This window comes from Perognathus longimembris, chromosome 2, assembly GCF_023159225.1.
Source record: "Perognathus longimembris pacificus isolate PPM17 chromosome 2, ASM2315922v1, whole genome shotgun sequence".
Classification (NCBI taxonomy): Eukaryota; Metazoa; Chordata; class Mammalia; order Rodentia; family Heteromyidae; genus Perognathus; species Perognathus longimembris.
Genome location: NC_063162.1, coordinates 16,310,272 through 16,382,360, shown reverse-complemented (window position 1 = coordinate 16,382,360; position 72,089 = coordinate 16,310,272).

Genomic DNA, 72,089 nt, shown 5'->3' with positions numbered 1-72,089 from the left:
GTTTGGTGTAAGTGAACTGAACACCTCAAGGGGGGAAAGGGAAAGGGGGAGGCGGGAGGGGGGGTATGAGGGACAAGGTAACAAACAGTACAAGAAATGTATCCAATGCCTAACGTATGAAACTGTAACCTCTCTGTACATCAGTTTGATAATAAAAATTTGAAAAAAAATGTCCTCTTTGTAGCTACCAAATAAGAAAGACTTCTCATCTTCCCTGATTACATATTCCCAAACACCAGACTTTCAACATTTACCTAAAGTATCTTAGTCCCCTATTATGGTTTTGTGAAACCTTCCACATAAAATTGCATTTGTCCCTAAAATTTCCTGGAGAACTTTAATGATCTGATCATTCTAATCCTATTGGATTTTAATATCTGATAAAGAGCCCCACCGAACCTCTCTGTTTTCCCACAGCATATGGGGACTACAACCACTGCTATCGAGATTTAGGAAGGGTTATTTCATGAGTTGGAGTGGGATGTCACTTAGGAATAGACAAATTCTTATTTCCAGCTTCTCACCGTCTAGACTCAAAATGATGCCACTTAATAATAAAGACATTTCTCTTCCCGCATTAAGCAAGCACACACTTATGAATGTGTACAGACCTGAAATGTACACACACAAACTTGCACATACAACACAGCCCAGCAGGCAGAACCCAGACAGAGACATTCAATCCTGCTTCATTTCATAATGTCTGATCAATTCTGCCTGATTTCTATCAAGAATATCAGTTCTAAAATTATGCACTGGAGCTTTTCAGCCAAACTCACTTTCTCCTCTAGCCCTTAAATAATTATTTGAGAGGAAATTACTTTATACATTAAATAAAATAATTTCTTTCCCAGAAGATCTCAGTCTTCAGGCATTTTTAAGCTGATACTATATAATAAAGTAATTGTGTAATTAGGGATACATTTGTCAAGTAGGTAATTATTATGCTTAGAACATGAAAAAATGGATTTTTAAAGAGAGAAATAAAAAGATGGCATTAAGAATTTTAATGGATCAAATGAAAGCTTCAAGTTTTATTGGAAAGAAATAAATGGCCCTGGCCAGAATTGGTTTTATAGGCCTGTAAGTCCATTTTAAGTAGGGTCAGATAATGGGTTTGGGGAAAATTCAGGTCTGGCTTACCTTCTATTAGTAGTCCTTTGCAGTATCAGCTTGGCTCTGAGCCAAGCCAAAGCCATTGACTGCCGTGTCTGTCCTCTCTGTCTGCTCTTCAGGCATCATTTCCAGATCTAGCTGTTCACTACTGGTTTGCTTCTCCTCAACTCTATCTCCACTTGGGCCCAAAATCATCTTATGGAGCTTTTCATCTTATCAGGGCTTTCCATTGCAGGAAACATTTTGATTCTTCAAGTTTTCCTTTGCACATGTCACAGTTTCTCTCTCCGAATTTCTCTTTCCATGGCAAAGAATTCACATCTCTCCTACACACACACACACACACACACACACACACACACACACACACACACACACACCCCACTACCTTGTTCTCCATCTATCATGTCCTGGAATAATAACTAGAAAACCATCTCGCATACACTGTTTCTCCTTGTAGTGTGACCTTTGACCTGCTTCTTGCATGTTATTTTTGTGTTGCTGATATAATGGCTATACCAAGAATGCCGAAACTACAGGACCAATGATTCCGTTACTTACTACTTACAGAATATTCAACATACATAGATGACAAAGAAAGTGGAAGACATGAAATTAATCTAGAGGGAGGGACAGATGGGATGGAGAAGACTGAAAATGAAGCAAAGGATGCACAATGGACAAATTAAATTATAACCCCCCCTTGAACAACCATTTTAAGTTTATAAAAATGAAAAACATAAAATTTAGAGTGCCCATCTAAACTATTTTCAATATTGCTACTGACTTAGTGACTTCCAAATACCAAGAACTATTGTATGAGTTGGAGCCCTTTTTTCTCTCTGATACATTATGTTGAGCTGAAGCAATCATAAAATCCTTGGAATGAAGGCTGGGAGCTAGTGATTCATGCCTGCAATTATAACTACTCAGGAGGCTGAGATCGAAGGATACAGGTTTCAAGCCAGCCTGGACAGGAAAGAGCATGAAACTCTTATCTCTGATTAGCCACTTGAAATCCAGAAGTAAGGCTGTGACTCAAGTGTGGCCTTGAGCGACTTCACCAGGTCCTTAGTTCAATCCCCAGTGCTAGCACCCCCCACCAAAAAAAAATCACTGTAATAAAAAGGTTATATATTTTGAAATAACCATTTTAGCCAATTTAAACATAAATATGCCTAAGTTTTCCATTGTTAATGTTTTCTTTTAGGTCTTATTTGATGATGTAATTAACATTGCATAAAATGTAATAGATAAATTTTGTGAACAGCTAAGTTGACAAACATGTAGTAATCACACTATCTAAGACTTTCATATCCCCTTTCCTCAGAGTCACCTCCACCAACTGTCTACGGTCAGGATAGTAAAATTTATTTCTTCTCTAATTGTACCCAGGCTGCCAGTTTTATAGGAAATAGAGCTATGGCCTCCACTTTCTAAAAGATGTAAAAATATACCATGGCTTATGTGTCAGATTACATGCACAGTGAAGAATGTGACTAGTGAGAGAATGAAACCAGGTTCCCTGCCCCATAAGAGGCTTTATAAATGCAATTCAGATGTATACAACCCCAAATGACTTGCTCATGGCCTGAGTGCCAAAGGAACTGTTGATAAGATAATGCAAGTTTGACTAAAATACAGAACATGTATTGAAAACCCTTTATGACTCTTTCAAGATCTTTATGTAGCTTCTCTTAAAATCACTCTCATTTCCACATAACTTGTGAGAGGCCGGATACTTATCCACACCTTGCTTAGGACCAGGAATTACAGTGACCATGAGCTGTTCTCTTGCCATCTGCCACCAATAGCACTGTTGGACTGGTGGCTGAGTTTGACGCTAATTCCCCAGATGTTCAGTTCCACTCAGGACTATTCCTTTTATGGGGGAGAAGCACATATTATGTCCCAGTCCTCACATTGCCTGTATTTGAGGACTAAGATTTGTGTTGGGGGAAAAAAAATCAATTCTTCACTATCAGGTGTGAATTGACCACAGTCACAGGTGCAGGCAAATGTTCAGCAATCAGTTACTGACAACCTAGGCTTCCACATGAGCTTCTTCCGGGACAGAATCTCGCAACAGTACCACTAGCCACCATCTACATGACTTTAGTTGCTATGAGAGAGCGTCCCACTATAGAGAGTAAACCTGGACTGGGTACTTAGGGAAAGTTCAAGACTTCTAGGAATGTGAAATGTGGAAAATCATAGAATATAGTGTTATAAGAAGGGAGGGTGGGAGGAGCAAAGCTAATGGGAAGAGACTCATGAGGGAGGAAGGTGGCTAGAATTGGGGCTGCAAAGACTCATGGGTCAGATCAAACTGTGGGGAGTTTCACAAGCCAGGGTCAGATATTTCATTTATCCCTTAAACACCAAGTTTTAATACAAGGTAATCGTTTTGTGGATACTGTGTGTCCTTTGGGAGATGAGGAAAATGTTTTGGAGCTATTTAAAAATGGTGGTTGTACAACATTCTGAACATATTAAATGCCACTACATTGTACAGTTTAAGATTTTTAATTTTGTTATGTAAATGTCACCTCACTGAAAAATAAATTTACAACATTTTTAACTGAGACATATGCCGATGATATGGAATTCAATGATATAAAAGGGTACATTCCACGAATAATTTCCTCACCTCTCATCATAGTCTCCTGCCTCGCAGGCACCTAAATGTAGCCACATCTTTACTGGCTCTTTCTAAATATATTTTGTATATATTAAGTCTTCCTATAGGCTGTTGATTTCTTATCCAGTATGTAACATTCCATACATTCCATTCTTTGTCTTGCTTCTGTTACTTGATGTTCATTTTAGAGATATTTAAACATATTGAGATCGATCATAAACTGCATACACTTAATTCCTACAACTGGGTGATTTCACATATGCAGACATCACCACAAGTAAAATAATTAACCTCAAAATTGTTCTCCCTATTACAATCCTTTCCTCTTGTTCTTCTCCATTTGTTTCGTCTCCTGCCAAGCACTGATCTGCTGTCAAATAGATTACTTTGCATTTTTCAGAGGTTTTATAAATCACATTGCTCTGCGTGTTTTTTTTGTCTGTGTATCATCCATCATAATTATTTGTGGCTGTGTTTATGCTGTTACATTTACCAATATTTAAATCATTTACGTGGTTGAGTACTCTCATTGTGTGGATATATCATGGGCTGTTTATGCAACCCTCTGTTGAGAGACATCCCACTTCCTTCCTGTTTTTAATGGACACAAGCAAAGATCTTACAAACTTTGTTTTACAAGTATTATGCAGGCAGATGCTGCTTCAATCTTGGGTAGACACTCAGGAATTGGATAGCTAGATCATAAGTATGGTTATGTTGAATTATATTAAGATACTACCAAAGGCTGTGCCAAAGTGGTTGTAACCATTTCACATTCCCAAAAGCATAGTGTGAGAGTTCCAGCTCCCCATATCTTTGCCAATAACTGGTATGATCAGTCCTTTTAAAGTTTTTTTTTTGTATCTTTAAGTTGTTGTATAAAGGAGTTACCATTCAACAAAGCAGGTTAGAAATACAACGAGTCTTCATCAATGTTACCCTTTCCAACATTATTACCCATCTCACCCAACTCATCCCTTCCCACACTTTTCTTAATTTTGTAGGATATGCATGGAATTCTTGACTGCATTCTCAGCCTACTTCTCTTCATTTGTTGGCTCCTATCCACTTGGCCCACACGACTCCTTTCAAGGACCCATTTCCTGGTGTTTATTTTGTTGACTTATTTAGCCTTTCTGAGGAATTACATTGTGTGAGTTCTCCCTGAATCTACCACATTTCAGCTAGCACATTTGTGCACAGTTGCATACCTCCAAAAGTATTTATTTATATATTTGCAAACTAATTCTAGCTTCCATATATGAGAGAAAACATGTAGCGATGAGTTTTGGTAGCAAGAAGCCTAAAATCAATGGTCTGATCTCTTCAGAGGCCTTTCTTCTTTTCTTGTAGATAACCTCTCTCTACGTCTTCATATGAACTTCTCTCTGTAACTTGTATGGTCAAATTTCCTCATAAAAACACCATACTGGTTAATATACACCTTCATGATATCATCTTAACTTAATTATCTTTTTCTTAAAGACCCTATCTTTAAGTATGGCCACATTCTGAAATACTTAGAACTAAGATTTCAATATATAAATTTGGGAGCTTACAATCCAACCATGAAAGAATAGTAAACACATTTTTATTTATTTTTTAGAGGAATTTTTATTTTTATTTATTTTTTTAATAATTACTTATTTACTGTCAAAGTGATGTACAGAGGTGTTACAGTTTCATACGTTAGGTCATGGGTACATTTCTTGTACTATTTGTTACCTCCTCCCTCATTTCCCCCCCCCCCACTATCCTCTTTTCCCTCTCCCCCCATGAGATGTTCAGTTAGTTTACACCAAATGGTTTTGCAAGTATTGCTTTTGGAGTAGTTTGTCTTTTTATCTGTTGTCTCTCCATTTTGATATTCCCTTTCACTTCCCTAGTTCTAATACCAGTATATACGGTATCCAGGGTACTCAGATGATATACAGTGATAGCGTGGGGACAACGACAGGAAGGGGATACAAGAGGATCATCAACAAAAGAAGCTAGTTTCACATGGCATGTTGAAAGTAATTACAACAGTGATATAACAGTCGTTTCCATAACATGGAGTTCATTTCACTTAGCATCATCTTATGTGTTGATAAGGGCATAGCTTTTGGCCTCTTGTGATCCTCTGCTGTGAGTAGCCTAAACCTGTGCTAATCATTCCCTATGAGGGAGACCATAGAGTCCATGTTTCTTTGGGTCTGGCTCACTTCACTTAGTATAATTTTTTCCAAGTCCTTCCATTTCCTTAAAAATGGGGCAATGTCATTCTTTCTGATAGAGGCATAAAATTCCATTGTGTATATGTACCACATTTTCCTGATCCATTCGTCTACTGAGGGGCAACTGGGTTGGTTCCATATTTAAACCATGACAAATTGTGCCGCGAAGAACATTGTTGTGGCTTTAGTGTGTTCTTGTTTGTAATCTTTCCGGTAGATGCCCAAAAGTGGGGCTGCTGGGTCCTAGGGGAGCTCTATGTTTAGCCTTCTGAAGAATATCCATACCACTTTCCAGAGTGGCTGAACCAGTTTACATTCCCACAAACAATGAAGTAGGGTTCCCTTTTGGCCACATCCCCTCCAACATTTGTTATTGTTAGTTTTCTTGATAAAGAACATTCTTACTGGGCTGAGGTGGAATCTCAATGTTGTTTTGATTTGCATTTCTTTTATGGCCAGTGATGTAGAGTACTTTTTCATATGTCTCTTGGCCATTCTCATTTCCTTATCAGAGAAGTCTCTTTTTAAGTCTTTAGCCCACTTGTTGGGGGGGCCATTGGTTCTTTGCGGTTTTGCTTTGGAGGAATTTAATTTTTTTAGCTCTGCATATATTTTAGATATGAGACCTTTGTCTGTTGTATGGCCAGTAAAGATCTTTTCCCAATCTGTGGGCTTTCTGTTTATCTTGCAAGTTATATCCTTTGCCCTGCAGAAGCTCTGCAGTTTGGTGCAGTCCCATTTGTCTAACCTTTCCTTGATTTGTTGTTTTTCTGGGTTAAGGAAGTTTCATCCTGTGCCAAGGAGCCCAAGTGTTTCTCCTACTCCTTCTTGTAGTGTTTTCTGGGGATCTGTTTTTATTTCGAGGTCTTTGATCCATTTGGAATTGATTTTGGTGCAGGGTGATATATAAGGATCTAGTTTTAATTTGAGTAAACACATTTTTAAAAAGCAAAAAAAAATGTTTTTAGAAAAGTCACTTGTTCTGATGTATTGTTCACATGTTGAGACTTCAAACACAATTATAGAGCAAATTTCAAACCAGAGAAAAGAACCTCATTTGTATACTTATAATTTCACAGTACTAGTGCCATATAGATCAGATTGGATTTACACTAAACTGAATCTTGGTGTTTGTAGTTCACTCCAAGAGAATGAAGAACCTATTATGAAAATCACAAATTAACCTGAATAACAGGACAGTCTCTATATTCAGCTCAACAATATAAATTTTCTGGGCTTTATTGTGATAAAATATCCTGAAGATATCGAAGCTCCCATTATTCAAAAGTATAGGTTGAGCAAAGCTAAAACTACTGCCCTTTTCCAAAATCAAATATATAGGCTGTCGTAAAGATCTATTAAATTCTTGCCCGTGCTGCACACAGGGGAAGGTTAAGGTTAAGCAGTTGGCATTGGAATTGGCTGTAGATGAGCCTCTTGCTTTGCAAGGTGGTTTATACCTGCAGTTGCAAGATAAGAGAGAGCCTTTCTCTGAGATACAGATGAGTACCTAGCCTGCTCTAATGAAGCTGTTCCTGCTTCTTGGGAGCCTGCCTGATGCCCCATCCTGATGGACAGCCCCATTTTATAAGCTCTTTATTAGACCCCCTTTACAACACACATGACACTATGAATGCCAGGGATAATTGGTAAAGTCTCTGCTCATTACTGGGTGATAAACCACAAGACTGTGGGGACCATGAAGCTTTCATAAGTAAACAAAAGTAATTGTGACTCTCATCAAATAGATGTGGGGATATGGAGGCAAAATTTGGGACACACTGTGGCCACATGGCTCTGATTATTAAGTGACAATAATTCCAAATACCAGCAAAGAGCTTCTTAATCAGGCCAAGTTACAGAAACTAAGATTGACATTCCCTTCTCAACATTTACTAAACCTAACCTAGGCAATTATTATGTGCTACAAAAATACTTATATGTGTATCAATACATATATATATATATGAACATTTAAAATTCCTGGAGATGTTTCTCATTTGTGTTTTTCTTCTTTGCTTATCTTCTTTTTGCTTTATTTTATTATAAGGGTGACATTACCCTTATAGGGTTACAGTTACGTAAGTAAGGTAATGAGTACACTTCTTGTCCAAGAGTGTAACCACTCCTTTGTTCTCTGTGTGTCTTATCCACCACTTATTAGCCACACTGATATTCTATTTCCCTATCCACAAAATGCAGATAATAATGATGATATCGCCCTCTAGTGATGTCAGAAATGTTAAATGTGGCCTTGATCTCAGACTACTTAGCAAATGACTGGCACACAATAACTCCCCATACAGGTCAGTTCTGGTTATAAACGCCAATATTCATTCCTTCTTTGTCCATCTCAAAGCCTGTATTCATTATCTCAAGATTCTGAACACATGTCTTCATGAATCTTCTCTGAGTCGCCTTCTCCTATCTGGCCCATTCTCAGTCTTCCACAGAGCCCTAACTTAACCTGGATGTCTTTATTTTAGCTCTTTCATCATTAAGTAGTCTCTGTCTTCAGTCAGAGCATCATGAGGGTGGGGCCATACCTCATTCACCTCTGAATGACATGTCAGCACCAGATGCACGGCCCACTCCCAGTGCTCAGGAGCTGCTCATGCAAATGCCCAGTGTTAGTGGGAACAAAGGCATGCAGCTGAAGGCAGAAGGTCCACTGAGCATTGGTGTTTGTTTCTTCATTGGATTCTGTCTTTCATACCAGTAGCTGGACATTTATCTCATCAACCAGCACTGATCAACATGAGAGCTCAGAAACATGGCTCTCACTGAGGACTCTTGATCCAAATAATTATCCTGCAGCCAACCTCCAAATCAAACCACTAACAGCTGACTTTGATTCTAGACCCTTTGTGTGGTTCTTTATTATTTCCTTTACAAGAAATCCTGCATGGTAGAAAACAGTCAATTGCTAATTTACTTGTTAAAAAAAAGAAAATATTTCCTCTGGAAACCTGGCATTTTGGGCAAATCAAGATGAAAATGTGAAAGGCTCTCTCTTTTTGACTTTTTGATAGGGCAATTTTCCCACCTTCCCAAGAATGTAAAATACAAACATGGAGCTTAGCCTCTCATTGTTTTCATCACAGTATAATTTTGAAAAAGAAATTTAGTCTCTAAGATGGAGAGGTTTTTGTTTAACTGGATAATTATTAACCGAGAACAATTAAATATTTCAAAACAACCAGTAAGGGAGGGTTTTGAATGTTTCCAATACAAATGATATATGTCTAAGGTGGTAGATATGCAAATTACAATGATCTTACTATGACATATTATGTTTATGAGTTAAAATGTCACACTACTTCAGAAGTGTGTACAATCACGCTGTATTAATTTTTTTAATCTGTTAAAGTCTTCTAAAAAGAACATGCAATTTAACCTCAAATAACTATTTTCAGTAATGTAGCTCAGTTCCTTTATAGATTTACTTTCTTCCATATTATTTCTTATCAGAATCCCTTGATCTTGATCATCAGTCAGAGAATTTTTGTTATGTTAATTTTTGAAAAATATTCATGACTTCCAAAAAATTTGAGAAGAAATTGTTTTCAGTCTACCAAGAATCTATAGCAGAATGGTTTACATATTATAGCCAGACAACTTCAATGATGATCTCTCCTAATGGCTTAAGATGCCAATAACCAGTACAATTATTCAGTGACACACAACTTGAGCAAAATTTAGAACTGGTCCTGTAAGTTTATGGTTAGTTGAAGCTTTGTATTTGTTATCCTTTGCTTCAAGTCCTCTCCTTTAAATCATTTCCAAAAAGGTTCATTCTGTCTTCTTCACTCCTTGATTATAGGTAAAATACTGGAGAGGCAAGACACCAATGTTTGTGCAAAAACGTTTTATAATTACCAGGCTATTTTTTATGATTCTCCACTTCAAAAGTAAAATCACACTAAATTGAAATTTTTTAATATATTTTTCCCTTTTATTATTTCAAAGACCAGTTAAATGGTTTATTACACACGAGGTCTAGGACATTAGAATGTCATCTGTGACAGACAGAAACATTGTTATGTTTCTGTGTAAATTCTCACTACCACATAGTTTTAGTTTTACACTTACTTTGGATTTAACATCTTATTTTATGATTAGTATGCATTGTACTTAAAAATTAATTGATTAATAGTCTTATAATGATTTGGGTACATTGCACTTAATGTGTTCATGTTCTTTTATTAATTTTTTGTTATTGTAAAGGTGATATACCAGGGAGAGGGGATACAGTTACATAAATCAGGTAATGAGTACATTTCTTTTTGAACAATGTCATCCCCTTTCCACCCTTTCTTTCAGTTTTCCCTCCTGACTCCTCCCTACAAGTTGCATAATTCATTTTCAACATAGTGTCTAGCAAGTATCACTGCTGCATTTGTTCATCCTTTGACCCACCATTTCTGCACTCTCCCTTTACCCTCCCCAAAACAAGGAAAAAGGTATAGAAAACAAAAATATCAGCAAAGGAGAAAAACATAACAAAAAAAAACTCGTTTCCATTTCTTGGAGTTTATTTCAATAAATATTATTTTATATGATCATATGTACAGCTACTGGACCTTTGTGATCCTCTTCTAAGAGTATCCTCCTTTGGTCTCATTGTGTGAATGTCTAGAATCCTGCATAATGTATAATGACCAATTGTATTTTTTGGTCTTTTACCATCCAGGGTGTTGATTTGTAGATATGTAGGCACCTAGTAACAACAAATGAGGGAAATCATGCAACCTATGTTTCTTTGGGTCTGGCTTACTTTGCGTAATGTAATTTTATCCAAGTCTTTCCATTCCTTTACAAATGGTACATTATCATTCAGCGTATTCATTTTCTATGGTAACTTTCTTTCCCTTCACATTTGAACCTCACTTATTCCTTACACATTTTCCTGAACTTGAACTGATTGTCTCTATTTCAATGCTCTATGCAAGTATCATTTAAAATCTAATTGTTCATTTTAAGCTATCATTACTCATCTTCAAATCAACTCATCATACTTCGTATTACATGGTAACAATTTTGAAAAACACATTCCACATTTGTCCAAAAGGATTGCTATCAAGTTAGAAAGAGAAAGGGAAAGTTCCATCCTTTTCTGTTTCTAGCATTCTTCCAACCTGAAGTGTCTCTCTTTGTGTATTTATTCAGTAATAACCCTTGAATATCTCTAGCTAAAAAGTGTTTTATTCAACTTGATTTACTCATGTTTTTCTCAGTTACTACTTTGAGAGGGAAGATAATCATTAAAGTTGATTAAATTATTTGATGGTAAATATAAAGGAATTTTCTTTCAAGTCCTCTGATTGTAGTTTCTAATATTTAATCAATCATTCATCAGCTGTTTAGTTTGGGTGATATCTATATATCTCTACAAGTTCTATAACTTTAGGAAATAAAAATAATGTCCTATGTCTCATTTATATTATAACTCTTGCCTCTGCATGATGTTCCATCATTTTAGCTCCTGATAAATTCTCTTCCTGGCACAGATTATATTGATTTTTCTATTCTTCCTTCAATTTAATGCATTTCAGACCTTAGCTAAAAGCTGCAATTCATTCATTTGAATGAGGACATAAAATGATTTTTAAAATGAGAATTTTGACAGAAAATAAGAGAACCAATAACTGAGAAAACAATTTCTTGATGAGAAAGTGTCTTTAAGAGAAACACACTTATAAAGATACCATCAAGTCACACACTAACCCAGCCCTGACACAGGAACAGCATTCTCAAAGAGTATGATTCATGCAGGTCTCCCGAGAGATTACTAATCTCTGACTTTTGTTCTTTTGTTCCAGACTCCTAAAGTGAAGCTTGGCATTCCAAATGGAAAGGAAAAGGTCTCATAGCCATATGTAGTCATAAAAAGGGCCTATTTACATTTTGCTGTGGCAATGTTAGAATAACGGCATTTAACAAAAGTCCAATATCTTCATTGCTATAAGAAAACAAATTTTAGGGGGGAATGAGGGACGAGGTAACAAACAGTACAAGAAATGTATCCAATGCCTAATGTATGAAACTGTAACCTCTCTGTAATTCAGTTTGATAATAAAATATATATATAAAAGAAAACAAATTTTTACATCAGTATTGGAAAATAATTCTCAAGTAGCTACTAACGCTGAAAATATACCTATCTCATGACCCTAAAATTCCATACAAATAGCTATGCTAAACAGAAATTCACACATAGATTCGCTAAAAAAAAAATAAATAAGAATATTCAAAACATTAATACCCAGAGTTGTTCAGCTAGAGGTGACTAAAAGCACACTGTAGGGCTGGGGAGATAGCCTAGTGGCAAGAGTGCCTGCCTCGGATACACGAGGCCCTAGGTTCAATTCCCCAGCACCACATATACAGAAAAACGGCCAGAAGCGGCGCTGTGGCTCAAATGGCGGAGTGCTAGCCTTGAGCAGGAAGAAGCCAGGGACAGTGCTCAGGCCCTGAGTCCAAGGCCCAGGACTGGCCAAAAAAAAAAAAAAAAAAAAGCACACTGTACATCAATGAGAAGGAAGAAATCACAACGACATGGAACATAATGCCACAAACATAACATCAAGTGAAAATAGGAACCACAAAATAATAGATGTTTACAATACCAATCGTGTAACACTGGAAAATAGGCAAAATGCATCTATGCTGTGAGAAGTCATAATAACAGTTGATTTTCATGTATTTACTGATAGTTGGCTGAAAAGAGACACTGGGGGCCACTTTGCGCTCAAGTAATGTATTTTATTTCTCAGTGTTACTTACTTAGATTAAAAGTAGATAGAATTTATAGATGTTCCTGTATATCGGTGCATTTTTTGAGTATGTCATTCTTAGAGTCAAGTGTTTACATCAAAATTAAATACACAGATCATTAACAGCCATAATTTATTCAATAAAAATGTGAATAAAAATATTGAACATGGGCTGGGATGTGGCTTAGCGGTAGAGTACTTGCCTAGCATGCATGAATCCTTAGGTTCAATTCCTCAGCACCATACAAACAGTAAAAGCTGGAAGTGGCACTGTGGCTCGAGAAGTAGAGTGCTAGCCTTGAGCAAAAAGAAGTCAGGGACAGTGCTCAGGCCCTGAGTTCCCTAAGACTGGCAAAATAAATATATTGAACAAATGTTTACAAGAACCATTCCTTTGGATTTTTTTCCAAAAACGGAGAAAAATAGTATAGAAAGCATTCAGTTGATTCGGAAAATCTGTAAGCTTCCTCACATTCTTGGTCTACTTCATCTTCAATATGGGAATATCTTTAAAGCAAAGATCTTGATCCTCCTCAATAAATTTATTGGGAAGTAGCAAAGGAAATAATGTAACCACAGAAATGAAGAATATTATTCATATGGGTACTCTTTGAAGACTAGATTCATTTACTTGTTGGAGATTAGACTTTCTTGGAATGGTGTTCACATCCACATCCCAAAACAAAATGAAAGCTATCAGTCAATCCCTCTGACCTCAAGCCACTTGGTTGTTCCTTTTTAAAAAATAATTTAATTTTATTGTCAAGGTGATGTACAGAGGGGTTACAGTTACATACATAAGGTAGTGAGTATGATTGTTGTCATACTTGTTACTCCCTCCCTCATTATCCCCCATCTTCCCTCCCCCCCAACTCTGAGCAAGTATTACTATTGCATTGGTCTGCCCTTTATCTTGTCCCACCATTTTGATGTTTCCCTTGCTCCTTTTTCAAACCAGCTCATTTTTAGTAGGATGAAAAGCCCTCAACAAAATTAACGTTTGGGGGTGGGGTTTTTTTTTATAACAAATTATAGGGTTTTGTGCTTTTTTTATTTTATTTTATTTTTTGCCACTCCCGGGGCTTCAACTCAGGGCCTGAGCACTGTCCCTGGCTTCCTTTTGCTCAAGTCTAGCACTCAACCACATGAGCCACAGCGTCATTTCCAGCTTTTTGATGTTTATGTGGTGCTAAGAAATCGAACCCAGGCAAGCATTCTACCGCTAAGCCACATTCCCAGCCCTTTATCCTTTTTTTAAAAAAAAATTATTATCTTTAAGTAGTTGTACCAAGGAGTTTGAGTTCAACATGCAGTTTATGAGTACGACACATCCTGATCAGTGTCACTCCTTTCAGATTCGACATTTTAATCAAGTACAGAATAATAAAAATGATTTTATTTGACTATTTACTGTTATAGAGACATTCTTGCAGGGCTTTCATGTGTTTGTGATCTTATTTGACTCTTACATCGACATCTTGCAGTTTATTACCCCATCTTTACCCGCCCTATGCCACGCGCGCACACACACACACACGCACACGCACACACACTTCATATGCTTTTCTTTGGACTTCTTTTTATTTATCACCAGAAAACAAATGTCTTGGGTCACCTTTTTCAAACAACCCTTGAGATATTAGACAATTCATACTCACTCCTCAGTTCAAACATAAAAGATTATTGCCTCCACTCCACGTGCACCTGCACAGAAACTCAAGCCATCTCTTTGCTCATATTATCACCTCTAAATACTTATTCAGCATCAGGCTTCCAGGATTTCCTGAATACTTCATGGAGCTCAAGACGGCATTTGTCTTGCTCTATTTCTTCTTGAATTGTTTCAGCACAGGGAAAAAAATCTTACCCTTTTTAGTTACACATTTTTCCAAAGTGTTAATTTTCACTGGACCTTAAATATCCATATCAGTAAAATCATTGTCTACTTTTTAAAGTAATTCATGGAGTAGGCTAAAGTCACATATACAGCCTCTACACTTTTAGGAAGCCTATAATCTTGTACATCTTAGACTGATTCATGTCCCTACCATAAAATTTAAATGGCAATTTTGTAATAATTCCTAAACCTATAAATATGTAGGGATAAAATTAAACCTTTTTATTCACCTTTTCAGGCAGGAAAATCTGTAACATGTGAATGGATCTCTTAATTTCTTTGGCATTGATACATTATGTTATGTGTTTCTTTTAATCCTTTAGAAAAAATTTCTCTCAGTAGATTAATTTTGCAAAGCTATTTATAACTAGACATTAACTGGTAAATACAAAAACATGCACAAGAATAAAATGTATGCCTCTAACATCACTACTGTGTATAGTTCATTGCTTTGTTGGTCAGTGTGATACCAGCCATAGGAAGTGTTAAATGTTGATTAGAAAAAAGAACTTAAGCTGCTGAGTCATTTGAGGGGAACAAGGGAAGCTCCAATGGGAGAAGGCTGTGTTTCATCCAGTTAATTATCACACAGATCTGTATCCCTCATGCAATCTGTTCGATTCTAGTTGCCATTTTGGACCCCAGAATAGCAGGAAAAAGATGTGAGTTTTGGTAGGTACCCTAGGTGAGAGACCTAGGGTTGATTGTGTGTGAAACCACTGAAAACTTCATACCTCCTGAACCTCAATATTTTCACCTGCAGAGCAATACATCTCCAAATACAGGCATTCATTCAATCAGTGGTCCCAATTCCATCTCCAGTGTTAGCTCCATAACTCCACATCAGCCCTTTCATTTTGCCCAAAAGAGCACAGGTACAGGCTGAAAGATCTACTCTCTAACTAACAAGAGGGTCGTGTAAACTAAGCTTAGAATCTGGCTGTTTTCACAGCTCCTCATCTCAAGCAAGTCTCCCAAGCAGGCCTGACCCTCAGCAAGCCCTCATGCTGTGACATGCACATATGTCCTACATAAGTCTATCTCATTATTGTAGACACCTGTTGTCTATTTGTCTGTGAGTTCCCTGAAGCTATCACTTACTTCCGAATTATTTTCTTGTGTCAGCACTGCTATTGTAAGTACTCAGTCAACGTACATAAGCTGCTTTGGTAAATGGTGACTCCTTTGTACAACAGCTACGTACCGATAATAAATAAAATTTTAAAGAAAAAAAAGAGAGCCTTTTTCTTTGAGAGTTGCATAAAATTAGAAGCAAAGAACCTCGTTGGCCTTTGGTCATAGCAAACAGTAATCACAAGACCCAGTTTTGGACCCACACAAATAGATCAACAACACATCGTTGTATATTAGAAACATGAGAACAGTCACTCTCCTCAGCTTTCCAGGCTAACAGTTAACCATTCCCTGGGCACTCCCACTTCTGAATCCTGCCAGTCTGAAATGCTCACTTCCCCGAACACTCATTCCTCCTTTCAGAGAGTATGTGTGTGCTCAAATTAAACACTGCTTTTTCCGTGCTCCCTTGTAATGTAAGACGCCCATGCACATGATGTGGACTCATGAAATACGAGAGTTGGTCATCTGGGGAGTTCTGTGAAAAATCTTTCTTCCATAAAGTCCTCTCTCCTCATCCTCATTGCCTCCTTTCTGCCTGGATGGCTCACGAGGCTGCAGAGGAAGGAGCTGCCTTGTCAGATGAGACCAGCAGCCATATGCCTAGATGAGCAGCCACCACAAAAGTGATCAGACCAGAAGCATGCTTCCTCCTGGAGAAGGCCTCAATTACTTATCCCCATTTTCCATTACCCGTCAAATATGTAGTGCTTATTTAGGTAAGCTCTTCTAATCTTCCTTATCTTCTATGTAGTAGAGTACAATCCTTAATTAGCACAGGCACCATCATAAAGACTACTTGGCTTAGTTGCTGTGGAACAAAGCAGACAAATTACCACATAATTAGAATACCGAACGTAAACACTTAAATGTAGTCTCCAAACCCAAAATTTCATGATCCCAGGATCCTTAGGAATGAATATGTTACAATGTATGACCTGTATTTTGTAAGGAAAGAGGTAATCATTTGATTTGAGAAGTAAGTTCTGATAAGCCATTATATAAGAAAAAAATTCTAATATATCCAGAAAGATTGTATCCTTCAAGTAACGCTCAGTTTCAATGTCCAGTTTCATCTTTACTTGAGGCGCAGCAAAGTATAGAAAACTGAAACAAAATCTAGAATCCAGATTTTCTAATCTTCTCCAATTTTCGGTTTCAATGTCCAGTTTCATCTTTACTTGAAGTGCAACAAAGTATAGAAAACTGGAACAAAATCTAGAATCAAGATTTTCTAATCTTCTCCAATTTATCACTGGCCAACTGTCCTATTTCACCCGAATTTTTTCATAGACCAAGGAAGATCAGCTGTGCTAAGCTATACTGTGAAGTATGGCATTGCTGGCCTGTAAATAGTTCTACTATAGTTTTCATCAACCTCTTGTTCATCTATGAGTTTCTCATTCACTACATAGTAATTAAGTGACAAGACCAGCTCTGGAATATCATTGAAAAATATATTCCCAGACCTTGCCCTTGAGGAGCTTGGAAATCTACCAGGAAAAACAGAAAGCATCAAATCACCATAGATCCTTTGGATCACGACCAGCTTTGGGGAAAATGAATTTCATCTTGTTGTTGAAGGCTGAGATGGATCAATTTATCCCCTAACTTAACTCAGGGATATAAACAAATTTGAGACATGTAACCACATTTGGGGAAGAATCAACAGCCTTAAAACACATTCTCTGTTGCCATCTGTGTATTCCAGCCCTGTGACTAAGTGCAAATTCCTGATAGTTTCCTCATTTATCCTGCCAGTTGTTGCCTACATGAACTAGGCATCCTCAAAGAAACCCATACAGCCCTTCACAGTACTCAAGCCAGTCCTGCCTCCACATCTCTTCTAGGAGCCATGATGTGCAGATGGTCTCTTCCTGCTTCCTGCTGCCGTTGTTACTTAACTCAATGTCCTCATTGAGCTGGGATCAAGGTAGTGACAAAACAGACTGATTCATTGACAAGGTAAGCTCTGAGCCCAGAGCAAGTCTAGGAAACAACTCTGAAAGTCTTCCAGCAAGCAATATTCTCTCTGTATCTCAGTTAAAACAACACAGGCAAAAGTGGAGAATGACATGATGAATTTCAAACCAATTCTCCTTTTCCAGAATTTTTTGGTCTATTTAAAAAGCCTCCACTGTCAACCACACAGAATAGTGGGCTTCAACCACTTAATTGTGGGTAAGCACAGGAGGAAAAAAAGTACAAACAGAATGTTAGCTTCAACCTCAACTGTCAAGATCTTAGCAAAATGAGTTATGAGACAATTATGTGCATTTGTAATTTCATGGCTCATGGGAACCCAAATCCCTTGTCAGTATTTCTGGGAATAGTTGTGGCTGCCCCAGCTCTTGGGCTCCAGATTCTTTATTGCTTTTATTGTCTATCACACTAATCCTGACTGAGATCCAACTCCAAATCCATTTCCTCCTCAATTTCATCCCTCTTTTTTTTTTTTCACATGTTAACTAACCTGCCTGGAGCCAGCTACCAAGTTCTTTCAGTGTCCATGCAGAAGTCCTGTATACTACTTCTTTTCTGAAATCCTTTGGCCCCACCCTTTGCACAAAATATGATTGTATGTATATTATGTATGTCTTACGTATTATATATTACATTAGAATATTATTAATATATAACACATAAATATTACACACACACTTTTCCCCTCCCTAAATGGAATCTTGCTGCCTTTTGATAGGTATTAGTGTGGTACCCATGTTTTTATATCAGCATGCTGCAGACAGAATAAGAAACTGCTTCACTTGCTCTGTGGTAGTTTTCATCTGTATTTGCTGCCTTGCCACATACCTCACTAAAGGTCCACTCCATAGCACAATCACAGCAAGTCCTTCGTGGGCCATTTCTTTGCTACACACTAACAGTGACCTGATCTCACTCTTGTTGTCCTCAAATAATCACAATTTAAGACATACAAACAAAGGGTTGTAATTCTCTCCCATTCAAAGAACCACCATTATTATGGCTGGCTCCGTTATGCCAAACCCTGGGATGTGATGGGTATATATGTAACAACAAGCCGTGCAAGTACAGTGTAGCATGAAGTAGAGATTTCTTAGAGCAGACAGAAATGAACAGTGGCCATATTTAAATCATTAAAATCCTGCTACCAGGTTACTCAAATAGCTGAATCTGATACATGCTTTGTACTCAGATAGGCTTGGGTTCAATTTCTACTTATTCATATTAATTATTATACATGCAAATATACATGCAAAAATTTCTTAGCTAAATGGCTTAACACCCGTGTTTATACAATGAGGTTAATGTTTCTCATCTCACAAGTAGAAAGTGAGACAATCCATCTGTAAGTATTCAATAAATAGAATCACACAACAAATGAGCCAGTGCATACACTGAATCTTTTGTGCAACCTTGCCTTCGCCCACAATGACCCACTTATAGCAAAGCAATTTTAAATCCAGCACCCAAAAGCCTATCATTTGACTAAATGAAATCTTTCCTGCTTTCTTCTTTAAAACACTTTCAAAACAGGCTCAGAATAGGCTTCGTTTTGATATTTTCAGCCTGTTACATGTGGTAAAAGGCATTCTCTCAGTTCTCTTTTGCTTCGAAAAGCCTTCCTTCCTCTTCTGTCTGGACTCTTCACTGATCTCATACAATCCACAGACTGGGATTTGAATTTCTGTGGTTCCACAGTACAACCTCTGTATGCTAAAATCCCACTTCCTGTAGATTTTTTTTTTTTTTTTTTTTTGCCAGTCCTGGGGCTTGGACTCAGGGCCTGAGCACTGTCCCTGGCTTCTTTTTGCTCAAGGCTAGCACTCTGCCACTTGAGCCACAGCGCCACTTCTGGCTGCTTTCTGTATATGTGGTGCTGGGGAATCGAACCCAGGGCCTCATGTATACGAGGCAAGCACTCTTGCCACTAGGCCATATCCCCAGCCCTCCTGTAGAATTTTTAATCAGGACTATGAAATGAAAGGAGATCCCTGTAAAAGATCCTGTAGCCAAGGCACAAAGCAACTTGTGGAGCAGCCTCATAGGATCCATGGGTACATCAAATGTTTAGTTGGAGTTCAGTATTCTTTCCAAACAGTACTGACAGCTCTAAGAATCCCATCAAGAAGAAGAGCAAGAGGAGTGTCCCACTCAGACTAAAGAAAATGGCAGGTATCTAATAAATACATACTGATCACCTGATCTCACCACCATTGCCTCCACGGGGGGCTGTTGAGAGGAAACAAGGCACCTGCCCTCTTGACAATGAAGACAGCTCTTGCCTCACCTAAACTCTGGAGCTTTGAAACTTTAATTACGGATCCAGAGGTTGACTGGGACCTCTCCCCCTAGCTTTTATGCCACTGTAAGTTGCCCAGTGTCTAAAGTAGAGGGGTAGGAAACTTCATTATCCACCAGCAAGCTGGGGAGAAAGATGGCTATATTCATTTGTTGCTGGTAAATAACCACAAATTTTGTGAGTAGTTTCATTATTAGAAGAATCCAGACCCCCGGCCCTTACAGCTTGGGAGCTCCCTAGGACTTTCTAGGGATCAGTGATCATAAATTCCTATTTCCCTGGCAGTTCTCAGCCTCAGCCCTCTGGCTTTTCTCGTTGGCTGTCCCTGCTTGGCTCTGCTCCTCCCTTGTTTCTGTTCTGACCAATGAAATTCGTCCAAGCCCTCTCTTATTTACACTGCCCTCACTGTATCCTCACTGCCATCCTGCTCCCACTGGGCTACAACTGCCTGTGCTCCCCAAGCCCCTTACCAGCTCCGCATGCTTTATCAATGAAAAGAAATCAAAAGTAGGCAAAGAAACAGCACTCAGGAGAAGCTTTGGGGTTGGGGAGGGGGGAGCAGGGGGGCGAGGTCTGATGTTTCAAAAGCAGGCAGACAGCACAGGAAAGTAGATGACACAAAAGTCGCCTGAAACACCCAGCTTCTGTAACCAGAAAGGGAGTGTGGCCAGGAAATTCACACCAATCGCGGCAGTCCTTCCCGTGCAGGAAGGGCTGTGCCTGCAATGCAAATGAAAGGCACGCCCAGGCCTTCTGCTTGGCCACCATGGAGGGAGCACTCCACGTTCTTACCTGGGTGAGAAGAACTTGCACAGTAAACAGAGTCATCTAGGGTGCACTGCTGATTGTCTGTCTTGCTTGGAGGTTTGCTTTTCAAGGCCAGTGGGTGCAGGCTCTCTCCAACACGTCTTCAATGGCAAAGGTCCTCAGAAGCTCCTGATGGGTCCTCAGAGTGACTGCAGAATGCAAAGTGGCCAGTCTGCCATCATAAAAGGGGTAGTAGTTTGGAGGGCAGTTCCCCATTCGGGGAAAAAGGGAAAAACTGTCAAACTGCCCCATCCTAAGTTTTAGCCACTCATGGAAAGCACTAAAAGGGTTTTGACATGAAAGTCTCAATGAAAGCTTAATACAAAACTAACCTGTATTCTAATAATATTTAATAGTAATTCATTGTTTTTAACAATAGTTAACAGTGCTTAACTTCTGCCCCGGGGCCCAAGGGAGAGGTAGAACTTTCTAATCTGTCTCATAAGGATGTTGTACATATTACATAGGTGACCATTTTACTATGTAATATGTGTAATATGTGTGTCATTTACATGAAATTAGATTTCACCAGGAACTTTTCTTTCATCTGGCAAACTTAGGAATAATATGTTAGGATATTATAAAATAGTAAATACCAAGAGGTCCTTGTCCTGACATCTTACCTAAAAATAAAAAAGACCAGAAATGTGAAAAATAAACTTAAGCCATTAATGCCAGAAACAGAACTATATACTTAAATAGATGGCATAATCAGAACATAGCTAATATAAGAGGAAAATGTTTTCCTAATGAGGTCTGAGCATGAAACAAAATGAAATTCTTCCAGCAAAGGGAGAGATATAATTTTTTTTCATTAGCATCATAGCTTCCAAAACTTAGCTTCATAAGTCAGCTCGGTGCCATACCTCACAGGACATTAATAATACCATTCACAACCTTGAACAGATTTAATGAGAAACACAAAATGAACAAAGAAGCCTAAACAAATTAAGTGGGTCTATTCTTTCAAAGCACAATAGATTTTAGTTTTGCCCCAAGGAAGCCTTATATTTCATTATTATTAAAAATGTCAGCAATATTTTGCCTGTGAAGAGTACAAATTTTTCCTCTTAGTTTTCTATCTGATTCAAAACCCCCTATTGCATATTTAATGACTCATGGGAGGTCTTAATTGTTGCTTTTTAGTCCTGCAAACTCTGAAACCCAAGGTGGCATTTTGCTAAGTGGGTTTTGTACATGTGCCTTGCTGAACATTTACAAAATCATAATAAAAAAATTGTACTTAAAACCATTCTTGAGATTAATTTTCCCCCTAGGTATGACCCTCAGAAGTAGGTACAAAAGGTTTTTCCTTGATCATATTTTTATGTTTTTTCTTTTATCATGAACGTCATAGTCTATGAGCTACCTTATCATTTCCTCCCTCTCCTGTCCGTTCCCTGATTCTTAGAAGCTTGAATAATTCTAAGGTAGAGAAAAATCATGAGATGAAGCCAGAGTGACTATTTTGAAGTTCTCTTGTTTCTTTATTCCCTCCCTACTTTCCTTTATCCATGAAGAAATTTGATCTCAAGCAATCTTTACTGCATCACTAGTATGCTGCTAAAACTGCCAGGATAAAATGATACCTCTTGAATTTGGAAAGAATGTAGGATTTGTATTGAAAAAACTGGAATAAAATAGTTGAGGGAAGTAGATAAATCTGGGGAATGAATGTTTTAGAAATCATTTCTAATATCTGGCTTTGTACAATAATCTTTATAACAACTTGAGAGGATTATGGGAATTAAATATGAAAAACATACAAAGTACCATACACACACACACAAAAATGTTCATTAAGGTACTAGGAATAATTGAGGGTCAAATCTGTTCTTCCATGTGAAGCATTATGAGTGATGCAAGGGATGTTGGGATATAAATTATTTGGGAGAAACAGGACACCTTAACTTTGACAGCTAATTTTCACAGAAGAATATCTTGATCAATTTCACAAGAGCTATAGTGTTGCCAAATAGATAATGGTGGTCAAATGACACTGCATGTAGTAAAAAAGAAATATGAGTTGGAGCATCATTTCATTGTTTCCTGTTTGGTTTACCTTGAGAAAGTCCCACTTAGAGGGTTCTTTCCTCAGAAATGGAGTTGATATTCTTCTGGATCTTGTCAGATCCATTTGGGCTGTGGAATTCCATAAACATACCACCTGATAGAAATGGTGGTATCTTCTGCAGACTTTTTGTCTCACGGAATTTTGAGTTTGAGAGTCCTAATTCAGTCCTTTAAGTTCCAATATTTTCTTTTCCCACTCACTCCTCAGGACTACATTTCAGCTATGCTATAGCCAAAGAGAAGGTTACTCCTCTAAGCAGAAAAGATCCATCACATTAGCAAGTTTAGATCTCAGAAAACTGAAATGGAATTTTCCTTTTAATGGTCAATTCCCATGTCTTCCATTGCCTTCTTTCTTCCTGGACTCACTTCTGCAGATTGTTGAATCTAGTACCTTGCTGTTCCCCAGGACCCAGCACTAGCGAATACCAGTCAGACCTAATTCTACCCCATAGCTGGACCTGCAAGAAGTTGCCATTTCTCCCTCCCAGTTACAAACCAATTGTTATGTTTTTTACTCTTTTGGACACTCAGCTAAGAGAGTGTTGCCCCCAATTCTGAAAAATGGATATTTTAAGTTGTGTAAGACCATAATGACATAAAAAGCCAAGACGTGTCTACTAACATGTCACATGTTCTTTACTCAATCCTTGTGTCTTAATTCACTCGAGCAATTTTACAAGATAGATACTGATATATTCCCATTTCACATGTTTTTGGATGAGTCAGCACATTCAAGTAGTGCTCAGTACTTAATAAATTCCCCACTATGGGATTTTGTTGCAGGGTGACTCAGTAGTAGCAATGTACTTCCTGATTAAAGCCTGCCATCTCACTCAACTGAGAAAGCAGAATCAACTGCTTTGATCAACAAGGACCACTGGAAAGAGGGAAGTTACTCTAAAAAGTTAGTGTTTTATTGATATTATTTCATGAGGAGGTTCTAATAAAGTCTGATCTGATGGGTGTTTAAAAGGTTTAGGTAGGCTACTCTTTCTCAAAATTTGGGAAGCTTACTGCTATAAATTTTTTTGAATGTGTTTCTTACATGTTTAGCCAGGACCTTCTGTCCTTTCACTATGCCTATCTCCTTTCGTCTTTTAACAGAGTCTTCAAGTATTTTCAAAATATTTTTATTTTCTAATAGCTTGATTCATTTTACTCTACTTTTTCTGCTGTGCTTACTGTCCTTTAAGTCCTGAAAATCTGTTGCATTTCAACTATGCTGTTAGACAGGCTTCCTCCTGTGTTTTCCATCTCTACAGCTTCAGTTTAATTTTTTCAGAATTGCTTTTCCTTTATTGCGATTTTTTTCCTACCTTGTGTTGACTCCTTTTACTTCAGTTAAGTCCATGTTCCTTTTTAAAATCTCTTTATCTGTTTTATGTCATCTGCTAAAGTTATTTAGTTGAAGATTTACATTTACATAGTATTCTTTTAGCATTTTATTTCAATTCTCTTCAAACTCATTTAGATGTTGTGTCGTCTGATTTCACTGAGATATTTATAAAAACATAGATAATAAGCAATGAGGTTAAAGTAGTAATAAATAATTTCAAACAAATAAAAGCTCAAGATATGACAGATTCACTACCAAATTCTACAAGACCTTTATTTTTTTTCAAATTTTTATTATCAAACTGATGTACAGAGAGGTTACAGTTTCATACATTAGGCATTGGATACATTTCTTGTACTGTTTGTTACCTTGTCCCTCATAACCCCCACCCTCCTCCCCCTTTCCCTTTCCCCACCCTGAGGTGTTCAGTTCACTTACACCACACAGTTTTGCAAGTATTACTTTGGTAGTTGTTTGTCTTTTTTTACCCTGTGTCTCTTAATTTTAGTATTCCCTTTCAATTTCCTAGTTCCAATACCAGTATACATGGTTTCCAATATACTCAGATAAGATTACAGAGATAGTGTAGGTACAACCACAGGAAGGTGATACAAGAACATCATCAATAATAGAAGCTACAGATACACATGGGACGTTGAAAGTAGTTTAGAAGACCTTTAAAGAAAAACTAATAGCAAACTATCAAACTTCTCCATGAAGTAGTGGATGGAGAGATTTCCATACAGTGGAATAAATGATAAAAAAAAAATTGACAATACAGGTTCCAAGCAAGAAACAAGAGGCAGATAGATGGGCAAAAGTTTAGATATCGACATAAACATACATTTCCCCAATACATAGGATAGAATTGAATATAATATATAGTTGCATATATTATATGTTCATACATAGTGATATATATCAATATGGCAAAGATGACAAGTTATTTAGAAAACGACCATCATTTTGATAAAGTACTAATTAACCATTTTTTAATCCACTGAGCTTATTTTTATTATTATTTATATAAAGAAGAAAATAACAAGTGTCTTCCGGATCTCCCAGGTTGTTAGAATAAATATCAAGCTGCCTAAAGCATTTCCGTCAATAAGCCAGTGTGAGGTACATTAAGGCACATGCCCTGCTACATCTCACTCAGTGTATTTTGGTGATAGTAGTGGGGAAGCTGCTGATATATGATATGCTTTGTATTATTTAAATACCAGAGGCAATATCAGCTTCATACTCAGTCTGTCTTCACTTCCATGCTTTGAAGGACCAGTCTTCTCTCTGGGTTTTCAGTAATATATTTGTGTCATTGTCTGCAAAGCAAAGTCAAACTTGTTCAAATGCAATGACGTTCTCTGAGTCAGAATGAGAAGTGCACAGATGGGCTGTCTAAGGTGAACCTTACAGGTCTGAAGTATCATTTTTTTGTCCTCTTGTTACTGTCACACTTACTTTTCCCTCCACTGAAATAAAAAGATGCTATACTTGGAGAGTGACTGACATTTTATTTGGCCATAAAAATTCATCTATGTCTGGTGCTTTTCTTTTTACAGCATATTACTGTGTCTTTTGAAGTAAAAGGGATGTTTTTATTAATCGGCTTTTGACACAGACTTTATGTCCAATAAAATCACTCATTGTAAATGCACATTCTAATGAGTTCAGAAAAATGTACATAGTCATGTAATCTTTGGAGCAATAATGACATAAAACTTTTTTCTTTCTCTTCAAAAATGTTCTCTCTTACAGTCAGCAAATTTTCCCAACACCAGTGCTCAACATAGTCCTGCTATCTATTACTTTCATATAAAAACAACCTGAAGCCTTTGGATCTTTTATATGTTTTTAGGATTTCTTCATGTTTCTGTAGATAGCATTGCATTGTGAGGATACAGTAAAATTTGTTCACCCATTTACCAGTTGATAGGGCATCTTTTTCAACACTATAGCATGGGTGTAAAATTATAGGTATAGCTATATTCTTTTGTTTCTATTAGGAGAGTACACAGGAGTAGAATGGGAGTATTCTATGATAAACCTATGTAAAAATCTCATTAAAATGTTCTAGTCTGGCTGTACCATTTGCACTTCCAACAATTATTTGCTATGATTTCATTTATACCACATCCTCACTAACTCTGGATACAGTGAGGCTTTTAAATTTTAGTCATCTAATATAACAGTTTTCTACTGTGACTTGAATTTGCATTTCCTTCAGGACAAATGGTGAGTTTGTCCTCAGATTGCTTGTTTGCCATTTTGGACCCTTTACAGTATGAAGTGCCTTTTCAAAGCTTTTGCTCATTCTTATCCAATTACTTGCTTTCATATTATTCTGTTGAAAATGTTCTCTATATTTGAATGACTACAAAGCCACAACAAAGAGTTGGGAAATCGAGAGAAATCGTTAACCATAATGAATCTCCAAGAAAAGCTGAGGATCAGGGGCTCTGTGAGGATTTCACATCAGCCTATACGTATTTACTGCTGAAGGGCTGGTAGCAAGAGAGAATGAAATGGAAACCTCTCCTCAGCTATCCTGACACATTCAGTAGAGTTGGACTTTTTTCTAATTGACACAAGATAGAATACAAGCTATCAGATGCTGTGATCTCATAAAGACATGTGAATTTCTTCCATTATGAGAGGATCTTTTCTTGTGAAAGGAAAAATAAAAATCCATTCACCAGAAAAGGATGCTAAAAAAAAAATACAGAGCAGATATGTGAGGAGGAAACTATGGGAAAGCCAAAGAAGAAGTGACATGATCCAAGAAAGAAATGTGCTCATTACCTAACTTAGGAAATGGTAACCCCTCTGAACAACACCTTAATAATCAGTGTATAAGTACATGTTCAAACAACAACAGAAAAAAAAAAACAGAAAGAATACAGAGCAATGTCATGAAACGAAGGGAAAAATAATAATTGGGTCTCAGAAACCTCACATGAAGCTTTTATCTCCCTATGTCAGCCTTGTTCTTGCCTCTTCCTGCAGAGCTCTCTGCTCCCCACACTAAAGACTGGCCAAACAAGTTTCTTACTTTCAGGTCCATATTCCCGAGCCAGAAACTTCTGCTCCCGCCTAGGTGAGGCAGCCATGGTGCTCACTCTTAGATAAACCAAATGTGGGAATTGAGGGTCGTGGTCTCATGGGAAAAAAGGTAATTCTTTTAAAAATGAATATGAATATACATTCAGAATATGAAGTGACAATTTGGGAGTATGGAGAAAGCTTTTTTGGGAAAAACAGTAGTATTTTTTCCTTCTGACAATCAGAAACAACAGTGCCCCTTAAAACACACAAAGAGATGTTCCCAATTAAATGTCCATAACGTCCTTAAAAATAAAGTTAAAAAGTATAAAAGTGAGACAAATATGTAAGTACACAAATAAATTGTCAATTTTTTCCTCTACTTTCATATTTCAAACACTAATCTGTTCTTAACATCGCTTCTCTTACATGCAATGCCATTTTTTTCCCTTCTAGTCCCTTAAAGGGTGGCTCTTGTCCTCCAAGTAACCTATCTATACATTTCGCAATATTTCTTACCTCTCCTGATAAGTTGATTTAATAACTGAAATCCTTAGTCAGCTTCTGATTTTGTTATTTTATGTATTTGCCACCTCTCCTCTTCTAAATTTTAAGCTCCTTGAAGATAAAACATTTAGGGCTTATGGCATCAATAATTCAAGATTATCTTCTCTGTGTACAATTCATGGACTGAAGGTGGCTTTAGCAGTAGCAGCTCCAACCACAGTACAGTCTCTAAAAAGGAAAGCAAAACAGTCTTGTAGAGTCTTCGTAGTCATATTTAGGCAATCTTTGTGGCAAGATGGCATTTGTACAAAGCATGCAGACAGACACAACATAAGCAGGTGCAGTGAGTGGCAAATGATGAATATTGTACTGAGAAAAATTATCTCAAGACAGCAAATAATACATAACGGACAGCTCTCAAGTATTTTTAAAAGATGTGCAGCTCTTGGTGCCCAATAATGTACTACATGGCTTTTGAGCTACAAGTGAAAATATCATTAGCTTACCTTTGTTTTCTCTGCTTAGAGAAATCTCCAAGTGAAATGGAGTTAAATTTATAGCAAGGAATATTCTTTCAATAAGGTGATAGAAGTTTGTTATTCAGCCCAGATTTTTAAATGTGAAACGTGTCAATAAAGGTGTGGGAAATGATGTAGACCTGGTTCCCACATTTACATTAACTGAATGATGATCATTTTGGTTTTGTGAATAATAAAAACTATGAAGCATATTTAAAAGGCACAGTAACAGGAATCTGATTAACCAAAGTGTTAGGGGAAAATATTCCACAGAGAGCAGTTTGCTGAACTCATCCTAAAGATTTGACATTAGCATATTTATTGTTAGGATACAACAAAAATGGTCCCAGAATGACTGAAAATAGACATTCTTAAAAAGAATTTTTATGAAAGCAATTTATTTCCTCCTATTTCTATACATCTCTTCTTCAATTTAATCCTTACAGTCTTCTCATGTTTAGTTAGTACAATATAGTTTAGCTGCACATTTTCATGTAACCTTTTTCATAGATGAAAAAATGAAGCTTAAAAATGTTTCTTTATTAAAAAGGAGGGAAACCATGGAGTCTATGTTTCTTTGGGTCAGGCTTACTTCACTTAATATGATTTGTCCCAATTCTTTCCATTTCCTTATGAATAGGGCAATGTCATTCTTTCTGAAGGAAGCATAGAATTCTCTTGTGTATGTATTCCACATTTTCTTGATCCATTCATCTGCTAAGGGGCATCTATGATGGTTCCACCCCTTAGCTGTTGTAATAAAATTAAATTTTTAAAAATTTTTCTTCATAAATCAGGTTGCTAATGTGAATTGCAAAAATTCCTAGTCAGTGAACTCTAAGTAATATTTTACTTTGATCTTTTTCTTTTCAACAGCTATGTATACTCTTAAAGCAAGCATTTCTTTCTTTCCAATTTAGAAAGAAAGAAAAAGATGAGGAAAAGTCAGAAAGGAGGGGAAGCAAGAGGAAAGGAGAGGGGAGGAGAAGAGAAGAGGAATGAGGAGAGGAGAGAAACATTTTGCAATTTTGTAATTAATTCCCTGAACTCCTGATGACATTTTCTGAAAAGTTTGTGAAAGAAGAGAAAAAAGAGGAACTGACCATTTCTACTGTTTCTGTCTGATTTCAGCTGCAGTTCAAAGGTTGTTTTTTATTGCTTTTGTGCTTCCACATTGAGGGAATTCGGTGTAGGCAAATGCATTTTTTCATTCCATAACATTATGTTTCTTTTCTATGTCTATATGGCAAGCACAGAAAATTAAAACCAAATTGATCGTTTGAAGTTGTACCCATAATCTTCCACATTCTATTTCCTTCAACTGCTGCTGCAGAGGGATTATTTTGGAGGAAATTATGTTTACTCTTTGCATAAGCCAATGTATTCAGCTGGTGACTGTCAAGGTCCTGTTCTTACAATATAGCAGCAATGACATGAGGGTTGTGCTCTTAGCAATTAGAATTGCTCTAACAGAGCATCCCCTCATATGTAGTATTTATTTGGTTATACATAGCACACATACAGTTCTATGTAACATAAAAATAAACATAGTACTTAAACATATTCCATAGGATAGGAGAAGATCTTGCGGGGGATGGGGGGGGAAGGAGGAAAATGTCTAGACTGTGATATAAAATGGATGACCTCTTGTTTACATATGCACATAAAGAGAGTGACTATTTATACAGATTTAAAATTTTCACAGAATACCTCTTTATTGCCAATATCATCACCACTTCATTATGAAAAGTAATAGGGTTGACATTGGCAACACTTTGAGGAACAGAGTTGGAAACCGGTAGATCCACATCTTATTACCAGATCTGCTGCTACTAAGGAAAAACCTCTCAGAACCTACTTTGCCTTGTCCGGAACAAGGATATAATGCAGATTTCCTTTGTGCCATGTGCAAATCCTTCAGTGACTACAAATAAAAATATAAATTTAATTTCTTCCGGGTACCTGTGGTTTATGCCTGTAATCCTAGCTTCTCAGGAGGCTGATATCTGAAGATGGAAGTTGGAAGCCAGGCAGGTAAGTCTATGAGAATCTTCTCTCCACTAAACTATCAAAACATCCAGAAGTGGAGCTGTGGCTCAAGTGGTAGAGCACTAGTCTTGAGCAAAAAAGAGGCGTAGGGACAGCACTCAGCCCTGAGTTCAAGCCCCAGAACTGGAACATTCACACACACACACACACACACACACACACACACACACACACACACACACACACAGCACATTTTAAAAATCATAAATAATGTACATACCAATTGCATAATAAAACATTTTAATATAGCATATATTATGTACTGTTTAATCAGGGTAAATATATCACTCTTCTCAAATATTTATCATTTCTTTATGGGCAAAACCACAGAAGTCCAGACTTAATCTGAAAAAACAAACTGATCATCAATTAAAGGTCAAATACCAAGACAAAAAAACAAAACAAAACAGTCTAAGCCTAATTTCATTCACTAAAATGTTGTCGGAACAGAGTAAAAAAGTAAATCTAAACCTTTTTTTCTTTTTCTTTTTTTTTTTTCTTTTTTCCAGTCCTAGGGCTTGGACTCAGGGACTGAGCACTGTCCCTGGCAGCTTTTTGCTCAAGGCTAGCACTCTGCCACTTGAGCCACAGCGCCACTTCTGGCCTTTTCTATATATGTGGTGCTAAGGAACTCTTGCCACTAGGCCATATTCCCAGCCCAAATCTAAACATTTTTAGTGGCAAAGATTATCACTACCTCTACTCTCTCAATCTACCACCCCATAGGAAAAACACACCTTATAGTAGACCCCTTGGTGAGCCAGAAAAATACACCATTAAACTCTCCCCCAAGAGAAAACAGCTGAATTTAGGATCCCTAAATCTAACCATCCTCCCATCCACCCCACCCCCCTGACACACACTTAAGACCTTTGGAGATAGGAAAACTTGTGTCAGGAACTGAGCAAGAGAGTTAATGATTGTGCACACATAAGGAAGGCAGTTGCACATTTCTATGGACTTCATTCATCCTTAGCATTACACAGTTTTTAATGTTGCAAATATATACAAACACAACAAATGCTGAAACAGAGAGTGTCCATTAGAACTCAAATACATCTGTGAATAAGCCATCAAAATACTGTCTGCAAATAAAGGGCCATATAAATGCTAATATTCCCACCTCTTTCTGGTAATAATAATGTGTCATCTGGCTGAAACAGTTCCTTAAGTACTTTATGTTCTCTGCTGGAATCAAGTCATTAATCCCATTTATATAGTTAATGGGGAAGCTCTGAGTCCAAATTAAGGTCCTGAAGAAAAGTACTGGAATTAATGACAAAGGGGAATAATTTCTTTTTCACTATAGCTGTAATGTTGCTTTCTTAAATAGCACTTTTTGACCCTGAACTTCACTTTGAATACTGAACAATCTATCCTACATCAATACAGTTTTCAATTCAGCCAACCTGTGTTGCTGATCTGCCCAGACACCTTCCTCCTTCCTATATCAATATTCCCATCCGATTTTGAGTCAGCCTTTGCATTGCAACAGTGAGCTGGGACAACAGCCATTCAGTGTTATGCTCACCCAAAGCTCTACAGGTGATATACCTTAAGTCTATAGCTTTCTTTCTTATAGTGAACAGGGAATACAATAAGCATAGCTACAATAGCTCAAAATAATCATATATTTTAGTTAACATCAGAGTTAGATAGATATCCCAGCTCTTCCAGCATTAAAGTTTGTGGGTAAGTTAACATCTCAGGCTACTTTTGTCTTTAAAGTGAATGCAGACGTAAAAACTATGATTTGTGATTACTATTAAATTATTTATGGTTAACATATAAGTGACAGGAGGGAGGGAATCAAGGGAAGGAAAGGAAGTAAAGGAATGAAGGAAGTAATAAGGATGGACGGAAGGAAGATGGAAAGGAGGGAGAGAGGGGGGAAGAGGGAAGGAAGGATTGAGCAAAGAGAGAAGATTCCCTGTAGATGATTTACTCAAAAGACCAGTGAGAGCTAAGGCTGGAAAAATCTTTCCCCCAGTCCAGAGTCTTCCCTGCTATTACTTGTTCGCTGTCTTTTAAAAAGTTTGTAGAAAAGCTGTGAACATGCCCAGAGTGGCAGCTCCCTTCTAGAAACCATACCTAAGACCTTTGAGTATTAGTGACAAAGTTTTCTTTTCTGGTGCCATTAGCACGTCAAAGATTATAAAGAGAGAAATATTATTTGACTTGTTACACTTCCAACACAGACCATCTCTGTAGAACTATTTTGTTCTTACTCTACAATTGCAAGCCGAATTAGAAGTAGAGCTTAGGATGAAAGAACCTAAATGCCGTTTAAATGGCTGTTATGAGCCACACTACCTTCACACAGCCCACTAGGGAAGTTCCTGGGCTTCTGCATGGATGGGGTGAGATTACCTCTCAGCATTGATTAAAAACAAATGTTGCCATATTTAGAGTGCATTCTTCCTATTTGATGGCCTGCATGTAGTGAAATGACAAAAGGTTTCCTTCCCTCTCTTGGTGGAGCCAGGACCTTTTATATAAAAAGTAGCTTAGAGTATTTTGCTTTTAACATTAGAAATGGATTCCAAAGAGGCAAATGTATTTATAATCAGGCAACTATAGACATGTTGGTGTGTTTCCCTGAGGCTTTCAAATGTTTTACATGAGAAGAGTCAAGCTTAATAAGTCAATCACAAGACTTGGTCTGAATCAAGAATCCAGGAATGTATGCAGATAAGTTGAAAATCTGGTTCCAAACCTATGTTGAGCGTTTCCTTATCATACCAAGAAGAGAGCCTAAAGGTATGAAGGCAACTCCCACTGGATTCCGTAACAGCTATATGAATATGAATAAATCACTACCGTCTATGACTCTCACTCTAGCTACCAGTAAACCAGTTACAATAATAGTCTCAACCTCTTAGTGTTTCTATGGATTAAAAAAAAAATCCCACTTAAACTAACCTAATCTGAATGGCAGCACATAATGAAAATTCATTCATGGACATTTAATGTAGGAAAATATAACTTCACCACATTTGTGATCATATATGCAACATCTATCTAGTAAGCAATTGTAACATATTGATGAAAGATCTGAAATATATGTAAATAATACACATTCAAGTTCAGAGCATATTTGGAAATAATGAAATAGCAAACAAATAGTTATGGTGCCTCTCCAAGGTGAGGCAGTACTAACTGAGCCCACTACATTTGTATGGTATTACAATTGGCCTACCAAAGCTCAGGCTCCACATCACTGCCATCTTCCTGCTTAATTCTATCCTTCTTTGCCTCCCTCTGAGTCTGCTTTCCTTTGGTTGAGATCACAAACCATTACAAAGATTTAATCCTATGCTATGTATATATTTTATTTATTTATTATTTTTTTTACAGTCCTGGGCCTTGATCTCAGGGACTGAGCACTGTCCCTGGCTTCTCTTTGCTGAAGGCTAGCACTCACTTGAGCCACAGTGCCACTTATGGCCATTTTCTGTATTTGTGGTGCTGGGGAATTGAACCCAGGGCTTCATATATACGAGGCAAGCACTCTTACTAGGCCATATTCCCAGCCCCCTTCACCCTGTACATTTGTAATTGCAAAATCAGTCTATGCTTTTGTATTTATAGAAAAAATTCCCACATAATCTAACAACTTCAAACTCAAACAGATTTAAGTGACACTCCCCAAATCCTTATCACAAGTCCCTCTAGAAGGCAAGTCACTCCTTTCCAAGTCAGAGAGCTGAGTTCTGTGGAAGCTAGAATTCTCGTAGAGAAACAGGTCAAATTAAATCATCACTCTAAGATTATGGAGAAAGAAATATAGGGAGCATTTATTTCAATTTTACTGTCTTCCAAACGCAATTCAAAGACTACCAGGTCCAAATCACCTGGAGGATTTATGAGATTTACAGTCCCAACCATTGCAAGTTGTCTGAGGAGAAAAGAAAAAGAAACTCTGATTCATAAATCCTTCCCCCCAACACCCAAAGACATGATCTTTTTGTTATCTTTGTCAGTTCAATCAAATGTGTGCTGGATAATCCTGGGCTCGAATCCCTTGTGACTTGCAAATGTGCATATGCCTTGGAGAGGGATTCCCTTTGGGACCTTTATTTCTCTGTCCCTTTGTTCTTCCAAGACAGATTCATGTGGCTGGATTTCTTTTACCGAGAGATCTCTTTCTCAACTACAAATCAATGTCTCTATGCCAAATTGACTTTGATGATGTAGTATGCATGGCAAGAGGGAGAAAAAAGACTCCAACCCCGGAAATTGTTCTCTTTTCCTAATTTCAAATCTGCAGGTATCACGACTCTGACAAGATTTTCTACTTGCTTAAGACCATTGAAAGAAAAATAATCAAATATTAAATCCCTAGGCATAAACATGACAAAAGAAGGAAATGGATGATGACTGGCATTCATTTATAATATAGTATTCTTGAAAAAGTCAGTTTTTCAACCTGAAGCAAAATATATTTGATAATTTCTTTCTAAAAACTTTTTATTCCCTTTCTTCAAAACTTATGATTTTTTTTAACATCCCACTTTTTTTTTTATTTTCAGTGGCTTTGCAACAGTTGTGTCTCAGTGTCAACGTCACAGTCGACTTAGACTTCCTCTGGCACCAAGCAGGAGCTATCAAGAACTCAACAGAATAAGCCTGGGCACCTGCCCACTCAAGACCCAGGTGAGACTGAGGCAGTGAGTTCAGAAGGAAAATACAGCCAGTAGCAGAGGGCCCCATTCATATATCCTGGTGGAGGAAGAACGGGTCAGAAATAGCAGACAATTGAGCACATCCCTCACAGGATAGGGTTGCATAGAGATAAAACATCAGAGTAAGTTCCTCCTATCCATGAACAGCAGCTTTGGAGACTTCTCCTACATTATCTTATAGCACATTGTCAGGGCATACAGCATAACCTAACAGGGGTCTCAAGAGAGACAAGGGTTGCATCTCCCACTGGAAAGATTACAATTATTGAAAACAGATGCTAGAGCAGGACATAAGACTTCATGTGTAGGTCATTTTGAAGAGAGAACTTAGGTGGCAACACATTGTATTTCAGAATAAGAACAGACAGTTTGAGGAAGATTTTTTTTCCATTGGTTTGTTTGGTTTTGACTTATATTTTGTTTTGTTTATCTGGGTTGATGGTTTAACTCTGGGTTCTTCTTTTCCTTTCCTTTATTTTTCTATATGTTGTTACTATTAATCCACCCCATCTCATCTTATACTTACTCGAGCTTGTCTTGACACCATGACTCTTTCTTACAGTTGAACTATATCTCTGCACTGAGCATATTAGAAATCTTCACCCATTATATCTCATTTCCAGTCTTGCCTTTTTCCTTACTTCCAATCTCCTCCTTCACCCTCCCTACTCTTAATTGCTAGTTCTAACTCCTATCTAATTATTTAAAAATCCATATCCTAGTAACATGTTCTAGGATTGGATTGTAAATATAACTACCAAATGTATCCTACTGTATATAAATATGCCACTGCATTTTGAATTGGAGCAGGTGTTAGAGGAGATGACTGGTTCAATACTAGTGATGGTAGAAAACATTTATCAACCTACCTGACACCTCCTGCAGTGAGGATACAAGAAGACTTCAGGTATCAAATAATCATACCAAAGAAGTCCTCAAATGAGTAAAGCCCAACACAGAAATAAAAGAAATATGAGAAAGCAGAGAAACATAATACTTTCAGAAAACAAAATGGATCAGAATGACACTAGAGTTAATCCCATACTGAGCACTAAGAATTGTATACAAGAATGTTCAATGACATGAAAGAGGGCATCTACAAGAAACTGCATGAACACAAAGAGTATACAAAAAAAGAAACAAAAGAACTCAATGGCAACATTGATAAAACCTAAATGCATTGATAAAACCTAAAGTAAATGCAAACAGAGTTAAAGGAGTTGAAGAGAAAGCAGCTAAACATCTAAAGAAGATGCAGAAAAACAAATTAATTAAGTAAGGAAGTCATAACACACACACACACACACACACACACACACACACAATAAGAATCTCAGTAAGGAGAGAGAAATCTTGAACTGAAGGTAAAAGGAAGCAAAACAAAGTAGAAAGCCTGTCCAGCAGAATAAATGACATGGAAGGCAGAATTTCTGAGTTCCATGACACAGTAAGTACATATAGGAAAAAGAAAGAAGACATACAAAAAGGTCAAACATTTCAAGAATTTCAGATTCAAAAGACAACATTTATGTCTTAGAGTATTGAGGAAGGAGAAGAGAAGATAGCCAAAGATATAGCAAACATATTCCAAATAATAATAGCAGAAAACATCTCAAATCTTGAAAAACAGCCTATCCAAATGAAAGAGGCTTTTAAAACATCCATCCTTTCAGACAAAGAAACAACCTCTCTCTGACCCACTATAATTGAAGCATTGAGCACAGAAAACATATAAAGAATGCTACAAAATAGAAAATACATGCAGGAAAACCTATCAGAATAACAGCAGATTTCCCAACTGAAACCATAAAAGCAAAGGGAGCTTGGAATGGTATATTCCAAGCATTGAAAGTAAACAGCTTCCAATCCAGAATATTCTATGCAGCAAAAACATTCATTCCTACCTGAAAGGTGAATGAAAATATTCTATGATAAACAACAGCTAAAACAAATTAGAACCACTAAACCTGTACTACAAACGGTATTCAAAGACATCATACACACAAAAAGCACTTTGAACATAGAGTGGAGAAAACATATCCTGCCAGATGAAAAGATAAACACAAGAAAAACAATAAGCAGGAGCTGGGAATGTGGCCTAGTGCCAACAGTGCTTGCCTTGTATACATGAAGCCCTGGGTTTGATTCCTCAGCACCACATATATAGAAAATGGCCAGAAGTGGCCTTGTGGCTCAAGTGGTAGAGTGCTAATCTTGAGCAAAAAAAGAAGCCAGGGACAGTGCTCAGGCCCTGAGTCTAAGCCCTAGGACTAACAAAAAGAAAAGAAAGAAAGAAAGAAAGAAAGAAAGAAGAAAGAAAGAAAGAAAGAAAGAAAGAAAGAAAGAAAGAAAGAAAGAAAGAAAGAAAGAAAGAAAGAAAGAAAGAAAGAAAAAGGAAGGAAGGAAGGAAGGAAGGAAGGAAGGAAGGAAGGAAGGAAGGAAGGAAGGAAGGAAGGAAGGAAGGAAGGGAGAGAGAAAGAAAGAGAAAGACAAACAATAAGCAATAGACACCTAAAATACTGGGGTGGGGTTACAGGAACTGCTACATAATTCTAACATAATTCCACATAGTTCTAATGCACATTCACTTCTCCATTAATTCTATTCTGATTTTGACCTCAGGAAAATAAGCATAGGAGAAACTTTTAGCTCAGATGAAAACTTCCTCTCTAAGTTAACCTTCTGAATGTCAACATTTGCAATGGTGAGGTACAGAATGCTTTGACATTTCCTTTCCTCTGTGATCATCTTCCAAGAATAACTTAAGCTAGTGGGTGCTTCAAGAACTATTCATTATATATGACACATATAATCAACATTTTTAAAATGATTGTTTTTACCCTGAATTTACACCTCTGCCACTCCTTATCTCATACACCAATTTAGCCATGATTAAGAGCTCTAACCAATAAACCCAGAATCTGAGAAAAATAGGCTAAGCAAAATTTTTAACCTGTTAGTACATATAGAGGAGATTGTTTCCTTCCCCTCCACATGAAGGGTATATGTGCACATCTAGAACGATAGCAAGCAATTCACTTATTGTGTGTGTGTGTGTGTGTGTGTGTGTGTGTGTGTGTGTGTGTGTGTATGGGGGAGTGTGAGCACAATGAATGAATAAAGGATAAGTGGGATTTCAAATCAACATAATGAAGAAACTTTAAGGGTTGTTTCACTAGAAGTTGACTTACTATTACCTAATCCTCATTTTCAAAGTTATTTCTTTTCCAAAATCAAAGTTAGGCTGACCATATTTGTCTTAATTCAGATTCCTTAGAAGCAGACACTCAGATAAGGATTGTACACAATGATTTAATAAAAATCATTATTAGCAGAAGAAACTGTGAAAGAATGAAAGATTCAGATGGGCTGGGAATATGGCCTAGTGGTAAAAGTGCTTGCCTCATATACATGAAGCCCTGGGCTTGATTCCTCAGCACCACATATATAGAAAAAGCCAGAGATGGTGCTGTGGTTCAAGTGGCGGTGTGCTAGCCTTGAGCAAAAAGAAGCCAGGGACAGTGCTCAGGCCCTTAGTTCAAGCCCCAGGACTGGCAAAAAAGAAAGAAAGAAAGAAAGATTCAGATGGAGAAAAAGCCAAACAAGAATAGTGATGTGAAATCCCCATGTCTGTTTAATTCCATAGGGAGATTTGTAGATTGATTTTGCTAGTCTTTTATCACACTTGGAGACTTCTCCCAACTTAAGATTCATCATTCCTGCTGCTCCTCTCATCAATCATTGTTTTGAGGCCATGTGCAAGAAACTATCAATTACTGAGAAACCTCTGGTATGAATGGCACCTGTGGTATGAATGAACCTGTGGTATGAATGGCACCACTAGCCCAAGGGTAGACCTGTAAGGAAGGTTTAGAGTATGAATTCTTAGAAGGTCCCAGCTAGGAGCTATGAACCTAGAACTAGTGAAGGAAACAAGAGAGAATCTGAGCCAAGTGTGTAGAGTGACCACACAACCATCGTACCAATTCAAACTCAATTTAATTTCAGAATTACCTGCTTCCATAAGCAAGCTACTTTCCATCACTGAACTTCAGTTTCTTTATATGTAAACATATAGATTAAAAGCATACAATTCATAATGCTGTTGTAAGAAGCATACTAGTTAATTTATACAAAGCAAGGTAAAGCTATGCTTCAACTATTATAGCAATTTAAAAAATGCAAATTATCATCATTCTTTCTATCCTCACCATAGCCAGGATAATTCTTAGATAACAGCAATGGACACCTAGAGTGCTTGGATATATTTACAATCCCAAACTCTAGTCTCTCCATCCCTTTTCTTTTTCACATTAGAGGATATCTTCTTCATCTTCCTTTTCCTTCTTTCCCTTTCCTCCGTGGCTTTGTTCCTTCTGACATTGACATTGGAACAATCAATTCAAAACAGAACCAGTCCAAGCCAAAGCAGTATGGGCCTCCAAGACTAATGGAGGATGTGAGGTAACTATATTCTGATATTAATGGCAACACTACCACCTCCCAGGAAGACCTGCCAAGAGTGGTTGTGACAAGGTTTGCTGGCTGCAATAGCAGCATTGCAGAAACACTCTTAATAAAGCCCAGCATGGGATGGACTCCAGATCACAGACTGGTAGGGTTTGGGCCAAGGAGAACGGACTTAAGAAGTTGTAGAAACTTTGAGAAATGATTCATGTGTCTTATGAGATAAAGTCTTTGTTGAATTTCAAGAGAAAGGTTATTCAGACTCTACTCAGTAGACCGGTTTTTCTCTTGACAAGATTTCATGACCTTTCACATGACTCCAGCTTCTCATTAATCCCACTCCTCAGTGGCCGGTCTGGTAATGTATTTTTCTTTGCAAAGGCAGGCATGCTCCTTTTGACCACTCTGTTGATCTTCTATTGGGAATCTCATGCCATGCAAAAAGACCACAGCTCCTTTTAAAGCTTCTCAAGACCAGGTTTTTCTCTGCCCCAAATGCAAAACAAAGACCTCTAATGAGGTACCCTGAAGATTCAAGAGGGTAAATATGGCCCTATAAATCTTTTTCTTGCTGTCAAAAGACCTAAAGATAAAATATTCTTGAAGAATAGAGAATTATCAATAAGATCATATTAAAGCAAAGAATAAATGTAAAGTTAGGAAATAAAGAGAATTTTGAGTCTATTTTTCTCTTATTTATGTTGATCCATAGGCCTACACTTTCATTTAACATAAAATGCAAATTTAATAGAGATTAGAGACTTCTGGATGAAAAATGGTTCTAATAGTCATTCCAAGAAAATCAACTTCTTATGTAATTCATTACTATTTACATGTTTTACTGATGCTCTTGACTTACAACATGCAGTTATACTGTGTCACAGAAGCTGTAGACCTCAAAAAGAGAAATAGCACTAGAATAATAAGCCAGTTTTGTTCACCTAGCCAAATATGCCAAGCACTCAATCTAACTAAGGTCAGAGTGTAGTACTTAGAAATAAGAAAATTATAAAATATATAAGGCAACTGTGTTACAACATGTATTCTGAGCAAGAATGCATCATCAGGTACCATCAAGTACTGAACGTGGCAACAAACTTGGGGAGAGAAATATTGTAGAGCAAAGATTATTATATATCACCATGCACCAGAATCAATTCCAAATGAATCAAAGACCTCAAGGCAAAAGCAGATACCCTGGAAACACTGCAGGAAGGAATAGAAGAAACACTTGGGCTTCTTGGCACAGATCAAAACTTTCTTAATAAAGGCCCAGAAACACAACAATTCAAGGAAGTTGGACAAATGGGATTACATAAAACTTCAGAGCTTCTGCACAACAAAGGACATAGCTTGCAAGATAAATAGAAAGCCCTCAGATTGGGAGATCTTCACTGGCCATACAAGGCCAGACAAGGGCCTCATATCTAAAATATACTGAGAACTCAAACATTATGTTCCCCCAAAACAAATTCTGGAAGAAACAACTACCCCTCAATAAATGGGCTAAAGACTTAAAGAGAGACTTCTCTGAAGAGGAAATGAGAATGGCCCAGAGGCACATGAAGAAGTGCTAGATATCACCGGCCATAAAAGAAATGCAAATCAAAACAACATTGAAATTCCACCTCACCCCAGTAAGAATGTCCATTATTAAGAAAACTAATAACTACAGATGCCGGCGGGGAAGTGGCCAAAAGGGAACCCTACTACACTGTTGGTGGGAGTGTAAACTTGTTCAACCACTCTGGAAAGCAGTGTGGAGGTTCCTCAAAAGGCTAAACATAGAGCTCCCCTATGATTCAGCAGCCCCGCTTTTGGGCATTTACCCTACGAATTACAAACAAGACCACATCAAAGCCACCAGGACAACTGTATATACAACTACATATACACAATGGAATTCTATGTCTCTGTCAGAAATAATGACATTGCCCCATCTGTAAGGAAATGGAAAGACTTGGAAGAAATCATACTAAGTGAAGTGAACCAGACCCCAAAACACATAGACTCTATGGTTTGCCTCATTGGTAATAATTAGTACATGTTTAGGCTAGTCATAGCAGAAGCTCACAATATCTCAATAACTATGTACATATGAACACATAAGATGATGCTAAGTGAAATTATGCCATTTTCTTTTGTCTTTCTTCCCAGTGGTTTTCCCCTGATGTCACTGTAACTGATTTTGGTGCCCTTGGTATTGTATATGTGTTTATCACAACTAGGGAAGGGAAGGGGAATGCCAAAATGGAGAGACAAAGGGTAAAATACAAAACTATATGCTGTAAATCAACTGTACAACTCAGGGGGAAGGGAGGGAATTGGGGAGGGGAAGAGGGGAGAAAATGAGGAAGGAAGTAACAAGTTTGATAAGAAATGTACTCACTGCCTTACATATGAAGCTGTAACCCCTCTGTGCATCACTTTGACAAAAAATAAATTAATAAAAAAAGAAATACTGTAGCGTGAGAAAGACCCCATGATATGAAACACTGTTAGTTAGACCCTCACTTATACTAATAGCTATACCCTTATGAACACAAAAGATGATGCTAAGTGAAATGAACTCCATGTTATGGAAACAATTGTTATATCACTGTTGTAACTACTTTCAACGTGCTATGTGTAACTGTAGCTTCTATTATTGATGATCTTCTTGTATCCCCTTCCTGTGGTTGTACCTGCACTATCTCTGTATCTTATCTCAGTACATTGGAAACCGTGTATACTGGTATTAGAACTAGGAAACTGAAAGGGAATACCAAAATTGAGAGACACAGGGTAAAAAAGACAAACGAGTACAAAAGCAATACTTGCAAAACTGTTTGGTGTAAATGAACTGAACACCTCAGGGGGGGAAAGGGAAAGGGGGAGGGGAAAGGGGGTAAATGAGGGAGGAGGTAACAAACAGTACAAGAAATGTATCCAATGCCTAATGTATGAAACTGTAATCTCTCTGTACATCAGTTTGACAATAAAATTTTTTTTAAAAAAAAAGAAAGAATTGGAACATTTATGAACAAAACTCTGGTATTTTGTTATTGCTTTTGTAGGAAATATCTAAGAGAGTGATGAAATGTCTGGTACCTTAGAAACTGGATGAATCAATAAAATGATTTTTTTAAAAACCTAATTTAAGCAAGTATTAGATCCCCTAAACTATGTTTGTGAAATGTAATACTGTATTTTCAAACAAAGTGTATTCTAGTTGAGATAGAAAGACTAATCTATAAGAAAACATCAGGGTTCAGAGTTAGGGCCAATATGAGAGGATAACCTGTAGCTTGTTTTTTATTTTAAAAAAAAAAAAGATTTGTAGCTAACAGAGTTGTTGAGAACTGACAAAATTCTGCAAAGTGGATCAATAAATCATATCATAAAAAAGTGTTCAGGAAATAGAACAAACAAAAATATAAATGGTACATATCCTATTAGAGGCCTCCTGGTTAGGTAGAGGATCTAAATGTAATAGAGAATTTATCAATCTGAATTGGACATGGAGTGAGCAAGAAATTAAACTTTCACAGATTAATTTTGCTGAACCACAATCTAGCCAATTCTGATTGTTGAAAACATTGCTTTCCCATATTTTTAGTACAAGTCCTAGGTCCCACTCCAATTCTTACCATAGCCCAAGAGTAGTTCTCTAATGAAGTTGAAGACATAGATTCATAGAAGAAACACGAAGTTCTATAACCACACATTCAGAACTGGGGTAAATAATCAGAAGGGTCTAGTCAGAGTATCAATAATATTTGAGTCATTGCCTAGCCTAGAAACATCCTGTGGATTGATGATGATGATGATGATGATGATGATGATGATGATGATAGGCAGGCTAAGGGAAATTTGTTGGTCACATTTTATGTTACAGAATATAGTCATGGCTTTTTGATAGATAAACAGCAGACAGCACTGCCAAATTTTCTGCCAAATTTTTCTTTGGTAAAGTTAGATTTTTTTTCTTTGAAAATGTTATAGAATTAGAAATGCTATATTTATTACAGTGCCATAGAGTTAGAAAGTCCAGGAATTAGGACCAGTATTATTTTTCATAGCACTCATTCATGAGGGGTAGAATATTCATTGCGGGGGCTGGGAGCTTTTTTCTACAACAAGTTAGAGCAGAAAATGTTTCTATTCCATGATGACCAGAAAACCCTGTTCCCTCATTGAAAACAAAGATCTTTAAAAGTACATGTTTTCTCTCATTTTGAATTTCAGATTACTTAAGAAATTTCTACTTCAATTCTAACAGTAGAACTGTGATCTCCAATACCCACAACCACCCGTACATCACGCACGTATAGAAAGCTTTCCCTGAGAGTCACAAGAAATCCTGATGTGTGCCCAAGGAATTCTTGTTTTGTTCTGACTACCTTTAAGTGAGATCCTTCAGTGCCTCCCTACCCCCCTCCCCGCCCCGCCCCACACACAAAGCACTTGCTCAGAATTCCACCCAACCAGTGCTTTGCTCTGTTTCACTTCCTCTCCTTTATCACCTACCTCTTGTAGCAAATGTCTCCCGTTCCCAACTGTCTTTACATCATCAAATCTCAAGTATGGCCTTTCTCTTGATCACTCAGCATATACAAATCTCTTTGACTTTTTAAACTAGTATGCAAGGTCTTCATTGGCTTTTTCTTTTCTATGTTAGAATTTTTAGTCTTGCAATGGGTAAATCTCTGTTCAGAATGAATGCGTAGCTCGGAGGAGGTAACAAACAATACAAGAAATGTATCCAGTGCCTAAAGTATGAAACTGTAACCGCTCTGTATATCAGTTTGACAACAATAAAAATTAGAAAAAAAGAATGCATAGCTCTCTTTCAAGCATTTCAATTGTTAACTCTTTTTATTCTCATTTCTCTTACTTATAGTATGACTCTTCTTCCTTCCACTAGAAGCAGTTTCCTGAATCGTAACAACATATTTTGCTTCTTAAGAGCCCAACTCCATCAGTCCCACATTTACATAACACGATTTATCCAAATGTACCAGCTTAGAATATTTTGAGATTTCCAGTTCTCTTAGAGTGGCTCAATCTCTGTTACTGGAAACTGAAGGTAGTCCCAGGAAAATTAGATCCTTTATTTTGAATGTAAAAGAAATAACTATCCACTGTCACTTCACAGAGATGTTTAAACACAAAAAGTATGGAAAGATACGTGGGAAAGAAACAGAAAAACAACAGAAAAAATCTATTATCACAATTCTATTTAATTCTATTCTATTTTTGCCTTGCTAACTCTCTCCAATTGTTTGCTTAAAATTTAAGTCTCTGTTTTTGTGTTAATTTGAGAGAATAGTGAATGGTAATGTCTGGATTTTACAGACATCTTGAGTAATGCAACAAAAGTAACACAAGAAGGATCTTGCCAAACCCAGTAATTACAAATATATTTCAACTACAAATATATTTCACATAACTATGAACAAAAGTTCTAAAGAAGCCCCCCATTCTTCTCTACACTTTTTTATTGTTTCTCTTTCCATATGAAACGTCCATTACTAGGGCAGTGGATGCCCTAGAGCATTAAGGTGTCAAGACGTAGGATTTTATTGTGATAAATATATTTCTGTCTCCCCCTGGATTATGCTGTTCTGACACCCAAAGTCTGTTCTGCGTATAAAATCATTTCAGTATTTTTTTCCTCCTATTTTACACCTCTGCTACGTTGATCTTATAGTAACTTAAGAGACAAAGCAAAGAAGGAAACTCCACTCAGTGTAAGGATTGTCACTCTGTACCAACAATGAACACTTTCTTCATTATCAAGCCATGGTGTCCTTACTCCAGGGTCTGCTAAAACAGGACCTGCTCATATCCCATGCAAATGAATTCCTGGCAAGTCATGACACCAATAGGATAACCAGGGTGAATTCTCCTCATAAATAAATGTGCTCAATCCCCTTGAGCTGTTCTCTATCTCAATATCCCTGATTTCCAACCACATAATGAAAAAGCAATTATATCCGCCTTCATGATGTTTCCTCACTGATGTCGTCTTTGCTGTCTTAACTCTGGAGCTAACCAGTTAATTTAATTAGCACAAGACACCAATGAAGATAAAGTTTTAAGTGTGTCAATAGCATCAATCCCTGCTGACCAAGGCCTCTGGGCCTGGATCGTATATTTACCCAACTTCCATCTTAGAAAACATTCTAGGTGTGATGGGGAGCTCAAAGGAGCAGTTGGTCAGTTCTAAGAACACCTGATCATTTTTATAGAAACTTAGTCCCACTACCTGGAGGCAACACTGTCTCTGCCTTTGATGAATTTGAAAATCCTTTGAGAGGGATGACTGTTACTCTTGAGAGATAAGCAGATAGCTTAGGATATAGTACAAAATCAAATTAATTAACTTGGTATTGCTTTGGGACTTATATTAGATTGCTATAACAAAACATCGTGGATTGAGTGGCTTTGCAATATACTTTTATTACTCACTGTGATAGAGGATGAGAAATCCAAGATCAAGGCACTAGTTAAGATCAGTGCCTAGTTAGGACTTGCTTTTTCTGTTTTCTGACATGGCAGAGGAGAGGGAAAGAGCAAATTCGTCGATGCCACATCTTATAATGGCACAAACTTATCTTGAAGGCCCTACTCTCCTGACTTAATTAACCTCCCAGTGAAACCCAAAGACCCTATCACCAAACACTCACACTGCAGATTTGGTGTTTAGGGTTGTGAGGGGAGAAGGGGAAGGGCACAATTCACTCCATGGTAGAAGTTGACAGGAATTTGGCATAGACATCAAAGAGCACAGAGGCCAAGAGAATTGAGGAAGGTCTTCAGAAGTGTGTGAAATTGGGAGAGGTAGAAGGAGTGGCAGGTCTTCAAAGTGAGAGAAAGGACACTTTCATATTTCAAAGAACACCCTGATTCACATCCTGCTGTTTATTATTTGCTTCTCATTGGTGATGATGCCTTTGTGGAATTACTAAAAGAGGGTAACCCTGAGAAATAAAAAGAAAATCTTATCCTGCATGAGAGACAATGCTAAAGATAATTGTTATTTAAGGAACACTGTGAAATATGAACCTACCCTTTACTAAATCATTTTGACCCCAAATTATTTTCTCATCTATCCCATCTTCTCACTGAAATTTAAGTCCTGAATTTCTTTTCAGAATCATGATGTCTTTTCACATAGAACTAGAGTTAATTGGTAATATTTTCAAATGTGAAGTAAATACCTTGGTACTTCCGTTTTTGTGGGGGGTGTTTGTTTGGTTTGTTCTTTTTGACACAGATGCTCATTATATAGCCCATGCTGGCATCCAATTTGTGATCTTTCTGACTCATCCTCTACCATTCTCTGTGTCTTGCTGCTTTTATACCAAATTAGACTTTCTTGATAAGTATTAAGCTTAGTATTTTTTAACTTTTAATGATGTTAAGCCCATTGCTCTATAACCCTTAGCTTTGGCAAAGTAAGGAGAAATAAGTTTGCTTTAATACACTTTTGACTAAACAAGCCAACATACTTATAATAATCTGCAATAATAAGTCATTTTTTGGAGTTAAACCAGCAATAAAATTAGTCTGGTGTATCTTTGGGCTCTTAATCACAAAACAATAACCTTCAAAAGGATTGTCATCCTTTGAAATTTTAGCAATGGAAGTGAAGTTTCTGCTAAGGAAAAGAATTGTCTCAATAGTCTTTATGTTTACTCTTTTTTGGGGAGGGGTGGCCTTTGGACTTATTTGGGTGGATCAAGAAAGAAAGTTCTTGGACAGGCTATAGTTCCAGATTTATACATTCATGGAGGACCTTACTTGTGTTATTAATCAAATGACCACACTTTTACTTACTACATAGATCATGGCAACATCAAAATATGGGCAACTAAATAGCCTCTTATTATTCAATCCTCCATCATTTGCAAGAATGATTTTAGCAGTATACTCTTTACTTCTGCAAAGTTGTGACCAAAGTATGTAAGACAACAACTTAAGGGAAGAAGGAGTTTTTTGGGGGGTCACAGTCTTACAGAATTCAGTCTATGGCCATTTGATCAAATGAACTTGTGCAGAACTTCATTGATGTTAGAAGTATGTGGCACGGGAACTTCTCCACCTGATGGCAGACAAGAAACAGAAAGAAGAGAAGTATCTGGAAACAGTTACCTTCAAAAGCAAACCCTCCATTTCCTACTTCCTCCAGGAAGGCCCACTTCCTACAGTTTCTATCACCTCGGAAAATGGAAACACCAAACTAACACATGAGGCTGTGGTGGGCATTTTATATTTCAGTCACAATAGATGATAATGATTATAGAAATAAAGTTATAATAAATAGGTTTAAAAGCAAGTAGCTTTTCTCAAAAAGGTTAGTTTTACTCTCAAATCACCACAAGAAAAGAAGGACACTTGGAAAAAGGGTCATAAAATCACTAAGATCAATGCTGTAAAATTAGAAGGCATCAGACAAGCTTGAAAAGTAGCTAGGATTATTCCCACAAATATTTGGATATTTCCTATGTAAGTATATATGCTCATACTTAATCCTTTCCCTTGATAATATTTGGGAAAGTAAACTTCTTTTAAAAGTCCCTACTGTATTTGCCCTGGGATAAAAGTTCATTTGAATCAGGAATGTCATTAGCCCTTAACATATTTAAGCTCTTATCTTATAGCTACTTTGTGAAGGTAAACTATTATTCTCATGATACAAATGAGAGAAAAAATAGAAAATTTAAGTAGTCCACTGTCATAGAACTGTTGAATTTCACACCATTATACAAACCTCAGCATCTTACAAATACCAGTTCATGTTAGAGAAGCTTAAAAACTTCTATACCATAATATAAATTATCTGATGTGAACCATGGGTTAACAATTCATAGTCTTTACTCTTCTATGTTTTCTGTCCTTTGAATTCTCGTTCATGTGAAAATATCTGAACATCTGACCAGAATATTTATCCATATTTTAGGGTCTAGTTTGTATATGTGTATATGTGCACACTCAGGGCCTAGAATTCTTGGTTTACTTTTTCACTCAATGCTGGTGACCTACCTAATGTAAATGTGGCTTAAATTCCTTAAAAACAGGTGTCTTATCTTATTCATTTTTGTGTCATCACAATGTTCTGGAGTAGACATGATGGATCTGTATTGCATAAACATTTATCTATGTTTATAGTCCAAGCCCAAGGAGCTATTGAGAAAATGCAGAATCCCAGAAATACTGACTAGATGTTCTCTGTAGAGAACATTTACAGAGCAAGACTCCTATATAATATAGAAGATGACTAGTTTCTGAGAAGACTTAGGAAGCCCTAGGGAATTTTCTATCAAGAGATATACCAAACCAGTAAGCCTCAGCTTCCCAGGATGAAAGACCTGATTTGACACTGGAACACCATTGATATTGGACTCTGTAGCTCTGACATGGCCCCTAGCAAGCTGGCTTCTACCTGCATGCTCTGCTCCTCCCATTATATCCACTCCTCACCCAATCACTGAACCTCTGAATCAGATGAGGAGGTATGATGATAAAGCCTTTGAAAGCTATTTATGTATCTTCACAATACTCTATTGGCATTTCTATTTACACTTATCTAGAAATATTTGTTTCCTTTTTCATGTTACTCTCTCCCATTAAAAAGTTGTTCTCGGGGCTGGGGATATGGCCTAGTGGCTAGAGTGCCTGCCTCGTATTCATGGGGCCCTGGGTTCAATTCCCCAGCACCACATATACAGAAAATGGCCAGAAGTGGCGCTGTGGCTCAAGTGGCAGAGTGCTAGCCTTGAGCAAAAAGAAGCCAGGGACAGTGCTCAGGCCCTGAGTCCAAGCCCCAGGACTGGCCACACACACACACAAAAAAAAAAGTTGTTCTCAAAAGGTCAAAAACCACCATTAATTAAACTCTTTAGCTCTATTATTATACTCTCGATGCCTTCTATAACACGGGGTGTGCTTGATAGTGACTACTTTAACACTACCACTTGGTCCTCAAGCACTGAAAACTCTACTAAATCACATTGATGCCCTTTCACTTGCTACTCACCACATCACTATCCCTTTTTAAAATAAGAAAAGTGACACCAAGAAACTAAGTAACTTTTCCCAAGTTAAATGAGGGATAAAGTAACTGAGTTAACTGAGAAGTTTGTCCCATTTTAAGAATTTTAATGAAGAAACCAACATTTCCACCAATAACTCTCAACCCTCTCAAAAATCCTAGTTCTATCAAACAGTCGCCACTTAGTGAGTTCTGGAGTCTGGTGAGTCAAGCATAAACAAGGACTTATGAGTATCTAGTATGGACATACTACGCTAACAGAAATTAGGTATTTCTATTACAGCTTTGCAGGTTTGTGATTGGCAGTGATCGAAAAGGATGAATGTTTCCTAATTTTCAAAGTCTTTCCTATGGCTTTACCCTGCCACTCTCTGCAGCAACAAATGTGGACAAAACCAAAGCTCAGTTAATGAGTTTCTGTAACTCTCAGTAGTTTATGGGACAGAGAAGGCAGAATGGAGAAGAAGGGAAAATAATTATCAATGGCAAATGCACTTTAAATGCCCTAGGAAAGCATCTTCATACTTCATTAGCAGCTAACTGGGCATTTCATATTCTGCAATTTCCTTGTACTAATTATCTGCCTCAGAGTAAATGCAGGCAATTAGAAAGCACTGCAAATACAGTTAGGTTTTACATCATAGGGAATTGTGGCTCTATCATCAGGAAAACATCAGTCTTTAAGGATCTTAAATCCTAAATTTTGCTTCACTATCAATGTATAGTCTCGCAAAACCTATGCATTTGCAGGTCACCAGGTCTAAGAAGTCAAGACAATGTGGCATACATAAATGTTAGACGTCATGAAACTTTTCTGGAAAGGGTAAATGAATAAGCTACAAAGTGTTTGAATACTATCTTCAATTGGCCGCTTAAACCTAACATAATAACACTTCTTAATCTTCACAATATGGGAAAAATTGTACTGAAAATAAAGAATGCAGCTTTATGCTCTTAAGAAAGAAAAATCAGTAAGAGAACAGAGAGAAATTATTTAAAAGAGAGGCAGAAAGGAAATATGAGAGAGAGGAATGGAAGGGAAAGAAAAAAGAAATAACAGCCAATGTAATTGTAGAAAAGAAGGAATGCAATACCTGGAAATTTACTGAATATTGTTTGTCTTTTTAATAGCATTGCCATGAAACCTACCACAGCTGACACCCACAAAACTAAATATTGATAGATATGGACATTGGTCTTTAAACATGTGCTATGTCCTTGGTCCTAAGAAATATCAGCCTGTACTCTATAATGTTCATATAAGAAGGCAAAAATATAGGTTTGGGGAGCAGAAATACAAATACGTTTCTACATGTTCGCATAGTTTATTTCTTTTGAACCTTTACACTGACCCCCAACTAATTTCTCTATCCATTTTCTCATCTGCTTAAATAAGAGCTAGTCTTTAGGTTTTTTTTAGGTTTTTGTCTCTCATGGAAAAATTCAAATCACTGAGAAAGTGAACATCGACTTGCTGTGCTGTCTGGTGGTAAAAATGACATGTACATGTTAAGCAACAGTCCCAAAGCAATCATCGACAAGTACAAAATAAGATGTTTCCTCTTCCTTAGTTACATATTTATGCTATCTTTGTAGATTTGTTCTACCATCCTGTTATTCCATTCAGAGTTTACAGAAATCCTTAATAAACTTTGCTAAAAATAACATCCCTCAGAGACACATATGACTTACCTTGATAATGATGGTTTCATTGCTTCTCTTATTTTATTTGTGCAGCAGGTGATCATTAAAATTAAGCTCTTGATTAAAATTACCCAGGGTAATTTATCTCGGGCTGCATTCTCACTCAACAGTGAAGAGATTCATAAATACTAATGGGGCTGAAGTTTCCACCATGCTTAGTAATTCCTTGAGATACAAGATGTTATGCTAGCATAAAATCACAATAATTAACTGGAACCCAACCCTTGAGTATCAACAGACATTCAGGGAGTCATTGGTAAATGTAATAAAGAAAGTGTCACTATTATGCACCTTTGATATAAAATTTAATTACCAGAGAATAAGCCTAGTCCTTAAAGAATTTTTAATGGAGGATAAGACCTTTTTTTAGCTAACATTATTCCATTTTAAATGTTCATTAGCAGCAATATTGCATAGTGACATAACAAAATTCTCCCATGTAAGAAAAATGTTAAAGATAATCAAACATTGCAAGAGTAAATACTATCCGGATTTCCAAAAATCTCTGAACTGTTCCTTTGCTTTCATGAAAATAGAGGTGCATGTTGATATTTTTCCCTGTTCCCCTCATGCTTTGGAATGTTAACCCTTGCTTCTCCAACGAGGGTGGACTCTGAGCTGTTCTGCTGGTCCTACTTTAGTACTGGAAAACCATGTCACCAGAGAAAGAAGTAAAGCCAAGCTTATTTATTGCCTTGAGTATCCCAAAGAATTTGACCTATCCCTGGACCAATAAAACTTTGATTTAGATGGTCAAAGAGATAGATATCTTTCCAAAATCAAGAGTTTCATAGATCTTTCAATGGCCATAGCAGGTAACATTTAGAAGATAACTCATTATTTTGCAGAAATAGGTTGTTTTTTATATTTGGTACAGAAGAAGGAGTCTATTTTTGCTAATTCTAACAAATTGAAGCTATGGAACCTACAAGTTAGTTCCTCACATCTTACCAAACCTAGGTTCTCACCTACATTGTCCTGTCTAACCTTCCAATTAAACGTATAAACAATATTAAATTTTAGGTTTGAATTAGTGTAGAATTCTTCTCTTCATGATAAAGGCATTAAGGAGAACCACTATTAAAGCTTCTCATCATAGGTATTGAAAAGTAACTGAAATGCCACCCTATTAGGACTGTTTAAATGTTTCTAAGCATATTATTTGCACATTTGATTATAAGCCATCAATAAGTACTTTCCAGAGAAATCATTTTCTCAGCCAAAGAAAAGGAGCACGTGTGTATTTGCAACAATGGAAAGTTACACAATGAATTTGAAACACCCAAAGCAGGCATGATTTCAGAATGCTAGGTAATAAGGAATAGACTGGAATAATTATCTTTCTTATTAATAATTGCTCTTTCTATGAAAGAGATAGATGGAGAAATCTATGCAGAGGTTATAACTTAAAATAGCTATATTAAAATTACTTTTGAAGTCTGAATGCAATTGAAGCAGATTTGACCAGACCATTTCCATCACAATAGGATTTTTGAAGTAAGAGCAGAGGGGAGAAGGGCCCATTACAGGCAGGTCACCTGATGCAGCCCTAAAGATGATGTGAAATTGTTTCATGCAGCAATGTCGGCAGGGTTTTATCCAGACTCATCTGAAATAGTTACCTGGAAAAATGCTTAGCTCTAATTAGCTTCCCCTCTTTATTTTTAGCTTGAAAACCTATTTCCTAATGGCAGTAAGGACTAGTCTTCCCACTCATTCATCTTCCATTAAAAATGTAAAAGAAGGCAGTTCATGGATTCCCGGTAGCTCATGAATCCAAGTGGTCGCTGAGATAAATCAAGTGTTTTCTTCAAACCCTCACTCATCTGGTATCTGGTAAAATAAGAGTTGTTCCACAGAGGGCCTGACATAATAAAGAAGAGCCTGGGAGTCACAGAAGTGATGATGTATATAAGCCATTTCAAGGGTGATGAAAGAACCTGAAGTTGTGGAGACCTGTGCCTCCCTGAGTCTTAACTGTAGAAGAAGTAACTGCTCCCTAATCAGGAAAACCATGTCTATGAGTCACATTAATCAGTGTCATAAATCAAATCTTAATTATTCCACTATTCTATAGGTAATTAAATCATGGGTAAAACAAAATCCAGAAGAAGCTAGGGAAAATTATTGCATCCTAACATGATTCCAGCAGGATGGTTACCACTGCTCACTGGGGTCAAGAAGCATTTTCTCTGACATTTTAATTGCTTAACACTCAGTGCTGCCACTTGCAGAAGTTATCTGGGGTCTCCTGACTCTATGGACCCTTGTTTATTTTATACTTGCTTTCTACAAACCCCAGCAAATACTACCTCTGGATAAGATAATGTGCTCTGTCTGCCTTAGCCCTTCTTCAGCGACATAGAAAAGGAACAAATTTGGGAGAAAGAAAACCCAAGGACTACATGACACAAGCAGTTCAGAAAGCATCTCTAATTGTAGTCAATTTACACTGGTATGATGATGGGAGCATTTTTTTTTTTTTTTTGCAAAATGAGAGCATGTTTGGAATTGGTACTCTAGTTCAGTTGTAAATGCAGTAATATGTGACAGTATATTTGGTGGAATCAAACCGGACTTCTAAAATTAACTAAAATTATTTAAGGCCAGGAAGTGAAGGCTGAGAGCTAGCAATAAAGCTATACTTTGTTGTAACCTTAGCATTACACATTAATATGAACCAAACGAGCTCCAAAGCTTCTTGAGGAGAGCAACAACAAACTAAATGGGATATCCCCAGATATAGAATTGTTTTTGGAACTCAGAGGGAATCTGTATCAGTTAAGTAAATGACACTTCATATTGCCTAAATAGCATGTGCACCTAGCTACGATGAAATCAAACCTCATAAACTACAGAAAGAAAGTCTATAGTTGTGACTGGCGAGCATGGCAAAGAAAACCACAAGACTGGAATAAGGAGAAAGTGAGATCATTTAAATCAAACAAGATACGTTAAAAAGAAGTCAGTGTTGGGCTGTAAACAATGAGAACATGTAATCCTAGAGGCAATGCAAGACATTTTTCCAAGGTATTTAAACAGACATTGTTCAAAGTATTAAGCACATTTCTCCTCATTTAATGTTTCTAACATTCTATTGGGGGGGGGGAATGCTATTATTTTCTAGAGTTCACAAGAGCCATAGATACCTGATTCACAGCTCAGTGATGGACATTCAAATTTGAACCCAGTGCACTTTTCTCCAGAGGCTTCCTTTTCTTTTACCTCTCAGAAGAAAGCTAACTCATTTCTAATGCAGAACGATGTGGGCTTACAGCACCGAGTTAAGTGTAGACTCTGATTGTATCATCCTCTGTTAACACCTGTTCCACTTGAGGAAGCTTCCAGCAGCAAGGGCCTCCTCGACCTCAGCATGATGCTGCCTCTCCAAAGTGCCTCGCATCTCTGTAGGACGCAAAGCAGATTAAGCATCTTTATTCCATTTACTAAACATGATTTCCATTCTTTATTAATGTAAGTCAGAAAATAAATCCCATGGCTTCATTTTCACTAAAAACTAGAATACGCACACATACATATATACATACACACATCCATGTGTATTCTGAGGTCTGTTATCTGTTGTAAATCTAGTATTTTCATCTTCAGAACTCGGAGCCTCAAACACTTAAGCACTATCACAAGATTTCCCTTGTTATTATGCAAATAGTATAACTTCTTGGAGTCCAGGAAGAAAACTAGCAATTCACTATTTCAAGTTCTTCATGACAGTATTGAATAAAATCCCACATAATAGGAACTGTAGTCGAGTGGAGCAGGTGTTAGCAGGACAAGATACAATCAGACTTTACCCTTATCTCTCTGCTGCAAGCCCAAGTCGTGCTGCACTAGAAAGGATTTGCTCATCTCTGAGGGACAAAGAAAAGAGATGCTTAGGAAGGCAGGCATACCAATGACCCCATGGCAACACTGGCAATAAGCAGAGTTAGCTGATGCATCTAAGGCATGTGTTCCCTGACATGAGAAAGTAATATCAACTGAAAGACATTTATTAGATTAGGCACTAAAACAGGCAAACGTCCAATCACATCGCTGATGAAAAAATTAGCCAGCTACTAAACACTGAGCAGATCAATAATCTATTAACTCTAACCTTGTTAGCCGTGTAATACATGACCTGCCTTTTGAAACAAGATACCTTCAATGTCTTTGACTAAAATAGAATTTTCTCTTTTTTTCCCCATATTCAGCAATGATATACTTAATACTCTATATTAATTCAAAATGACTGTCCCTTTCTCCAAAGGCTGTTCACCTTCAAGGTCTCTTGAGATCATTACATATGTATAATTTTATTCAGCAGGTAATCATATGATTTCTTTTTAAATTTCATGGGCAGAGACCATAGCAGAGGCTCAGACAATATTCAGTAAATCTCACTGTCACAATGAAAACGTTATGAAGTCTTTGGTGACAAATCTTCTTCTCAAAGTCACTCCACACTTACCTACAGAAGCCAATAAATGTACAACTAGAAAATGTCCATGAGAAAGGAAAAAAAAAAGTTCTGATGGAGTTCTGATGGGAAACTGCAGGGAAAAAAGTGATAGGGTGATGAGGGTACAGTGCAGTTTTAGATCACAAGTTTAAAGAGAATGGAAAGGGATGAAAGCAACCTTTAAACACAGGGCCCTTCTATGAATAAGAGTAGATTATATAAGCAAATAGAATATTCCAGTGATCAGGCATCACCAAGGTTGGTGCCTACCAAAGATATATCTCAGCAAACCCTCCAGAGGCAACTTTGAATTTCTCCTTGAAATAAACCGTCCTTCCAATGCCTCCAACCTATCCACAAGAAGATGTGGGAACAGGAGCTCCCAATGGCTTCCAATCTGGAGAAGGCTAAGGAAGGAAGAACAAAAGGCCTCATACATGCCTATCTACCTCCACAATGCTTACACTTACTCCCCTTTCCCATATTAGTGTAACAGCAAGAAATCCATGTACATGCTACAGAATGAATTCCAACCCCTCTGCATGACTTCCTTCTTTTGTCATCTCTGTACTCGTCCACCATTGGGCCCGCTCGTCTGTCATCTATATTATTAGTCCCGCTTCGATTAACTACAGTTAATCCAGACCTCAAACAAACAAACAAAAAAATTAAAGTGCATTAAAAAAACATGTATTTTCATTTTTTCCCTTTATTCTCTTCCTCCAATGCAGTGAACCTTAATTAAAACCAAGCCATTCTTGGGCAAGAGCACAGATTCCTTCTCTCTCAAAGGCACATCTTTTTGATGCTTTGTGGATGGCTTATGTGACCAGGCCTGGCCTCTGGGCTCAGGCACCAAGTCCCTGAGCAGTACTTCTACCTCATCCTCCCACTGTCCCCAGTTCATAGACTACCACATGTGCACCAGTCCTTTCACAAATGAGACCCAGGCGTTCACCTCCAAATTAATACCAGGTAGCAAGGAAGGATTCAGAACAAATGTATCCATCCTCCAAATGGAATTTCTAAATTGATGAATCCCACAGGCTGATTATTTTAAAATGTGTCTGCAGTCTAGACTCAGATGAACAAATGTTCTTCAGATCTTATTGAAATCTGATGAGTCTTCCAGGATGCAATTTTAGTGTTTTTAAATACATTTGACAGAGCTGAACTGACTTGTAATTTCATTTCTGTCAGGAAAAAAAAATCAATCGAGAAGTAGTTCTTATGAACCTATCTGTTAAATGCTCATCACTACTAAAAGCTAGAAGAGACTGAAAAGAAAAGATAAACTATATTCTTGATCTAAAACAATTCATAAACTTTCGTAATCCGAGGGTGGGCGTTCACACGCAAACACACAACATTCACAGTAAAAGACAAAACGGAAATAAACTTATTTCCCACTGATGGAGGGCCTACAGAGGTTGGCACTTCTTTTTTTTTTAACCACTTAATGATTGAGATTCAGAGGATTCTTCTAAAGTCACAGGTAGCAAAATGGGCACAGCTAGATTCATCCGATGTCAAACCTCATGTTCTTTCTGCCAAAGGAAGAAGAGACACAAACTACAACAGCTTCATGGGTTTTAGTTGGCCATGTAGAAAACGGAACTAAAGCAATAGTAATCATGTGGCCCAACACTAGAGGATATACCTTAGTAGAGTGAACATTTCTAGTTGGCTGAGCTTGGGTAATTTTGTCCCACACAAAGGCCTTCGTGTAAATCAGCTCGTTACAAACTCATGACTTGGCTTCAGGTCAAGTAAAGAAAATGTAAATGCAGTTACCACTTTGTGTATACAGTTTATATTGTCCTTTAGATGAATCATTTTTTAAGCTTCCTAGGCATTTTTAAATGAGTGGAGTTACCTTTTTTTCACCTATTTCTGTATTTATTTCCAACTGTTAAAAACAAGAGCAAACTTAGTGCAGGTCACACAGCTAACTGTTCACCAAGCTTTGTATTCAGCCCCCTACTTGAACATGACTGGACCCCTTTAATTCCATTGCAGATTGTGAGCCTGTAGGTCATAGAACCACAAGGTCATAGAACTTTGCTGACACCACTGAAAACTAAAACTGGAAAATCAAAAATTCAAGAATCTGCTAATTGAACAAGGTAAAAATTATGGGTATGTTAGAAATGATCACTCTCCTGGAAACACTGCAAAAGCACCTGTGACAGATGCAAGCCAAGCTGTAGGATCATAATCACTCACCTCTAACGAAATTATTCAGATTAGGAAATGCATGTCTATCCATTTTTGGTAAAAGTAAGATAAACACATTTGTTCCTAGGTTACTTTCTGAACACATTATTAATTTGTATTTTTCCCAAGCATAATAACACTGACAGGCCTAAGAGCACCCCAGGATGAAGGTATCAGGAACATTCACTTAAGAGCAGGTAAACCAACAAATTAGCTTTTAGCTCTCAGCAAATCTACTCTACCTAGCCTATGCTTCCAGCATGTCATTTCAGCACAAATGATTTCAGGAAGGCTGCCTTCACAAAAGAGCACAGAACTGGGACAAGCACAGAACTGGGAAGAGTACCTGGCATGCAATGGACAATAGATGGTTTCGGGTGAGCTGGGATCCATGGTTTGAATTCCCAGACAAATGATCTTCTGGCATGGATGAAAGCTCATGGATATCCATCAGCTCTGCAGAATCTCTGTAGCACTAACTCCACCTCCAAAACAGTAGGGGATCATCAACACACGTGCCTTCTGGTCCTGGAGTCCACGTGTTCATCTGAGTGACAGCTTCTGAAAATGCATTCTTATCAAGAATTCTCAGGAGGGATTTTGTTTCATTTTAATATATCCATTTGTGTACGCAACGGATCATGATCAGTCTCTCCCAAGACAGTCTCATCAAGTTTCCTTGTTTCATAAAGTATTTTGAATGCATTTGTCTTCTTTCTACCACTCCATTTGCCTGTCTTCTTCCCACTAGTACCTGTATCTCAGATAAGATTTGAATGTTAGATCTAAAATATAAGCAGATGCTTAAATACATACAGGATTGTATGTGTATACATACATGTGCACATATATGACATCAATCTAATGAATTGTGGTAAATGCATGTATGAGATGCCTTGGTAAAATCTCTTTGAAAATTAATGTGCACTCTAATAACAACTATCAAGAAAGATTTTGAGCCAGGAACTACACAAAGGGGAGTGGAAATTTGAAGAAGAATGATTCCTAAGTAATTGAAATGTCTCCATTTCTATTTAAAAAGTAAATATTATCCTGGAAGAAAAAGCAAACCAAGCAAAACATAAATGAGAGTAGAATGATACAAATGCCCATAAGTAAGATAATGAATCATTCAGAAAAAAACCCACTATATTGTATATTCATACTATATATAGAATTAAATATGGAGAATTAATGATTTATTTTGGCTCATGGATTTACTGATACAAAAGAATGGTGGAAATAAGTATACTGTCTTAAGTATTATGCAAAAGTGTACAATGTTTTGAAGGTAAATTGTGAGTAAAAGTACATAATTTAACCATAGAGCTATCACTAACTTGGATAAAACAAGAATAGCATAGCATTTGTGATGGCAGCACTCACTGCCACTAACAATCTTGTCTTAGCTCAGCAACAAAATTCCACAGACTAGGTGAATTCACTTGCCCCGGAACTGTGAGCTGGAATGTCCAGTCAATGCTGTGTCGTGAAGGCCTGCTTCCTTGTTCACATAAAGCATTCTTGAGGTGTCCTCACACAGTGAAGAGCTCCTTCATACCATTCATGAAGGACCCCCTCAAGACCCCAACCCATTCTTACTAGCTCCCCCAAACTCACACCTCTGAAAATAAATATACTAGCACTTTAGGGCAAGGTTTGAGCATGTGAGTTCAGAGTAGGTACATGCATTTAATCCATACCAGTCTTTTTCAATCAGCAACACTCTAACAATCTTTATCTTTCATGACAATGATATTTTTAAAATGGAAACGTATCTTCTAATTATATTTTGGGATGTCTGGTCATGAGTGTAGTTATTTAAGTCATTTAAGTTGTTCTAAGTCAAGCATATTAAATCAGTAATATTGAACTTTCCTTGGGGTAACTCATGATATCCCTCTGCCCAACATTGCTGATGTTAATTCACATTAATTTCCCCACAGTTTAATTACTGCTGTATTTTCCCTTTGCAACTAGTAATCAGTCTCTGGTATTTCAAGACCATGCAATAATCTTGCACTTAATATCCATTGGTGATTTTTCACCTATAAGAATATGTATTATATTTATGGGCTGTGGAAAAATGATTGTTTAAGTCTAGCCTTAGCACCATAATTACTGATCAATTGTCAATATTCTGCTGTAAGCAAGAGGATTTGAACAAGAAATGAACTCACTGCCTTACATAGGAAACTGTAACCCCTCTGTATTTCACTTTGACAATAAAGTAGAAAAAAAAGTTTTAATCCAACTATCCATCGCTAGCATTATATTTAGATTTTCTATTGTTGTTATTACATTTAATTGCTCTGATGCTCAGTGTTCCCGGATTTGGGCAGTAGAAGCCTCTCTGACCTATTCATATGTGATTATGGTTTTCAAAAATGGAATATGGGGTTTTTTTTGGTTCTCTACTGTTCTTTATTTTTAATTTTATTGATTTCAGTTCTAATTTTTTTTTACTTCTGTCTTGATTTTGGGCTTAATTTGAACTTCCTTAGCTTGTTAAGTTGCAATCTTAATAATTACCAAAAGACATTTCTTCTTTTATTATGTAAGCATTTAATACCAAAGATCTACTCCCATCAATGCTTTACCCATAAATGAAATTTTTTTAGGCTTTTAAAAAATTCCTATTTGGCTAAGATTTATTTCCCCTGATGATTTATTGTGACTTAATTTCATTCATTATTTAGAAACATATAGTTCAGTTACAAGTTTCAAGAATAGCCAGAATGTCTTTTAACTGTTAATTTCTAATTGTTTTTCTTCTGTGAAGTTTTTTTTTTTGCATGATTTGGGTATTCCAAACTTACTGAAAATAGTTTCTGCACATGGCCCCTATTAAGGATTCTACATGCATTTGAAGGAATGGAATGCTGCACTCTACAACTCTGTCAGTCACAGCTGACTGACAGTGCTGGCCAAATCTTCTACAGGATTACTTTCTCTCTGTAAAAATCATTAACCCACATATTATAGCCAAATATTCTCTCTGCAAAAATCATTGAACCAAATATTAATATTAGGAGTATAAATCTCTAAGTGGTAAGAAAAAATGTCTCTGTTTCTTCTTCCAGCAATACCAAGTTTTGCTTTACATACCTTGAAAATCTATTATACAAACATATTTAAGATCATTATTACTTTTGAAGGAGTTAACCCCTTTATCATTATAGAAATTTCCTCTTCATCTCTGGGACACTTCCATGTTTTAAATGCTGTATTTTTCATAACTTGGTGGTACAACTCTGTAATCTCAAAAGTAGGGAGACTGGGTCAGGTCAATCATGAGAGTCAAACAAGCCTGAATTCAATATCAAGTTTCAGAGCATTCTAATGACATGTAGCAAGGACTGACCCTATCTCAAAAAAACAAAAGGAAGGAAAAAAGGAAGGAAGGAAGGAAGGAAGGAAGGAAGGAAGGAAGGAAGGAAGGAAGGAAGGAAGGAAGGAAGGAAGGAAGGAAGGAAGGAAGGGGAAGGAAGGAAGGAAGGAAGGAAGGAAGGAAGGAAGGAAGGAAGGAAGGAAAGAAGGAAGGAAGGAAGGAAAGAAGGAAGGAAGGAAAAGAAAAGTTGGATGTGATGGGGGCTATTATCCTGATATAACCAAGCTTCTCCAACTATTGTGTGGTTCCTCCTCCATCCTTTTCTGTAAGCCTTTCTGTTTTATTTGTGGGGGTTTTTGTTACATAAACAAGCTGTTCACATCTAATGTATACACCTTGGTGAACATGGAGAGAATATACGCCAGTGAAACTGTCACCAAACTTGATGACATAAGCCTAGCTATTTCCTTCAAAAGCTTCTTCCTTCCCTCTTACAGTTTAAACATGAAATGTGCCTCGTGGAGTATGTGGGAGCGCATGTGGTGCCTAGTTAGTGGTGAGATTTCTCCAGGTGGCAGAAGCTTTAGGACATGTGCTTTGGCTGGAGGAAGTATGTCACTAGAGCTGTGGTCTTGAAGTATGTATCTTGCTTTGCCCCTTCCCGTCTCTCAGCTTCCTGTCTGCCATGAGGTAAAGCTCTTCTAACACAAGATTCTTGGCAATATGATATTCTGCCCAAGCATATAGGGACAAGCAACTATATCCTGAACCCCCTGAATCCATGAGCTGAAAGAAATCGTTTTCCTCTATATTTATGTTGGGTTATGTGTTGTGCCAACATGAAATTAACCAATAAATTTTCTGCTTTATTTTATTTTCATGACAATAACATGTGACGGAAGATCCACTCTTTAAGAAAATGTGTCTTTTTGTACAAGGCATTTCTTGTAAATCAAACATAACAAACTTCTTTTAAAGTCTAGTTTTATATTCTGTGTTTCTTAATGGCCAATGTTGCCAATATTGTTATATTTAAACCTATCTTGTTTCTTTATTTGCTGCATACCATCTGTTTCTTTATCCCATCTCCTTCATTCTTTTAACTTAATAGAATATGTTTATGTTCCATTCTAGCTCTACTTCAGACTCATTAGCTATAGCACTCCTGTTAGTAATTTCTCTGTGATTAAATTATGCATCTTTAATCACAACTTACCTTCAAATATTGCATACTTTTACATATACTAAAGATAGTATAGTTATTTCTACCAATCCATTGTGCTTCTGAATCCATGAGCCAACATAAAGATAGTTCTCCATATTTAATTTTGCATAAAGTATATATCTACAATATAGCCTTTTGTCTCTGAATCATTTGTTACCATTCAAAGAAATTCACATTTCTAATATCTTTCACATTTACCTTTCCTAGCCATCTTTTTCTTTTTTTTTTTTTTTTTTTTTTTTTGGTTTATCCATTTTATTATTGAGGTACATGGGAATTGTTTCCAGTTTGGGGCCATTACAATGAAGCTACTGTGAATGTTCTTACTTAAGTCTTTGTACACATTTATGTTTTTCTTGCTTTTCTTGTCAAGATGATGCACATAGGGGTTACAGTTACATGCTTAGGTAGTGAATACACATACATCTCTTGTCATATCTGTTATCCCCTTCCTCATTTTTCTCCCTCCTTTCCTCCCCCACATTCCTCACCCTACCCCCTTGCTTTCTTCATTATTTTTCAAAAACAAACAAACAAAATCTCATCTCTAATATACAATCTCACTCTAGTCTTCAATGCTTATATCCTCTATGATTATCAGTTGTAAAACAATTCCTTTCAGATCAGATGATATATACACCTCTTTTCTTTTGCTTAGTGTAATCTACTCCTTTTCTCTCTAATTTTACCCCCTCCCTGGTGTTTTTGAGCTGTTTGGTTTGTTCTCATAAGTACCCCTTGAAGCTGTTGGACCCTTTCTACTACATTACCACCACCCCCCCATTTTCCATTTATTCTGTGCCCTCCTCCCAGCTTCTTTCAGGTGTGCACCTTTGTACATCTTGTGTGAGGTAAAAGGCATAGGGTCCTTTAGTTTCTCTAAGTTCACTTCCTTATCTTTGGTATTCTTTACAGCCTGGATATTAAATTATGTACATGTGATTTTAAGTAAATATGAATTAATATTTGTGTTCCACTTTTGGGTGTCTTTTCCCCCCTCTTTTTTTTAATCTCCCTATGAAATGGTACCTTGGGTCCTGCTTTCTTTGTTGTTTCTCTTTGTTACATTTTGTTTTTCTATCTCAGGCAAATAGTTAACACTGTAATGGCTACATGACATAATAGGTTATGGTTAATATTGCAACTGGTTGGCAAATTGCTTTCTGAAGTTAATGGTACCAAATTCCTAGACATCTTTTTCATCTTTCTACCTAGTCTACCTAATGTCATTTTCCTTCAGCCTCTAAATATTTAACATTCTTATTGTGCAGAATTAGGCTGGCAATACATTCTCTATTTTTGTTTGCCTAATAAGTATTTGTCTTCATTTTATTTTATATTTTTTCATAGAATATTGAATGATACAGGTACACAATGACTTAGTGTGCTTTTCCCTTTATCACTTGGAAGACATTATGTTATTCCATTGTCTTTTTTATCACTGAGTTTCAGACAAGAAGTCAATGGTCTTTATTTAACTGAAAGTAAATTGTTCCTTTACTTTGTGTGTTCTGAGCCTTTCTTTATCACTATTCTTCACCATACTCAATCTTTTGTACCTGGATGTAGTTTTCTTTATGTTCATCCTACCTAGAATTTCTCAACATATTAGATAGACAGGTCTAAATAGTTTTCATCTATTCATATTATATATATATACATATATATATGTATATATATATATATATCCAAGAGAATTTCGGTTTAATGTAACTATATTTATTTGCTTCTTGTTTAACACCTCTTTATTCCTTGTTTTATTTTTGGTGGTATTGAGATTTGAACTCAGGACCTTATACTTGTTAAGCGTGTGTTTTATTACTCTAAAAGTCAACCTTCCAAGTTAACATTTGAGAACAAGGGAGGAAAACTCTCTCCCAAAGCCACCTTACTGCAATATACTTGCTTCCTTATCCATGTATGCCTGCCTTATTCAAATGATGATGTTTTACCTTAATTTCCATATAGAGTTATCACATTTACTAGAAGTATTCGACAAACTGAAGGAGGATTCATTAGTATAATAAGCCAAATGCTTCATGAAAAATGAAATGAGTTGTTAAGCATTCTTTACCAAATCTCTCATTCAAAATCTCTCATTCATAGGAATGACGATATAAAGATGAAAATGAGGAAGAATCCAAGAATCAGGAGAAAAGGAAATAACAACTCCAATTCTTAGGCAGGAAAACAAATCCATAAGATGCTGCCACATAAAATAGAAAAGATACCCCAACACCAATACCCAAAACTCAAATTCAGAGCAAGATGCCCTCTGGGTTAACATCCTGAAAAACTGCAGGTGGGCTCCTTATTGGGAAGGTGCCATGAAAGGACTACCTAATTCCCACTTTCAAATGCTGCCTCTGGGAACTCCCTGAGAATCAGAGGATCTCCACACCACTACCATCCATGGAGATGGATTCTGGTGAGTAGACAGATTCACACGTAAACAAAGAGAAGATGGATTCTCAAATAGTTCTTAGAGAGCACTATTATGCCTACCTAGACATTCTAATCAGGTTCTCACTCAATATCTGTTCAAGGAATGACTGGCCAAATGAATGCTCTTTTTTTTTTTTGTTTTGTTTTTAGCAATCTATTGGCCCTGAACAGGCCATTCTGACAGTCATTTGAACCAATGAAACAATGAATCCTTCACAATGGTCTCAAGAGTCATCAACCTCCTCCCCAAGGGAACCATCCTGTGCAGAAAGATTTGAAGTAAGGAATATGTCAATGTCCACTGGACTAAGAGAAATATGAAGAAAATATACACATATCCTAAGTCCAGAATTTTAAGGGAAGACTAATAAAGAAATTGCAGGATTTGCTTACATGGAGATTTCAAAGCAGGAAAAATAGACTGTTTACTAAATATTGGAGCAGGAATATATGTAAATATATATTTATATATAAATCAGATATTTTATTTGATTGACTATAATTTGATAAATTATATAGTTTATAAAATATAAATATAGGCTATGTAAATTTCATAATATAAATTATAATTTTCTTCTACAGAATACCCTCCCAAACATCCCCAAAATAATCCTAAAGTTTCTGTAATCGATTTTTTTTTGAACCAATCATCACTCAAAAAACCTGTCAAATTGATCTGGTCAACAAGTATGTCCCACAGTATATTGTCTGCCCTAGAATTTCACTTATCTCTGAAACACCACACTCTCACCTTTGTGCCCTACACACAAATACTGTGGTTTCCCCCACCCTTTGAAAGCATCAGGCTGCCACTCACTAGTGAGAAATCAGCTTTCCGAAACCACAAAGTTGGCTTTTAAGACCCTTGAGATGAATGAAGGAAAGGCAAGGTCAAGTTAAAACTTGGCAGTGCTTAAAAAGTGCTAATCAGAAAGTGACCATTACAGAAATGTTACTCGGGCTTAGGTTCCTACGTGAGAGAGAAAAACTATAGAAGTTTTAAAAAAGAGAACATTGAAGCAATGCCTCCAAAGGAAATCATTTTTCTTTGGACATGTGCCATTCTGAATTTAGCACTTAAACTCACCACATGCTTTTATAGCCCCAAGAAATTAAAGTCTCAGGATTTAAAGGACTTTATTGCATCCATATCCCATGAGCCCCAGCCCACTCCCATCTCCACCAAAAGAAGCTATAATTATTAGTACATGCTTAGGTTAGTCATAGCAGAGGATCACATCAGCCCAATAGCTATGCCCGTATGAACACATAAGATGATACTAAGTGAAATGAACTCCACATGATGGAAACAAATGACGAATGGATCAGGAAAATGTGGTACATATACACAATGGAATTTTATGCCTCTATCAGAAAGAATGACATTGCCCCATTTGTAAGGAAATGGAAGGACTTGGAAAAAATTATACTAAGTGAAGTGAGCCAGACCCAAAGAAACATGGACTCTATGGTCTCCCTTATTGGGAATAATTAGTACAGGTTTAGGCAAGTCATAGCAGAGCATCACAAGAGCCCAATAGCTATACCCTTATGAACACATAAGATGATACTAAGTGAAATGAACTCCATGTTATGGATACGATTGTTATATCACAGTTGTAACTACTTTCAACGTCCCATGTGTATCTGTAGCTTCTATTATTGATGAGGTTCTTGTATCATCTTCCAGTGGTTGTACCTACACTATCTCTGTAATCTTACCTGAGTATATTGGAAACTGTGTATACTGGTATTAGAAGTAGGAAATTGAAAGGGAATACCAAAATTGAGAGACACAGGGTAAAAAAAAGACAAACAACTACAAAAGCAATACTTGCAAAACTATTTGGTGAAAATGAACTGAACACCTCGGGGGGGGGGGGGAAGGGAAAGGGGGAGGATGGAGGGGGGTATGAGGGACAAGGTAACAAACAGTACAAGAAATGTATCCAATGCCTAACGTATGCAACTGTAACCTCTCTGTACATCAGTTTGATAATAAAAATTTGGAAAAAAAAAACAAATGGTATACCATTGTTGTAACTACTTTCAACATGCCATGTAAAACAGTACCATTATTTTCTTTTCTCTTGTATTCCCTTCCAGTGGTTTTACCCCTGCTATCACTGTATTTGATCTTAGTACCCTGGATAATATATATATATATATATATATATATATATATATATATGTATGTATTAGAACTAGGGAAGGAAAAGGGAATACCAAAATGGAGAGACAAAGGATAAAAAGACAAACCATTCCAAAAGCAATACTACAAAATCATTTGGTGTAAACAACTATACAACTCATGGAGGGGAGGTGGAAAGGGGGAGGGGAGAGGCAGGGGAAAAATAAGGGAGGAGGTAACAAGTTGGATAAGAAATAAACTCACTGCCTTACATATGAAACTGTAACCCCTCTGTACTTCACTTTGACAATAAAGAAAAGAATTTAAAAGAAGCTATCTCATCTATTGCAACAATTCTAATGATTTTTTTCATTAAGAAGCTCAGTGCATGATATATAATATAGGTATATTTCCACTACCAGTAACTTGATGCCTTGGTTTTCACTTCTCTAATTACTAGAGGCACTGTCACTGGTTTCTTACTTTGTTCATTAGGTGCAATTTCCATTGAATTTTTTTCCTCTTTGTTGAAGAATGACTCATTATAGGCATTTATATAGAGTCTGCAAGGCCTTCCAAAGATTTCTAATAAAATAAGATTTAAGTATTGACTGCCAAAATGATGATAAATTTGTACCAGAAGCAAGCAAACAAAATAGTATATTATAGTCATGAAGAATAAAACCTACTTTCACTAGAGAAGGACTGAAAGAAACTGGATTCATACACAGAAGTTCTTTTTCTCTCGGGGGGAAGGGGGACCCACCCTTTCTCCTAATGTTCTATATCCCTGAATTAAATGTCTTGTTAAAATCAAAATATTTATATCAATATGATACAACTATTTTAACATATTAACAGGAACTGTCACTTCAAACATTGCAAATGTATTCTCTTAGAGTTTGAAAGACCTGAGATCTAAAATCAAGGTCTGTTTATGCTGCCACTTAAGATTGAGAGAAAGAGTCCATCCCTACCTCTTCTTGGCTTGCAATGATTTCTGGCAATTGTGACATCCCTTGACTTGCAACTGTACCAGCTCATACATTATAATAGCTGCAAGCGCCCTTTCTGTATGTTTTAAATAAGTGTGAATTTTAAGGAGCCTCTAGTCAACCCATTACAGTATTTTAGGACTTTCTTTCTCTTGGTGAAACAAAGACCAATTTCTTTAGATGACTCAAATGTGTATCCTGGTTTAACACTCAGCATAAGCAAAACATATAAACAGAAAAAGATGGTGGATGGATGGAAAAGTATGTAAATTAATAACAAATAAATAAATGACTCATTCAAAGTGAAGCTAAGTTAAAATCTCCCACCACCTCAGAGCCAATTTCTTCAGCCGCATCATAATCCAGTTTAACATTATCACCAATTAAAGAATTTGACAAAATCAGTCTGCTAGCCTGCTCATGCACACAACAGTACAGGCTGCTTCCTAAAAAGCATAACAATAATACAAACAATAGGTGAGCGTAAGCTAAAACCTTCCAACTCAAGGTCAGAGGGACACTAAGCAAAGTCATAAAATGGAGAAAGTACTTTATTTCATTGGTAAGAATTCTTTATTTTTTTTAAAAGATTGATAGGCACATCATTATTAGCATGGTAAGAAAGCAAGTTTGGAAAAGTCATTCAGGAGTATTGAGTAGGGTGAGACAAAAGTACCAGAAGTATGTAAAAGAGTATTGGAGAAGTACAATAGTCAGGTGGGTGGATAAAATTCACCTGTACAGTGTTGGCCATTATTTCTCCAAATTTCTTAATTCTCAGACAATAGTATCCTGAGCAAAACACAAAACCAGAAGGAGCTACAAAGGGACAAAAGGTTAAGGATTGTGGTTGTGAATATAGGTGAATACCAGCCTCTAGGCATTAACAGTTCATAAACTGAAAGTACTTAAAATAGCATGCCCTCACTCCACAGTGTTTTCCACTTCTGCACTCTCAGAATCCTTACTTACCCAGCACTCTGTGGGACCTTGGAGTCCTTACAGACTCATGTAGTCTCCAGGAAACCTGAAATCAAACTTTGGGAGTCCCTCTGCCAGATGATCTGTCCAGCTGTTTCTTTACTGAAATAAGAAAAGAAGGGCAGCTGTCACAAATTCTGAATTCTCAAAGGCTGTTGGTTACCTCATTTTTGCATCTAAAGTCTTAGTTGGAGAAGACCCAGTTTAACCTAACAAGAATTATCCTTGCAAGAAGAAGAGAAACCAGAGTTAGGAAAAAATGAGAAGTTAACAACTTTCCCAGACTCTCTGTCTCTTCTTTCTCTCCTTGTCTCACCAGCCAGTACCTGAAGAAATGCTGACATTTGAAACTGTAGTTGGATTGATGTGCTGTCAGAGGACTCAACGAGTGGTCTTGCATGCTTATAGACAAATCTATGCTCAGTCCTATGTTCCATATTCTATTATTTTCTACTTTTCAAAGTAATTTTTCAACTTCTATCATTTGCAGCAAAAGGAGAAAAGTCACAGTGCCATGGAGAGACATTGTGATCAAAAGTGATCATTGCAGAATCCCAAGACCCTGAGGGTTTTCTCAACAGAAGCTACACAGGAACACTCTGTGGGAGACCCATTTTAATATCCTTTTCCAAAAGCAACCCTGTAAAGACTGAGGGTACCAGAACACTGCATAAGGGATGGTAAAAATATTTTCCAACAAATAACTCTCTGGCATGTTAGTCCATCGCTGAGTCTAGCCACCTGCTTCTATAAATCTGCAAAGCTAGGTTGGATAATGGGACTAAGCTTTAAAATTCAACTTCCCTTTGTGTGAAATTCCACGTGCATCTCTCTCCTGTAAACTTCTAATCTCAAGTGATCATTCAGAAACACATTCCTTATTTTTCTCTCCAAGTCCTTCTTCTCAGCCTGGGAAGGGGTCTGTGGGTCAAGTGGATACCCATGTGTATCTGCAGGTCCTGGGACAGTGGAAATGGTCATTGAGCACATGTCAGAAGAGCAAACATGACAAAAATCAGTATTTTCCCTGAAAAAGCCAGGTCAACCATATTGATCTCACACCCTTGAAAAATCTACCTCTACTTGATATTTTTCTCTTTTCACTGTTCACTCAAATACATCCTTGTCAACACCAAGCTCTTACACAAATCCTCCTTCACCCTTTCATTCCTTCAGTGAGGTTAAAGGGGGGGTTCAGGAAGTCCCAGTTGGCTTGAGGTAGCTTGAGTCTGTTCCTTTGATAGCAAGTCTCATCCATGCCCCTCACAGTTTTGTGCTAATGGGAGGTGAACTGTGATAGCAACACAGAGGGCTGGAACTCAGAGCTTATACTCTCAACCACGCCTCTTCATTGGTGGAGTCACAGAGAGCAGACAAGACCCACCTGGAGAAGTCCCACACAAGCACTCAGCCTCCTCATTTCCATCCATGAAGGGAAGGAAGAATGCTGGCCAAAAATAAAGAAGAGAGCTTTTGAATATCACCAGTCAGGACAAACCAACCAGTGGCTTCACTCACAGTTGCACATTTCTGATAAACTTCAAATAAGGGAATTCATTCATTTACGCTTTGGTTAAAGGCCTAATTTAAGACTTGATCTTTTTACTCTCACTGAAAACTGATAAAGTTTTCATCAATGGGACATCTTTGCTAGACAAATTCAATAAAGAGATAGTTCCTCTTGCACTTGTTCCTAACATGGAGGAGTTTCTTAAAGCCCGTTATTTTCTGAAAGACACTCAAAATAGGAAATCCGTTTCCTGATGAGAACTTCACTACTAGGCTTTTTGTTTTTGTTTTTGTTTTTTTTTTGGCCAGTCCTGGGCCTTGGACTCAGGGCCTGAGCACTGTCCCTGGCTTCTTCCCACTCAAGGCTAGCACTCTGCCACTTGAGCCACAGTGCCACTTCTGGCCATTTTCTGTATATGTTGTGCTGGGGAATCGAACCTAGGGCCTCGTGTATCCGAGGCAGGCACTCTTGCCACTAGGCTATATCCCCAGCCCACTACTAGGCTTTTAATCTAGAAAAATGAAAACTTATTTCACGTGAAAACTTATAACAAATGTTTAGAAACTCATAATCTTCCCAAATGGGAAACAGCCTGAAACTTCTTCAACAGGTGAAGGAAATAATAAGCGGTGGCACAGCTAGCTATTCCATGGGAAGCATTCCAGCAGTAGGAAGGGTGTGATGGTTACAAGTAGCAATTTAGAGAAGCCTCAAAGACACCAGGCTGAGCAAAGAAACCAATCCCAAATAAGAATGTGTTAGATGATTCCATTGATGTCTCAATAAATAAATAAATTACAAGCACAACTATAGAGTTAATAGAGAATTGGTTAAAGGTTGCTTCCCTCTAAGTAATCAAAAAGGAATAAAAAAGGATGTCACTCACTCCAGTGGACTAGCTGGAAGGGGGCGGGGTGTGATCCTGTGGCTTATGAAAGTTGAGTAACCACTCAAATATTCTCAGGAAAAAGTGATGTATCAAACAACACCTACAGGCATGTATCCTTTTACTTTCTATCTCATATGGGCATAATAAACCCTTCTCTAAATAATGGGATGTTTACTGACTGGATCTTTTCATATTGAACACAACAAGACTTACATGAGCATTTCCTAAACAATTAGACACGCTTCTGACAGTTGAACTTTAAAATAGTTATTCAGTTCCTTGAAGATAGGTTTTTCAAGCATAGTCATGACACACCTACAACTTCTCATCTCTACTGTTAAAATACTTCTAATAGTCACAATACATACATATCAAGGAAAGAAGTAACAAATTGTACAAGAAATGTACCCACTGCCTTACGTATGAAACTGTAACCCTTCTGTACATCACTCTGACAATAAATAATCATTTAATAAGTAAAAATTTAGAAAAAAATTACAAGTATTTTAGATTTTCCTAAATTATTCACTCATGTCAATGTAATTTCTAATAATTTAACAACATGAATAAACTAGTTGTGAGATGATAGTGTCTTTGGTTCTCTAGATGGAGTG